Source organism: Eucalyptus grandis, chromosome 3 (genome assembly GCF_016545825.1).
Source record: "Eucalyptus grandis isolate ANBG69807.140 chromosome 3, ASM1654582v1, whole genome shotgun sequence".
Taxonomy (NCBI): Eukaryota; Viridiplantae; Streptophyta; class Magnoliopsida; order Myrtales; family Myrtaceae; genus Eucalyptus; species Eucalyptus grandis.
Window position 1 is genome coordinate 59,496,335 of NC_052614.1, and position 70,844 is coordinate 59,567,178.

Sequence of the window (70,844 nt, forward strand, 5' to 3'; positions counted from 1 at the left end):
GGTTAAAGGACGTGATTTATTGGGGGAAGGAGGAGTGTTGTTGGTTGAGTAGTAAGAAGCACGAGGAATATGTGGGAGGCCTCTTTTTTTCTTTTTATTTTTTTATTTTTTTTATTGAATATATTTATTATTATTTATTTTTTTGGGGTTGGGTGTGGGAGGGAAGGAAGGAGGTTCCTCGTAGCTTCGTAGGTCTTCTTCAATGCCTTTTTTATTATTATCTTTCGGGTCGGTTTTTAATTTTTAATTTTTAATTTGGGTTTTTTGGATTTTTTTTTTTGATATTTTAAAAATATGTCTGGTCTTTGTTGGGGGGTGCGCGTTCGTGCTTTTTTTGTGGAGAACTGCAAAAACACGTGGTCCTTTTGTCCCGAGTTGACGCCGTCGACGGTTGGACTCCTTCCGTTGAATTTACGGAACTGCCCTTTTGAGTTTGCCGAGGCAACAGCACGGGAGGCCCCCTTTGAATTTTCTTTTAAATGAATATAGTTTGTTACGTTATGGTAGTAGGATCCAAAATAAAATAAAAAGTAATACGATTTTTTAATAAATGAAAACGAAATGGCCATTATGAATTATTTTTGGGTTTGACGATTGAATCTCCATATTTTTGTACATTCAATTATTTCGTTTTAAAAGGGAAAAAGCCACAAAAAAAATATTAAACTTTGCCTAGAGACACATTTACATTAAATTATTTTTTGTAACACTAAAAACCAAAAGCTTTGCTCATTGTGACATATGTACACCGAACTTTTTTCTATTTTTTTCTATAACATCAAAAACCCTAAAATTTTATACATTTACACATTTAAAAAACTTATATCCTAAACATTTTTTTGTATTACAATTTTTTTGGGTTTTGTGTTAGAAAATTTTTTTGGGATTTTTTGTGTCACTAAAAAAAATTTGAGATTTTTGATATCATAAAAAATAAGTTTGGAGTAAATATGTCATACTCTATAAGTTTTTGGTAAATGTGTCATTGATATAAATTTTGGGTCTTTTGCATCACAAAAAAAATTTGTGGTAAAAATGTCACAGTGAACAAAGTTTATGAATTTTTTGTGACTTTTACCCTTTTAAAAATCATTTTCCAACTACTCTTTCATCTTCCTTAGTAAATGACTTGTAAAATTTGACACTTTAAAATTAAAGTCAATAGATGAAATTATCCTACTTCAAAATTATAGGGATGGAAGTAAGTCAAATTATTTGCCAGTAGCTTGAATATGGTTTGATGATTGTTTAAGATCGCTTGCCTGATTTAGAGTTGAGTTTCGAGTTGGAGGTACTCGAATTTCTTATTAAGCTTGCGTTCAAGTTGATCAATATACAACCTAATGAGATTAACTCGGGAGGCTTCCCAATCTCATGGAGTTTCTATTAATTTTTTCACTGGAACTTATTAGTTTAAAATAGATAAAGTAAATCTTTAGATTCACCTAGTTCAATAATATACGTATGACTATATACATGTTTATAGATGTAAAGAAAAATCACTCAACTTGATTAAGATTGAGTTGTAATTCACCCGTATCTTAATTAAATTCTAGTCAAATTCAATCGAGCTAAGATTTCGACGGTATATCGGCTCGACTCGATTGCATCAAACACTATCCAAGCCGAGGAGGGAGCATGGGGGTGGTAATGTAATTTCACGTCTGGCCTGCGACTATCGACGTCCGAATCCGAATGGCCGTTAACTGCCGTTAGTGGGCGTCTGGGGGGTGGGGTGCCGTGTTGCGGGTGGAGGTTGAGGCGGACGTGATGCGGGGTCGGTCGGGTGTGCCCCACGCGCTTCTCCTTTCTCCTTTTCTTTATATTCCATTTTTCTATTTTTTTCCCACGCCTTGGAAAAATCAGAGCGGCACGGCAAAGCGCACGTTACTCTTTTTGCCCCAACCGCAACCTGGCGCGCGTGCGGAAAATGCCGGTGACAGCGACGGCCGTCGCTCGGGGGAAAGATCGTCTGCAGCTCGGGAGCACGCTGGCCCGAGATGCACTCGCCTCGCGTCCAATCGCATTCGGCCGACGCATGAAGGGCGAGGATGCGGACGACTTTCTAAATATTGAGTCGGTCATTTTTATTTATTTTTGGCAATTTACCATATGAAATTATGAATGATGTTAAGAAGCATGGCGAACATAAAGTGTACACCCGAAAGAGAACAAAATGGACTTGGATGATCATGGTCGGTCTGTGTCAACTGAAAATCAGGACGTGTCAGAATCTGATTCTCTAATCATGATGTCGTGCAATTAGGAAGCACTATAATTTAATTATTTATTCTATAAATTTCATTTGTTACTACGTCCCTTTCAGGTTCGCATCATAATCGTGTATGAAGGTTTTGATTCATGTGAAAAGTTGTCCCGATTAATAATAATGTCAGTTGATAACGTGGAAATCAAATTATTCAAGAACCCCAATGTCAATGGTGTAAACATGCATCTCCACTATCCATAGAGTCAAGCAAGGGAGTGTGAAAAGCGAGCCACTCCCTATCAACTATTAACATCACTATGCATCATTGATTGAATCAATTTACCCAGGGTAGTATTACTTTCAACATTGCTCATCGGACGGTAGCGTACTGCTCGAGAGCAATTTTCTAACAGAAGCTTGTCCGGACTCCATGTACGACACGAAAGGCATATGCCATTATTTTCTTCCTAGATGTTAGAGCTTTCCGATACGATGGTATGGCCCAGGCTTCTAAACATACCCAATCTCGTGTCACGAGAATTTATTGCGAAAACAGCCTGTCAAATTTTTATTTATTTATTAATTTCAAATGAAGGCAATGTACCGAATTGGGGAATTAAATATGGGGGTACGAGCCTTGCTAGGGAAGCAAAATCGTTCCTTCGCATTTACATGGTCGCGACTGATAATAACCGCCACCATTCTCTTCCCTCGGGATGATGGAACTTCCTGATACGGTCGTATGGCCTGGGCTTTTGTACGTACCCAAGTTCGCGTCACGAGACTTTATTGCTAAAACAGCCGGCCCGACAAAAAAAAAAAAAAAAATTGGAACGAAGGCGACGTACTGAAATGGGGAAATTAAAAATGTGGGGGTAGGAGCCTTGGTGGGGAAGCAAAATTGTTCCTTCACTTTCACACGGTCCATGTACCCAATGGTTAATACTATCCTGTCCCTCCCTCCCTAGACTTTTGGCAAAGCGGAGGACACGCGAACTTTGACTTCGTGTGGAAAACGCGGAGGGGAAAAAGAGGGGGAGAAGGAACGGCCCGCGTGCCGACACGTGGCGAGATCACGAGGGCGAGCCGGGTGGTTTGTTGGGGGGCGAGGGTGACGTGGCGGCGAGGGATTCCCTCCTCGAAATCACCGGAAATGTGGGGGCCTGGGGGGTGGTGGGTGTTGTTGTTCACGGGCGAATCGTGACTTTTTTTATGTTACGGTTTTTTATTTGATTGGATTTCGTGATTTTTTTGGGGGGTGCACGCCGCACGTGATCTTCGTGTCTCCTCCGCGTTTTCTTTTTCGTTGGGAAGAGTCGTCCCAGGAAGCAGCCCCGATGTTCCCACCATATTGCGAAATCGCCACCTGCTCCGGAATTTTTTCATTTTTTTTTTCTATTGAATAAGAGAGGACTTTATTAGTGTAATAATTTTTTCATAAATTCTTAAAGAAGTGAACTCTATAATAATTTATAATTATTTTTTTATTTAGTTTTTTGCGGTTAAATTAAATTGTTATTCTAACGGTAGATTAAAGATTGTCGCGTAATCAAAATTATATCATCTTCTTTATAGTTTAGGTTATGGCATTTTGTGATATTAATTTAATTTAATAGAAGACATATTTATCACCAACGTATCAATTTAGGGTTTTTGGCTATCAAAAGATTAGTTTGAAGTAAATTTGTTACATGTGTCATAATTTGAGATTTTTTTATGGTAAAAAAATTAGTTTGAGAGTAAATTTGTCACGTGTGTACTAATGTGAGATCATTCATTGTATTAACCCTTACAATTTTAATCATTCTCGCCAACTGATCCATTATCTTTCGAAAAACAAACAATTTAGCAACCTAAAGGTTTATTGCGTATGGCTTCAATTCGGCAATCGGTCCTCCTTAAACTTGGTTCATAAACCCATTTTTAACCCATATTTAATAAATCAAGTTGTTAAATGATTTAATAAATTTCATAAATGAATTTAGAATAGTAAAGCTTAAAATAATACCAATATAACTTATTTACACTTAACTCACTTTTACAACTCTCTCTTGCCCTTACTCGATCTCGCATTAGTCACTCTATGCTTTCATTTAAAATGTTTTGGTAATATGAGTCGGGTATAAGTCACTAAATTTTTATTGCATAGAAATTGGTCAAAATGAGTTAATAAGTAAATTTGGACTAAACCATCTTTGACCGACTTGATTCACCTGTTTGACATGCCTAGTTCTCCTTTGCGATGAGTTCATAGCTTTTATGAGGTTGAATTGCGTCACGACATCTCACTCGATGCGACAAATAACTAGAAGCCGACCAATGATCGATCCTTGAGCTCGTTTGGTATAACTATGGCTATGCTGCACTGTAAGCAGCGTGATATGTGATACATTCTACGAAGTTTTAAAACCTCAAGGATGGGTGGAGCAGATTTCTAAACTTAGTTGTAAAGTAAGCTGCTAAAACTGTCAACGTTGTGTAGTTGCACTTTCTAAAACCGCAGCACCCCTTTTCCCTGACTATTACTTCTCCATGGGAAACCGTACCGAAAAGGCTCGCCGGTCCGTGTCGAGCATGGAAACACTCACGACATGCTCGAGACCCCTTACCACATGCAAGACAGCCGTAAGCGGAGCCGTCGTGGTCGATGGGCTCGACCCGCCCTGTCGGCAAAACGGGAAAAGCATTCGCCCCGTGCATCTCCAATTTTTCACGAGGCATCATTCGAACTCGAGCGGGTCCGAGCATGTCTGTTTTTTTCTATATTCACACGTAAGGTAGTCAGCAGCGTTTTCAACATTGGGGGAAAGGAACTCTCGAATTTGCTCCGAAATGTCCTCGTTCCCATGGCGCACATCTCGAACGTCTTGAAGCGTCGCTTCTTCTCTGACTCCTCCTGGTACTCTCGAATCCGAAGCCGAACGATTTGAATCCGAAACGAGACCCGTCCGCGAAAGTCCAGACTGAAGTGACTCGGACCCTGACCAATTCGGCTGTCAGTACCAGCTCGATCGATCACGTTCTTGGTAGGTTTGAAGGGAAGGAGGGGGGACCAATCACGTGTACTCTCGCATGATATATTATTGCGGGTTGCGTGCATAAATAGGTTTCGACGTTCACATGTGATTTGCTTTAAGTTGCCGGATCTCTTAATGATCTTCGTGATCCGTCAGTTTGACATCGGGCTCTAACGTTTGCTTGGTCTCTTTTGCAAGCTGTCTTAGAAAGGAATATTCATGATGAATACAAATGTCTATGGGGGTAGGTAGCACGTTCCCAAAATCTTCACCCACATAGACATCTGGTTGCCTATATGGAGGCACTGAAGATGATATTTGCGCTGATGGAACGCTCTTGACGAGATTACGAAAGACGAGCGATCATTTCCAATGAGTTAAAACATCGACTGTTGATCTCTTGTCGCGGTATGGGTGTCAAAAAGTTGGTCTGAAACCCATTTTTGATGTTAAAAGTATGTTCTGGACCTTGTTTCTTGTGGATCAACCTTTGGCAACTCTTGGTCAACCCCCAATTAAACTTGATGATTTTATGAAAATAATTGATATCACCTACTGTTGCGGAAAATCTGACTTCCTTCTACAACAAACCTGTCATAGACTGAGTAACTATTAGCTCCCAATAGTCGTTTGGACACCGCGTACACATAGGACAGTAGATCCTCTTCCTAGACTATAAACCACACTTCTAAATATATGTACCGAGTCTTTCATGCACTTTATCTTTCGCCTAGATAAATGCATTTACTCTAAGTACAATCATTCCTCTTATGTGTTTAGAAATGCATCTGCCACTGTTGCTAACTCTTGGGAACAACATTCAAATGGGTAATACAACCTCAAAATAGACAAGACAAAATGCTCAATTTCTTTTGTTTTTACCCTCTCTGGCTTTTTAACTAATGGCCGAGTTGTCTCCAGTTTATAGAGATCCAAATTCAAACGTCAGGCACTGGTATCATGTAGCTGTAATATTAATTTAATTCTCTATAAAAGGTCATGGCAAAATTCCTTGAAAGACACGTGAAGAACCTTACCTCGATCTGCATTATCAATACGATTTTCTGTTGATGGCAAGTTTTATTTTATTGATGACCTATTTTGGTCATGCCATCTCCCCAGTCTATCGGTCCGCTTCTAAGACATTAAGGAGCAAATAACCTCCTCCAAGGTCATAGTAGTGAGACCATGTCCTTCTCGTATTGAACCCTTTTGCACATTCCAATCATTTGTCAAAGATCTCAACATTTTTGTTATAAGTTAATCATTAGGATAGTCTAATCAAGAGCGGCTAGGCCGTTGATAATGTCCATAAAGCGAGTGAGCATATCCTTGATGCTTTCATCATCTCCATCTTGAACAATTCATAATTGTGGTAGCATGCTAATCTTTTCACACAACTAGTTCCAACAAAGATTGCCATCGATCTTTCTCAAAAGTACAGCACTTTTAAAACAAGGAGATCGTGCTTTTAACACTGATTGTCAGGTTTAAATAAGCAACCAAGAAGGGTGTGAATTGGTTTTTAAAGAAGACACCAACTAATTATGGAGAACCATTCCCAATAAAATTATTACTTCTATGCACCAAGGGAGCTAGCAATATATGCTGGCAGAATTTAACGAGTTTAGGAAAAAAAATGGGATACAAGATTTTTAGAGGTTTGACTTGGGTGTACCTACTCTTTTCTACCAGTTCAAGCATTCAAAATAGGCTGAATTGTATTAGTTACACCAAGAGTACAAATATTGCGTTGCTACAAGTATAGAACTTGTTATTGTGTAGAACCTGGCTTCCTTCTACAATAAATCGCTATAGACCAAGGGTGTGAATTAGTTTTTCAAGAAAACACGAACTGATTTTGGAGAACCATTCCCGATAAAATTATTACTTCTATGTACCAAGGGAGCTAGCAATATATGCTGGTAGAAATTAACGAGTTTAGGAAAAAAAATTGGATACAAGACTTTTAGAAATTATAATGACATGCTTGCGGGACAAAGGAAACCATCAATGCTCTAAAATCAAACAAGAATCGACGATTTGCCTGTTGAAATGCTCCAAGCATTAGTAGCACCATCACTTATTGGCTTCATTATGATGCAAAAATCTTGGTCGAAGTTTTGAAAAAATATTACTTACACCAAGAAAAAGATTGGCTCCTTCGAAATGGAATGTCATCGTGGGAAATGTATAATTGCCGCCAGGCACATTATAGCACAAGTCAAATCCGCTTGGTCCAAAAGACTTAGGAAGCCGACAATAATTCCTTTGGAAATATCGCATCATCTCCCTTTTGACGGCATTATAAGCAGTTCGGACAAGCACACCGTGAGATCTGGTTTCAACCGAAAAATATCTGGCTTTAGTCATAGCCGCGTTCCCGCCATAGTGATGTCTATGACATTAATTGCATACTTTTTTATATTACGAAGTAGACGCGTCGTCCAAATTCTTCCACTAATTTAAGCTTCGTCCCCAAAATGTAAGACCGCATAGGTGCCGGTTGGTGAATCATGTGAAGGCAGGCAGTAGGATATATGGATTTTAGTCTCATTTCTATGTTGCCAAAAGATAGACCGTGACCAAGTGCTTAAGCCTAGAATTCCAGCTATGATGTTACTTTCTCAGATCTTTTCCCAGCCAAATTTGTGGTTTTCAAAGCCACAACTGAATGTGGTATTTGGGAACATTTTGACTCCCCTTCTGTGTTGGAAGCCAAAGGTTTCCAACCCAACTGCCCCTTTGCTATATCAATCAAAGCATCTAGATCCATAATAATGTCTTTTGTACATGCATCTACTATCTATACATACTTTAGGATAACATCGAGTATCATTGCAAGGTAAGGGCCGGTACGATCGTGATTCACTTCTCTTGAAGTTACCTTGGCTGATCTGGTAGCAGTCGATGCACCCTTCACATTGCATCTATGTATCGTCACTACCTATATCCACTACCAAGTAGGGTGTATAAGAACGCGAGCCAATCGTTAAAGATGTTAGGAAATAATCAAGGTTATGCATAATAAGTCAAGGTTGTAAGGTATTTGGCTCGTGTTTAGCTATCCTTTTCCACTCTACCAAACTCAAAGAAGTGGCGGATTCAAGTTGTTGGATGCGAGCTTCAGATATCTCAGTGATTCTTTGGAATTTGTCCTTGAGGGTAAGGTTTTCGGGAAATAGAGCTTTATCAAATTGGTCTACTGGGATTAAGTTGATGGTGAAGCCATGGGTCTGGGATGGGGTGTGGGCAAAGAAAACACAAAAAAACTAGGAACGTCACGAGAGTCACATATGATGAAGTCATTTTTTTCCATTGATTTTGTTATCATTGTGCGATTGCACCTACTCTCGAACGGATTCTATAGGAGTTAGGTACCGCATGAATTTTGCCGTGGCAGTCCTCAAGTAATGATGATACCTAAAAGAAATAAATGAACAACTCATGACCAACTAGCCTAATAGGATATCTTTTGATTCCTTTGTTTCCTTCTTATTAACTATCTTCTGTCTGCTGCTAACGTTTAATGTCTTGCATTTATTGTATGATTTCCTTCCTTAATGTAAGATTTTTTTGGGGATTTTGTTGACAAACACCCCAAGGACACTTGATAGGAGCACTAGTTATTCTTTAAACTTTTTGTTTTCCATTATTTTCAAAATTGATTTTTTTAACATGTACAAGAAACTGTTTTTTTTTTTTTTTTTTTACCTCTACTTTCTCATCAAATGTCCGCTTGTTAATAAGACCTCTTTTAACAGAATGAACGAGCATGCTGAGTACTAAGGTTGGTTCTCTTTTCCTTCCATAATGACAGAAATCTCACCTAAGTCCTAACTTTAATGATATTTTTGAAAGGGCGGAAGTGGAGAGAATAAAAGTTGGGTTGGAGAATGTTGAAATTTTTTAAAGTTTTCACAAAGTACACAACTTTTGTGCTCTTTTTTTTTTTTTTTATGGTACTACCAATATCTATCACCATTTGATCGAGAAGTTTTAGTTTTGAAGAATGACCAACTGTCCGTGTCCATGATGATGGATCGGGGTTGTGCACAAAAAAGAACATGTAGGCTGTGTATTTAAAATATTTTTAAACATAAAATGCTCGGGAAAAGGGAATGGAGGAAAAATTTAAATAAGAGGCGTTTCATTTCATTTTCAATCCCTCTAGGTCTCACAAACATGGCCTCCGGGCGACTCTACGCTAAATAAAGGACTGATTTTCCCGTGTTCGTATATTTTTTTCCAAATGTTAATAAGTTTTAAAAAACTGTTGGTAAAATATTTACCCATCACTCAATTTTCCAATAACTTGTTAGTAAGTTATCAATAATTATAATAAATTACCAACTTTTTTGACAGTTTACCAATTAACAACTTTTTTCTTTTATCATTTACCAACTTAATTTACATTTTTACTAAGATCTTAAATTAACTAATGTTTTCTTATATACTAGCTTTTATTTGAGTGATTCACCAACCTTTTTTCCAATTAAATTACCAACTAATTTGATTATCTACTCTCGTTTGTGTTACTTACCAAGTTAATTTCTTTGTTTCTAATTAGTTTTTTCATTTAGCAACTTCTCTGTGGAGTTACGAACTCTTTTTGTCTTGATTACCAGCCCTTGACTTTACCAATAGTTTTTATAAAAGAAAAATAAAATTTGGTAAATGCTATAGAAATTTGAAAAATAGAAAAAAAAATGACATTGGTAAGTATCTTGAATGAGAGTTGATAACCCAAAACTAGTTAATATCTTCACTAGAGTTGGTAAATTGAAAAGTCAATTTTGTCCTAAACCTAGTATTTGAATATTTGGCCAGGACTACATCGAGAAATTGTTAAAAAGCTTTAGGAATAAATTGGCAAAGCATTAAAAGGTTTGGGACTAAACTTTAGTCGCAATGTGTTGGGAAAATTATCCAAATTTTTTTAAACTTATTACATTTTTACTCATTTAGCTCTAAACCTTTTAATTTTCTTAGTTGAATTTTAAACATTTTCACATTTTATTAATTGACTCTATTCGATCAATTTTGGCTAAAAATTACTGATGTGAACATCGGCAGTTCTACATGACACAATTGACGTTTATGTGAACAATTTTTAATAATATTTTAATATTTTTAATATTTTTCATTTTTATTTCCTTTTTCTACTCTTTTCTTTCTTTTTTCTTTTTCCTTCTTTACATTTTTTTTTTTAATTGTTAAGGGTGACAAGGGACAGCTAGCCATTGGCCAAGGCTTGACGACCCCTGCCGACCATTGGGCGAGAGCTTGCGAGCCCTCGTTAGCCATAGAGGAGGGCTTGTAGCCAAGCCTCGGCTAATCGGTGGTGGCCCATGTGGCCTTAATAATTAAAAAAAAAAAAAGAAGAAAAAAAAGTAAAGAAGGAAATTCAAAAAATATTAAAATATTATGAAAAAAATGTCTATATTAGCACTAAATTATCACGTACGACTGTCAATGTCCATGTCATTGATGTCCGGCCAAAATTGGTTGGATGGACTCAATTAGCAAAACGTGAAAAAGTTTAGGATTCAATTTACAAAATTAAAATGCTTAAAACTGAATTGACAAAAATGCAATAATTTTATAACTTTTTGGACAATGATCCCCAATATTTTAGTAGAGTGAAAGTTCATGGAACAATGAGATGAGAACGACAATAGTGTGTATACCGGGATATACTTATTTCAATTATCAAATCTGGTAAATCTTGCACCCAATTTAATGGTAGCTAATCTATTTACCCTTGGCTCAAACTACAAGTATATAATCATTACGTTCCTTGACATATGACCATATAAGTTGTCAAACTACAAGTATATAATCATATACGTTCCTTTACCATCTGAGTAGTCATCAGCATATGACCATATAAGCAGTCTTCTATACAAGCGATCAAAGCGAACACAGCCATTCCAAAGATAATCTTCCTTTGCGGGGTAAAGATATTATATATTCAAATACGATTGCGTGTGATCTATAGAAGCCTCGTATGGAGCAAAAGCTCACTCAATACCATCTTTTGTTTCAACGAGATTTAGTCATCATGGTCGGCCGAATGGGGAGCTTGTTTCAATGCTTCGGGGCAAGAGACCGGTCCAAAGTCGTGTCACTTGCATTGACGGGATGGTTTTGAGTGCTTTGAATGGACTCAGAGCAATGTTCTTTCCTTCGAGTAGCAACCTAGGATCAGCGTGAGTCGTGGGAGATGAATAAGCACGAAAGCTGTGTTTATATTAGAGTATTTGAACTGATTCGAAGCCTAAACTATACTCATGCTGTTCCTAGAGCACGTTCGTGTCCTCCTTTGACTAAATTAAATTCGTAATACCGTATGCCGATGGGTAAGGCATCTACACGTTTTATATACAATTAACATCGTATGACGACGAGTAGAGAAATATCATAGTTTCTCCGGACCTCTATTTTGCCCATTCATATATTTCCATCGTAAAACCCATTGCATGAAGCCAACCCATAGATTGAAATACCGAGGGAATCAATTCGACGGTGAAGCCTAGAGAACTGAGGCCCCTGGAATCGTGAATCGAGGTCCCACGCATTGTGATGACTTTTCAAAATACTTTCACGAAGATTATAGTTATTTTCCCTAAAAATGTCGCCAGCTTTCAAAAATCCTTCTTGAAGATTGGTGGGACGGACGACGTAACCTGTCGGCGTAGGCCAAATGGTGACATGACCTCGTCAACTCCAAAACCAAGCATGCAGCGTCTAATTACGTGGCCAGTCAATGCACACATGCCGCAAATTATGGCACGAACATATTTTTGCACGTCATTGTATGTTTCCACAAACGCGAACATTCCCAACATACACGGCACATGGAGTCACTTCAAAGCATTAAACGAGGAAGGAATATTCCTGATTACATATTTTGAAAACGTCAAAATCCCATCAACAATTTTGGCATTATTGGGTAATTGTAGTCAAGGGACTTAAAATGGAAAATGTGGTGCTGAAAAGACAATGCGGGGACGCTAACTCATCCCCCACGTAACCAAAACCCTCCAATTGCAAGTTTTTCCGGTTTTTGAAAACGATGGATTCTTTGTGATAAAAAGAAAAAAGAAAAAGAAAACGATGGATTCTTTCACATGCACTTAGGTTTCCTATTGGCCTACTTTTTTTAATTGATTGATGGCGACTTCAATTTATAATTTTCAAGAAAGGGTTAATATAACAAACAACTTTAAACTGATACACCTGTAATAAATATACTTAAAAATAAATTTTGATCACAAAAAACCAAAAATTAGTATATCTGTGATAAATTTTTCTATAAAGGTATATCTATGACAAATTTACTTTTTGTTAGTTTTACTACGAAGAACTACAAAATTGATATATTTATGATAAATTGAGAGTAAAATCTCAAACTGATATACTTATCAACTGTCACGTATCATCCAATTCAGTAATTTGATGGTGAAATTTAATAAAGCTAATACATGGTAAATTTGCTATAAGTATACAAGTTTGGAGTTTTTTTTTCTAGTATTAACTTAAAAAAAAAAAAAACCCTGAGCTGTCGCAAAACTCTTTTTAAATCTTTTCTCTTTTTAAACTTGTTCTCTCCCGCCGAACGAGATACCCCCTATCGCTGAAGGGGACGGCGAGGTGCTACGGATGTCGATGATGAGCGACGACCATGATGTGGTCGAGCGGGTGACTGAATGTCGTTCCAGATCCGACTCGCCATTTGTTCCCTTTACTTTCGTTTTCCTTCGGTTGATGTAGGACGGCATATGTGCAGACTTATAAAACTCGGGTATCCCTGATTCGATCTATGTATCTGACGCCCATGTCTAGAAAAATTGTTAATCTAAACCAGGGGCGGAGCCCGGACTGAGTCAAATAAACTACAGCAAAAGTATCTCAATAATTTGTTGTCGATCTGATCTGGTTCTAGTTAATTTGTTGTATTTTCAGTCTCTGTGTTCTCGATCTGATTTGGTTTTTTCCACCGTTTTTGCATTCTATACACATTATAACATTGCCCTTAATAAAATCGACAAGTGATACTTATCGTAACTGATTTTTTTTTTTTTTTGAGATAAGTATTACCGAATAACTTCTCACCGATAAATATTGTATGAAGTAACATCTTGTAACCATCATAGGATTAGGAAGCTATTTATGTATTTGGATTTAAAAACTGTTATTTGTAACCGTCGTAGTGGACTATAAATACTATTTTGTGCTCTTTATAAGTATCCCTCAATCAATCAAAAGAACTCAATAATTTTATGCAAATTTGCATTTATTTTACTCAAATTACACCGCTGGAATGATTGTTTCCGGTATTTGTACTTTTAAATGTCTTATCATTTATTTTTCTTTCCAATATTAACAAATGATCATTTGCAAACTTTGTCAATTCATATCCATCTATTCATATTTTAAATGGTATTTTTGTAGCCTCATTTTGGTGAAACAGTACTCGATTTATGTTAGAGACTCTCTAAGAAAGAACTTGAGGCCACATGAAAAGTTGCGCCGATTATAATTTTGATGGTCTTCTTCTAATAAAAAAATTGATATTATAATCTCAAACTTAAGTCTTTGTCTATTACAATTTAAAGTTTACAGTTACATTGAGCTCAAGTTTGTAGTCAAGGATTTTTCAGTGGGGTCATCGTCCATGAAATACTGACATCAAGCATACACTTGACAAAAGTAGGTCCGTTGAATAGGTGGGTCGTGTTGGATCGAAAATTGTTTGATCCAAATTGGCCTATTTTATGCAGTATTAACTTAATAAATTCATATTACTAAAATATTTTCACATTTAATTTAATCCACAAAAATTTGTATCCATCTTACTAACTTACTTCAAGCTTTTCATGTTTATATGTTATTTGGATAAAGCTGCTATTTCGACTATAAAATACTAAAAAATTGGCTTTCAACGTTGCTTAACATTTCCAATTTTTACATTGTTCACAATGAATGATAAGAAAAAAATTAGTACTTGGTAGTGAATCTATAAAATCACAACAACAAATAACATGGAGGAATTGAAATTTTAATTGAATGGAAGTAAGATATTAAATAAGATAGAGTTATGCTAACCATGGATTGTAATCACAATAATTAAGGTTACAATATTACGTAAAAATAACAATGCCAAACGCAACCCAGGAAGGATATACTCCTATTACTAATACACGAAACTTACAAGATAAATAAAAAATAAAAAAATAATGGGGAAAAATGTATCCATCTTGATCTTTTTAATAAGGGTGAAGTCGGCCTATTTTGCGGGCTCACCGAGACTACTCTGAACTCGGTACACTTTATAGAGTGCATTATTTTCTTATAGAAGGAGAATAGAAAGTAAAAAATGAGTTGGGTTTAGGTAAATGTGAATTTATTTAGCACCTATTTTTTTTTTGGGTTTTGCCATTTTAAACTCATTTACTAAGTATAATTAATGCATATAATGACTTAGCCCATCATATGTGGGTTAAAAAGTTGGTTTATGATCTATTTTGACATGTTGTTGAACTACAAACATAGTGTATATGATCATATACAGTCCTATACTCCATGGGTATGGATTATATGTGCTTATACACAGTCCTCCACACAAACAATCAAAGCGTAAACAACCATTTCAAAATTAATAATCCTTTGCCGGGTAAGTAGTTGACTAGTAATGGCACCGACGGTCAGTGACATGATATATGAGGTTGCGAGTACCTTAACTACGTGTTGGAATGACATTAGCATTCAACATGGAGTTAACTTGTTATCGGCCCAGAGACCGACCAAATATGTTATATTTTCAAGTCCGACGGCGCATGCTTTAGAAAAGTTTCGTTCGGCACGAAATCTCTCTCATTTCGTCTTTTGACTGATCATGTGGAAGCCAAGCTATCAACTACTTCCTGGTTAGGACAAAAAGTCCCTGTCGAAGAATAAAAGTGAAATAAACGTGAGATGCAGGTAGTGCGTGCTTGCGTGGACGAATTCAACAAGATTGGTGATTTCGGCCCGCCTAGTTTCTAATGTTCGTGGCTAGAGACAAAGCACGAGGCAGATCTCACTTAGGGGGGAAGACTTGATCAACATTGATGGCATGGTTTTACGTGCTTTGAATGAACTCTGCACTATTCTTTTCTTCGAGTACCAACTGGGGACCAGCGTGAGTTGTGGGAGATGAATAAGCATGAAAGATATGTTTACATTATAGTGTTCAAACCGATTCGAAGTCCAAATTATACTCATGTAGTTTCTAGAGCTCGTTTGCGTCCTCCTTAGACTAATTAAATTAGTAATGATGAAAAGATGCAGCCTAGAGGAAGTTCATTGCTTGACCCCAAGATAAAAAAAGAAGAGAAGAAAAAGATCCACGACCTATTTACGTCCGTGAACTAAAATGGTAGACATGGAGGATGCCTTTGCCTTGGGAAAACTGGAATTGCATATTAGACCATATCGTAGGCTTGGGAGTCCGTCGGGCCCACTCAGGCTTGCCAATGCCCACCCGATCGAAACAAGTGTCGACCGAACCTAGGGAAGAATATTCCTATTTGGACTTGGGTCCATATACTTAGGCTCGATTAGGCCCGATCATTTCATGGAGAAAGTGCGATATCTTTTGTAGTATGGTAGGCTTCATCTTGAATTCTTAGGATTGGTACTGAGTCCGGCCCGTCCACTGATCAATTATAATGCAAACACCGCTCTAATTTTTTCTTTAATTTTGACATTTTCTTTTGGTTTCCAAGTAAAAAGGTAGTTATTGACTTTTTTGTCACAACTTAAAATATTATTCACTGATCAATATATACTCAAAATTTCGATGGAAATTTACAAATGGAACCGGCATCTGTTAGAAGAATTCTTTTGCCATCTAAAGGGATTTGTATTTCGATTATCTGTTCATCCATCCGTTGTCTTTTTTCCTAAATGACAAATTTTTGGATTTGGATTGCTGGAGGTTTCAAGGTTTTCAATTGGTTGGTCCGTGGGCTCTAGAGGGAATTCCGTACTGAGAAAGTATAGGCTATTAGTGTTATTAGATGTTTCATCCTCGCTGTCAAAAGTTCTTGTCTCCTTTAATATGCTTGCATTGAAAGGAATATATCGAGAACCATTTAGCCCATCTAAGTAGCTATGGATGGGGTATGTACTTTTGTTTGAACTTTATCATCTGGTTGAAGGATGACATGTCTATTTCAACAATAAAATGATAACCAATAAGATGGAATTCAAATTTCTTAATCCTATGCTTAATGGCTCAATTTTTTTTTTTTTTTTAAAGTGGAGTGATAATACATTTCGGCATTTGTGAATCTTCTACTTTTGAATCACATGTCGTCTTCAATTTCTTCTAAGAGAATGGCTGCCCAATATTTGCCACTGCATTTATTTGAAGAATTCTTTGGCCATCTAAAGGGAGCTATGGTCAGAAGGGAGCTATGGTTAGAATAGATCTTAGTAAATGCAAGTATTTAGTCTCTGGTGGTGCCCCTCGGGAGACTCTAGAACTTAGTAAATGCAAGTATTTAGTCCCCTTGCGGTGTCTTTTATAGGTCTTACCTTATTGGGAACGACTTTTAGGATCCAACTAATTCTTTCCTATCGGGATTGACTTTTAGTAGTAAGATGAATTGTATTCTAAACATTAGACCTTATGGCCTCACTATTGGGACAAGGTGCTATTTTACCTTTTTGTGAGATTGCTTTTATTTGTAATATGTGATAGGAGAAGTATACAAGTGTAAAAACAATGTTTGTGTATTGACAATGGCATCTATTAGCTTCGGGGTGAAATGACACTTGCTACTTTGTAACTTTTCTGGAAATTACTAATGGATCCTAGATTTGTTGGTGGCTGTTAGTGTGGGAGTGAATGTAGGTTAGATATAAGCTGAATCACTCTATACACAATATATTCTCTTTATTCATTCTTAGCATTACTTGTTTGATAGAAGCAATTATGTCTGATTATATCAAATTCTTTCTGCATCTGTTAAAGTTTAACTTGAAATATATTGTGAAGTTTTTTCAAAGTTTTTAACCAATCTAGTCACTCCCTTAGGTTGTATTATAAGTCTCAACAAAGATCACTATAAATCCCTCGAAATCATGACATATGCTCCGAGACATTTTATCCTTTTGGTAGCAAAATATTTAATTTTTGCAACCCCCTCTATTATATCGATGTTGTAAAGGGAAACTGAAGTGAAGCATTTATCAAACCCAGCAGTATGAAGAAAGTGACATAGAAGACAATGACTTATTGGGTTTCTTTTTTCATTATTCTAAAAACTCAATTCTTAATCATAACGACACACTTAATGGACAAAGGAAACGGTCAATACTCTAACATCAAACAGGAATCGAAAATTTTCCTGTTGAAATGTTCCAAGTATGCTAGTTGCGTCATCATTTATTGGCATCATTATCAGGCAAAAACCCCGTCTAAAAATTGAAAAACATTACTTACATCAAGAAAAAGTCTGGTTCCTTCAAAATGGAATGTCATTCTTGGATAAGTATAATTTCCACTAGGCACGTTATAGCACAAACCGAATTCCCTTGGTTGGGGAGGGCTAGAACGAATTATCTCCTCTCTCACGGCATTATAGGCGGTTCGGACAAGCATAGTTTGCAAGCATCCGAGTCCAATAGTAACCCCCTTGTATGGTCCTGTTTCATATGAAAAATCTCGGGGTCTAATCTTAGCCGTGTTCCCGCCACACTAATGCCCATGAGATTAATTACATACTTGTTCATGTTTGGAAGCAGACGTCTTGTCCATACTCTTCCTCTAATTTGAGCTTCGTCCCCAGAACTTAAGATTACGTAGGTACCGACTGGTGAACCTTGTGGAGGCAGGTAGTACTTAGTAGGACATACGCATTTTAGTCTCGCTCCTATACTGTAAAAGGATAGACCACGGTCCAATTCCCAAGCCTAGAATTCTGGCTATGATGTTTCTTTCTCCGATATGTTCCCACCCAATTTTGTGATTTTCTAGGCCACAACCGAATGCAGTTACCCATCCATGGGTAGCGCAGTTGATTGAGAGTCCCTCTCTCATTGCTGAGGTCTAGAGTTTGAAATCTGCGTTGCTAGCGATTTAAGTAGGGGGCCATGACGGTGGGTTGCTGTGCTAGTCTTCCCGAGGTATAGGGGCCCGGTCCTCAGGAGCCGTTCGGGCACGGGAACACGTGGCGGAGTTTTCGGTCACCCAAAAAAAAAAAAAAACCGAATGCAGTTTTGGGGAAACTTTTGACAGCTCCCCTGCTGTCTCGAAAGCCAAAGATATCTAACCCTTTATCATTTTTTTTTCTTTCTTATTAATTATCTTTCTGTCTGTCGCTAGCATTGAATGTTTTGCATTGGTTGTGTGATTTCCTTCCTTGAAGTCAGATTATGTTAAAGGATTTTTGTTAAAATGCTCCCTTAGGACTCTTGGTAAGAAGCCCTTATTGTTGCTTTGGCATTTGTGTTTTCATTTAATTTCAAAATCCATTTTTTTTAACATGCATTGAAAAGTTCTAATCAAGTGTCCACCTATTAATAAGGATTTTAAACAGAATGAAAGAGCAAGACTTGAGTACTCGGGTTTTTATCTTTTCCTTCTACAATGACATACATCTCAGTTTACTCAATGTTCAATAAGTTCATACTTATGTAGACTTATTATAACATAGATTATATGCATTCAAATCAATGAAAGGTCTAATGCAGAGTTCCACAAAACACGCGATTGATACCTGAGCTTCAATTTCTCTAGAATTTCTATAAACTCTTCAAGGATATTCACAGCTTGGCACAGTATAAAAAAGGAAAAAATTGGTCCTCAAATAGAGTAAATACTCCTAAAGAGCATAGCTCGCTTTGGAACTATACTTGAATCTGGATGGGAGGGATCGAAATCAGACACGGAGACGATCGACAATGACACAACCAAGAGCAGCACCACGGCTAGCAATTGCGGATGCACGATGGTGATCAACTAACCACAACAGTGTAACAAACGATACGAATGGTGCGACTGGACTGGCGACGGACCGATGCAAAAGGGCTGGTGAAAGTGAGAGCCAATATTGAACAACAAGTGGTGCTCTTGTCGGTGGCCAGGGTGCATTTGGAATAGGCTGTTTTGATTGGCACTCCCACAGCCATTGATAGAGCAAATCTCCCATGATACAACAATCTTCTATAATTTATGCCAATCCCATTGATTGAGCTGATCTTCCATGATTTGTGTCAATTCCGTTGATAGAGCAAATATTTCACAATTTGTACTAATATTGTAGATTGTTATCTTTGTAAAATCTTTTTAATTGTGTCTTTATGCTCATGTACATATTATTAATATAATACAAATCTCCACACTGATGGTGTGCGATCAAACTCAAATTCATACTCTTTCAACCATAATCTCGAATCTCAGGCTTTGACGATACGACAACACTAGCGATAAAGGCGATAAGCACTGGTTATGATTCGGGTTTGCCACTGCGATTTAGACCATAATTACCCAGATCGAAAGTACTATTTCACTAAAAATTTAAATAAAGAGAACAATTGGGCCATATTCATGAAGAGCTTTCCAATGATACCTAGAGTTTGTTAGAAGCAGACAATCAAGATGTGGCATTTGTTAATCACGGTTGTCTCAATGTAAGGTGCAGGAAATTTTATTGCTGTTGTCCTAGCAATGAATATGAAGGTCGATAACTTGTCAAACTTAATGCTTGTTTGATTTATTCATTTTTTTGATAGAGTCGAGAAAGTGAGGCATAGGTTTTGTATGAAAGTTCCAAAAGCAGCTGCTGATTAGTGATTTGCATCATAAGCATTTCAGAATGCCCAAGTGATACTGCGATGACTTCAAGTTGTCCCAGGGAGTATTTAGACTACTGCGAGTTCACCTTAAAGAAGTCTTGCAATGTGCCTGTTCATTTTTCCATTTTGACTTTCATGATGTCTGAGAGGTAGTTGTTTGAAGCGACACGTGTGATTCATTCAGAACTTAAAGATGCGATGCATGTGTTGAGATTTCTACTTCTAGCTTGCTTGCTCAGACATGCCATATGTCGTGTACTTTTTGTGAAGCATAGAAGTTCGAGGGTTCACTGAAAAGGAATTTGTAGATATGACATCGGATGTTGGAGATTTATTTCTTCTGCTGTACTGACTAGTTGTACTGTACATCATGTACTATTCTAATACCATATGTATTGTTTGCCCCTGATCTCATGCACTTGCTAGTATACAGTGGCTTTTTGTAGGATCTTATGATCCTCAATTTGATCCTTGAAGATCACCAAACTGTTCATAGAATTAGATCCACATAACTTGCTTGAGTGGGTGGGTGTGGGTTTTTGGAAAGTCAGGTGCAAAGCAATTAGCCCCTATTTGTAAAGTACCCTCTTCATATTTAGGGGGTTGAGGCGAGAAATGGCTTGATGAACCCTTTTCTTTGCAACGCACCGGCCCTATTCACTTGCTTATCATGGGGGCTGTAAGTATACAGTCCCCCATGGATCATTGATGGTATATATATATATTCTTTTTTAAGTTTTATTTTCGCTCAACTCTTTGATTACACACCTAAAAAGAAAAGATTTACCTATACAAAATTGGGCTCATTAAATCTGAATTTCAAAATGGATTTGCCAGCTCTAAGTTCTTTATAAGTATTTCAATTTATAGGTTTTTTTTTTTACATTTTTAATTTTATTTGCTAATTTTTAATTGTTTAATTTGCTTTTTTTTTTTATTTAAAATTTGATTCGAAGTTTTTATCCAAGTAGTATATACATGTGAAGAGCTTAAAATGGTGCGGGTTTTACTACAACATTAATGTGTTTTAGTAATACGGATCGGGTCGATTATGGGTTAAGTATGGGTCACTATATCTATACTACATAAAAATGGATTAAATGGGTTGACCTAAACTTGACCTGACCCACTAATTTGCATGATAAAATCATAAGTAATCTTGTGGAATACTCTAGGAAAAATGTCATTGTTGTGGAATTTGATTGAAATAAACGCAAAATACATTTACTAGCGAGTGCATGCAAGACTTGGGCAAGGTACGAGTCAAATAATCAACAACACGTGCTTTGGATGAACTATGCAATATTCTTTCCTTTGAATAATAGCAACTAAAGGGTAAGCGTGAATTGTGGGAGATGAATAAGCATGAAAGCTATGTTTACTAGATTATGGTATTTGAACTACTTTGAAGTCTTAAACTGCACTCATCCAGCTTCTAGAGCACGTTCCTGTCTTCCTTAAACCAATTAAATTAAGAAATGTCAAAAGTTGATCGATTCCTTTCTTCTTTGGCTCGAAGATGGATGAGAGATGCAACCTTCGAAGAAATCCATTGCCTGACCTAAAAATCAATACGAAGAGACGAAAAGATGCACGACCCGATTCAGTCGTGACCCGATAACTAAATTGGGCCTCGAATCAGGTGGTCCTTGAAATGAATTGGCTTCCTTTTTCCTTTGTTTTTGGGGGTTATTAAAGTCCAATTTGAAGGCCTTACCTAAAATTTTGTACGTAAAGGAAGCCTTTGCTTCGACAAACTTGCAAATGCATATTAGACAAGATCATGGGCTTGGGAATCCGTTGGGCCCGCTCAATCTTGCCCAGGCCCACCTGGCGGAAACTGCAAGTGCACGTTAAAGTCAACCTGTGCCATTTGGAAAAAAGTCAAAAATAAAAGTCAGTCAACTTCCGACAATGACATTTTTTTTTTGTCTGTGTAATCAACTCTTCTATTTCGCATTTTTGCAATAAAATCCTTTCATAGTCTGTCATTACTTTATCCATCAAATTGGCTTGTTTTTTTTTTTTTTATTTTTTTTGTACTTGAAGACTAATCGATTATTTGACTTGATAAATTTTACATGAAATGTTAATCAGATACAAAAAGAGCAAAGAAGGAGTTCGGCCAGGGGTAATCATGACTGCCATGAGGTCACTAACCTCACTTAAGTAGTTGGGTGTGTCAATGGTGGTGCGACGCATCAAGATCACATCACAATAAATGTGGGTATAAAAAGATCACAAGAAATGTCAAAAGAGCTTCCCTATGTGCTTTGGAGTTATGATGAGAAATTTTTAGGTGCACTCGGTCTATATTAGTCCATGTCATATAGGAGATTTTGTGAAGAAATCAAGGGCAATAAACACAATTACGGTTTAAGAAATGTTGACAAGCTTTCCTATAAGCTCTCAGGTTGCGAGCCATATGTGAAGAATGAAACATGGAGGACTTGGCTCTGGACCCTTCACACGTGTGCCACATCAGCATCATCATCCTGAAGTCGTCCACCTTCTTTAGCGACATTAACGATCGAGGAGAAGGTGAAGTCGCGAGGGAGTGAAGAAAGGGACCGAGAAGAAGATTAGGCTTGTGAATGAAAGAAAGATTTCGGAAGAGAGCAGGACGGGCCAAATGAAATGAGTTGTGTGAATGGGTCAATATGAGAAAGGGTGGTCATCGATGAAGGCCGAGTATTATTGTTGGAAAATAGGGCTTTGAATTGAGTAAAACAATCAAGTTGGATTTTGAAACGTAATATTACTTTCTTTAAGAATTTATTTCTCCTACAATGTTGCTAATGGTTATCGGCAAATTTCTTCTACGATACAATAAAATCTCAAATAAGAATACTAAATAAAATTCTAATATTTTTTCAGAGTTTCTTTAAGAAACAATTGAAAATAATTGCTATATTTTCTTCAAAAGAAAACGAAAATGGAAGAAGAAGACTATTAAAAGACTTGAAAGTTCTGTAAAGAATTGAACACAAATGTTGAATATATATATTTGAATAGATATAACCTTTCAAAGATGAAGTTATTTTCAAACAATCACAACCTTCCAAAGGTTGTAAAAGTACCTGATAACTGTTAAGCAAAAAATAATATATTCGAAATTAAATAATTAAAATATAACCGTCACTCTATTATGAACAGTCACATCGTTTCAATAGGACACAATATTTATTTTATAATTATCAATTCAAATTTTAATTAATAAAAAACAATAATAGTTGATTAGTGCCAAATTTTGTCCATGTGCACACTCATATCCTTTCGATGTGGGATGAGGTACCTCTTGATTTGTTTTACAAACAAATTACCAACAATTACCTTAACTACTCAGTTGATTACAGAATTGGTTGGGCATTGTGGATCTTGAAGAGGCCCTCGCCGTGTTAGGCGATGCTGCCCACGCTCTTTGTGCCCCCCTCATTGTCATTAGTTGGGTTCATGCTCGTGATGCCCAAAATTGGCGGCATCGCCTAAGGTTATGCAAGTTACCTGGGGGTTTGTGATCTCAATTGTCGTGAGGTTACGATTCCGTAGCTCATGCTTGTCCTTGAGGAAGATAGAGACAAAAGCCGAGGGGCCTTAGCTGCATCGCCAGCCCCGAGCAACGCCGCATCGCCGGCGTCACCCGAGGCTGCGTGGAGACGCCGGGCGGTCTTGACCACCGAGTTAGAATAGTAGTCAAGAGAGAAAGAACATGGGGGCGCACGTTCTCGAGCACAGCGACGGCTATGGAAGACTCAAGCGGCGATAGGACGAGGTCGACCATCACACGCGAGGGGTGGCTGGCGGGTTTTTAAAAGTTACTGTAATTTTGTGCAAATGTAAACGTATTGTAGTTATGGAGAGATTGCTACTATGTGGATTGCAGCGCCCCTTTTTCACAATTGTTACTGCTCCGAAAACTATACTGAACATGCTCTTCAGTTATCTTTGATCTTTATATGGTGTTATTTGAACTTGAGCATGCATATAGATAGGGCTTTGTTAGCATAATAGTTTTTGGGTTATTATTAGAATAATAGTTTGTTGTGACCCATAAATTCTTAAAGGAGTGGGCCTTACAACGATTTATAATTATTTTTTATTTAATTTTTTTTGATTTAAAATAGATCATTATTTTCACAGTAGATTAAAGATTATCATTCAATTATTTTTCATGTACATATTATTGTGTCATACTTTCAAAGTGGTGTATAGAAAGTCGCTGGATGAATTGGGGAAGAATCAGAGGTTGCACAATTTGGACACGAGAAATGCTTATATGACCATCTTTAATTTATTGTAAGAATAATGACTTGTATTGGGCCACAAAAAAAGAAATAAAAATAATTAGAAATCATTGTATGGTCAACTCTTTCAAAAATTTATGACTCACAATATGTTATTTTTTATATGGTATCCAAAAAACTGTTATGCTAGCAAAGCTCTTTGAACACGATAAGAAAATTGCTATGAGTAAGAAAATTCTAGAACAAAAGGTCTTTTATGCTTGGACTCTTAGGCTACGTTTGATAATACAAAAAGTCGGATATAAATGGGATATAGGTAAAATAAAATTATCCCATGGAAGAGATGAGATAAATGTGGATATGATTTTTAATGTCCTTAATAGGAAAATTATTTTTTCTCGAATAACAAACTTGTTAAATTAACAAAATTAAAATTATATTTGAATTCTAATTTAAGAAATTAAAAATTAAAAATTAAAAACTAAAAAATATTTTTAAATTTAATCTTATTTTAATTTATATATTCAACTTTAATTGTATCTTATAATAAACATTAAATCTATAAATTATATATTTATATTTACTATATATTTTAGGTATTTTTATATTTTAGGTATGTTAGTACAATTTACTATTTGATAAAATTTTATAAAGAATGATGAAAGGGTTAAAATATAAAGAAAATAATTTAAAAAAGAGGAAAACTAAAATAAAAAGAAAATAAAAATAAATTAAGGACATTCACAGTCAAACTTTTAGGAAAATGGTCTAGAGCAAAAGGTCTTTTATGTTTGGACTCTTAGTGTTAATACCAAGTCTAACCTTCTCGAAGGAATTCCTAGGATCTTCAAGGACCTTCGGAATTCCATAAAATGTATGACATGCATGCATGCATGAATAGAAACAGTTTTTTCTTCTTCAAGAGTCTCATTCTCTTCCGACGAATTCTTATTAGCTTTATTCAACTTTGAGTTTACATCTCTTTAAAAGTCTTGCGAAGCTCCTCATTACCAAGTGTGGAGTCGTCATATGCAGAATCAATCAATACATACCTCAGCTCCTGCAAGGTCTGCCACCAAACATAGATTTGCAGCTTCGGATTTGTTCTCACTTGATTCACTCTCAATGCGACTTCGTGCTGAATTTCATCTTGCGTAATGAGCATTTGGGACTCCAAGCAGCCAGGTTGAAGACACTCAAAGCATGTGAGGTAGTTGCGAATAAGCGTGGCTACATCTTCTTTGTCCTCTTCGTATGTGCTTAAAATTTTTTGGTAAGGAATTTTTTTTTTTTTTTTTTGGTAAGGATATGTGCTTTCCGGGTACTGCTTAAAAATTCTGCTTTCTCCTGCTGGCCTTGGTTTCTTTCTCCACTTCATAGGACATTAAAGGGCTAATAACCTCTTCTGAGGTCATAATAATGAGATTGTTGCCATCACGTATTAAACTCTTTCGCATGTTCATATACAATTTCACTATAAATTCATCATTAAGGATAGTCTTTCCAAGAGCGGCAAACGAGTGAACGTATCCTCGATGCCTTCATGCAGTTCCATCTAGAACAATTCATAAAATGTGTTGGAGCTTGCTAATCTTGGCCCCTCATACATGACTAGTTTCTTAATAAGTGATCTCCAATCAATCCCATACTTCTTTAGTTATTGCACATGAGGAAATCTTGGCCCCTCATACATGACTAGTTTCTTAATAAGTGATCTCCAATCAATCCCATACTTCTTTAGTTATTGCACATGAGGAAATCCTGTTGAATTCGGCCAGAGAAAGTGCACATACAAAACATGCTTTGCTTTTGCAATTTTGGATGTACTGGAGGAGTCACCTCTCTTCATGGGCCGAAAGGGTCCATCTTGCACAATCAACCAAAAATTCGTAGTCCATTGATTGAATGAACATGGTCCTCCTACATTTCCGATATTATAGTTAGCGCTGTCAAACAACGGAGGGTGAGTAATCAAGTTGCCTCACTCAAGATGGTTCCAATAACGGTTGCCATTGATTTTTACCTCAAAAGCACAACACCTTTAGGACAAGGAGAACGTGCTCTCGTGCCAACTATTAGGTATAAAGAAGCAATCAAGAGGGGAGTGAATTGGTTTTTGGAATTTTTTTTTAAATTAGTTTTATAAAACCAACCCTAGTAAAAGTATTGCTTCTACATGCAAAGGGAACTAGAAATAAAAGCCACAAAAAATAACTGAGTTTTGAAAAAAAAAAAAATTGCGAATAAGATTTATAGAGATTCGGCTTGAGTATGCTCTACTCATCTCTTCTAGCTATAGGAGCTTAAATATGCCTGAATACCATTAGTTGTGCTAAGAGTTCCAACACTGCTTTGCAAGTATAAAACCTTTTGTAGTGCAGAACCTAGCTTCCTTCTATACCAACTCGCGGTAGACTAAGTAACTATTGGCCCCCTAATAGTAAGTCCCACACCCTGCACACACATCATAGGAGAAACTTTCCCCGAACTGTAAACCATACCTCTAAGTATTGCCAAATAGTCCATTGTACACTTTGTCTTCACCTAGACAAATGTAATAAGTTTATGTATGGCCAGTTCTCTAAAGGGTTTTCAAATGGGTTAATCACTCTTGTTAGCTCTTAGTAACAATACTCAAATAGGTATTACAAGGGGATTTCCATTCATCATGTCATACTCTTTGTCAAATTCCAAGTTTGATTATGCAAACTTGAAAGGGAAATAACACATAATAATGGTATGAAAGTGATAATAAAGTTCAAGTTCATGCTGACTTGAGATGAGCAACATCGACTCATCTATGGTAATTCAATCCTCATCGTTGTGACTGCTAATGACGTTGTAAATTGTAGAAATTAGTTTCAACCCAAATCTGATTGATCTTGTTTGATATTGCTTTGCTAAGTTGGTTTAGTTGGAACTCTTGAATTTTATAAAACTTCACGTTTATTTGGTTTGCAATATAGGAATTCCTCAAATGATTACACCAAGCATTAGTGAAGGCTACTGTAAATACTTCAAAATCTTGACATATGCTCCAGGTGGAAAATTATTAAATTTTTGAGATTTCGTTTCATGAAATTGAAGTCGTAAAGTAAAACGAAACTAAACTGAGGCATTTGCCAAACTCACCAATAAGAAGAAAGCAACATAGAAGACAATAAATAACTTATTGGATCTCCTATTTCATTATTTTGAATGCTCACTTCTTAATGTTAATGACACACTTCCTAGACAAAGGAAACTTTCAAAGCACTAAAATCAAATAGGAATCGATAATTTGCTTGTTGAAATGATTCAAGTAAGCTAGTTCCACCATCTTTTGTTGGCATCATCATCAGGCAAAAACCCTGGTCAAAGGTTTGAAAAATATTACTTCCATCAAGAAAAAGATTGGCTCCACCAAAATGAAATGTCATCGTTGGAAATGTATAATTCCCGCCGGGTGCGCCATAACACAAGTCGAATTCCTGTAGAGGAGGCTGAGAAAGCAATCGATAGACCTCTCGGAAAAATCGATATATCTCATTCCTCACTGCAGTATAGGCGGTTTGGACAAGCACAGTTAGAAAGCTTCCTGAATCCACAATAAACCCACCTGTGCGATCCGATTTCATCTGAAAAATCTTTAGGTTTATTGTTAGGCGTTTTCCTGCCACACTGATGCCCGTGACATTAATTGCATACCGGTTTACTGGAAGGAGAGGTGTTGTCCAAACGCTTCCTCTAATTTGAGCTTCATCCCCAAAAAGTAAGACCACGGTGCTGGTTGGTGAACCTTTTGGAGGTAGGCAGTAAAATATACGTATTTTAGTCTCATTTCTATATTGCCAAAGGATAGACCGTTGCCCAATGCCCAAGCCTAGAATTCTGGCTATGATATTACTTTCTCCATCCTTTTCCCAGTGAAATCTGTGATTTTTGAGGCCACAACTAAATACGGTGCCTGAGAATCTTTTGACAGCTCTGCTGCTGTTCGGGAAGCCAAAGGTATCCAAACCAATTGTCCTTTTGCTATAGCAATCAAAGCATCCATTTCCAACATAATTTGTCTTATACATGCAAAAATTGCGTATTTTAGGAAAACAACGGAGATCATCGCAAGGTAAAGCTCGGTATGATTCCGATTCAAGTCTATTGAAGTTACCTTGCCTAATGGGAAAGCATTCAGTACATCCTTCTTACTGCATCCATGTATCGTCACTTCCTGTATCCACCAAAAAGTAAGGAGCGTAAGAATGCGAGTCAATAGTCAAAAATGTTATAAGGTAACCAAGGTTTTCTTTAGTAACTCTTGGTTGTAAGGTAAAAGACTCATATTCAGCTGTTTGCTTCGATTCTCCCAAACTCAAAGAAGTGGTAGATTCAAGCCGATGAGCATGAGCTCTAGATATTTCCACAATTCTTTGGTATCGTTCCTTGAGGTTAAGGTGTTCAGGAAATAGAGATTTGTCAACTTTGTCTATTGGGATTAAGTTGATGCTGAAGCCACTGGTTCGGGAAGGGATATTGGCAATGAAAAAGCAAAATACTGCAAATGCTATAAGAGTCACTTGTGATGAATTCTTCTTCTTCTTTTTTTTTTTTTGCTTCTTTTGCTTTTGTTATCACTATGTGACTTCTACTTTAGAATGGATTATATACGAAATAGGTGCTACCTGAACCTTGTCGTTTAGCTCTCAATTAATGATAATGCCAAAGGGAAGTAAATGAAACAACTCACGCAAAGCTACTAGACTATTAGGGCCTGTTTGTTAAAAAATGTTTCTATTCCCTATTCCCTGAAAAAAAAGAACAGAAATTTTGTTCTTTTATTCCTTCCTAGGAACAGATTTAGAATAAAAAAGAAGTAAAAATGTGTTTTTCCGGTAAAAAACAATGTTTCCTTTCTTCTTTTTTTCTTCTCTTTTTTTCTTCTTCTCTTTTCTTTCCGTTTTCCTTTTGGCCGGCGATTTACCAAATGTATTTCTATTTCCTTGAGATAAATTTGTTTTTGCAGCTTACCAAGCGCATTTTATACTTATAAATTGTTTTTCTTATACTTAGAAATATATAAAAAAAAAATATTTATGTTCAAAAATTGTTCCCTAAAACAGAAACGTCACCAAATGGCTCTTAAGATATCTTTTGATTCTTTTGTTTGCTCCTCATCAACTCTCTTTTCTCTGTTGCTCGCATTAAATGTTTTGCATTTATCGCATGATTTCCTTTTTAAAAGTCAACGTTAAGTATTTTGTTGAAAAGCGCAATAAGAAGCAGTAATTATGCTGTAAAATTTATGTTTCCATTTATTTTCAAAATTCAATTTTCTAATATGCATTTACAATTATTCTTTCTATGTGTAGGTTCTTAATAGATGTGCCCTTGTTGACAAGACTCATTAAATATTTTACACAGAATGGCATATCTCAGGATTGTTCTGTTTTCCTTCTACTATGACATAAATCTTCACGATATGTTTGAAAAAGGGGGAAAGTTGAGAGATTGAAAAATGGGATGGAAATTGTCAAAAAATTGAAAAGATTTTTATTAAGTTCACGACATTTTTGCTCGTTTTGTATACAACCTATATCTGTCACCATTGATTGGGTACTTATTGAATGAAAATGATTAACTAAATATGTCAATAATAACTGATATGGGTTGTGTGCAAAAATGAACACGCAGGCTGTGTATTTAAATTTTTTCCCAACTTAAAAGGCTGGCGAGAGGGGATTGGAGGGAAAATTTAAAATTAGAGGTGATTCCACTTCATTTGCCGTTCCTTTGGGTCTCCCAAACATAGCCTAGGGACAATTTTGTTGTTTAAAAAGAAAAACAAACTTTTCTTTGGTAATCACTGTTGGAAAAAAAAAAATTACCCATTTTTTTCAATAATTTTTTGGCAAACTAATCAAATATTTTATGAAATCACCTCTTTTTTTTAATTTTTATTTAATAGTTTGTATATTATCTACTTTTTCATTATCATTTACCAACTTTTCTTTGCCTTTGCCTTAGATCTACAACTCTAATATGCAATACCAGCCCCTGTTTGAATGACTTACCAACATTTTTCCCATTAGTTACCAATCAATTTTGATTGTCTACTCACAATTAAGTTACTTATCAAGTTTATTTTTTCTTTCTTATTTACCTATTTATTATTTAGCAAATTTTTATTGGGTTTTCATTTTTTTTTTTGCTTCATTACCAAACTTGAATTTATCAATAGTTTTAAAAAAGAAAATTAAAAAGTTTTTTTTTATGTGTTCATGACTAGCTGACCGAAGAATACATGTACCCATGTAAACATAGATTGGTCTTATTTTCCTACTCGAATCTCTCCATCTCAACCTAACTGCTTTCCTCACTTGTCCCAAGGACCGGATCATTCTTGACCGAAGGAAATATGCTAAACCAGCGGTCACCGATAGAAAAATTTCGAAGCGCAATTGAAAGTCTGAAGTGTACTCTGGGTGGCTTTTACAACCTCTAGGAGCCCGCACAGTGGAGTGTAGGGATTTATTTATCTAATTATAGTATTCGCTCCCACTAACCCTTTGGTCAATATTTAGGGCACATAGCATGAATCAGGTGCTACGGTTTTTCATTCTCAGTTGGGAGCATACGTCAGTATTACTTGTAACGAATCTATAAACATTTTACAGACCTCACCCAGTCATCCTCATTTGACTAACCTGAAATCTTAGAGGGAGACACTCAACTTTTCATTGCTTAATAGTTAATATAAGGTGGATATGAGATTTCGTGTCTGGACCACAACTGGCTGCATCAATTTCATTCATCATGTCGTTTTCGTTGTCAGAGACCAAGTTTGATTATGTAAAACTAAAAAGGAAATAGTATTAAATGATGGCGTGAACGTGATGATAAGGCTCAAGTTCGCACTGAGTCAAAATGACCAACGACTCTCCTATGGTAACTCATTCCCCATAGGACTTTTTTTTTTGGGACCAACCCCATAGGACTGTTAAATATGGTGTAATTGTGTATATTGGTTGCAAACCTTACTCTGGTCAATCAAGCTTGGTAATTTAGTAGACAAAACAATAGCGAAGGCCACTGGAATCCCCTAAAAAATCATGACATGTTCTTCCGGTTTCGTGATCCCTCTTTATGAAACCGACGTTCTAAGGTAAATTGGAACTAAAGCAAACCATTCGTCAAACCCAACAACAGGAAGAAAGCTTTAGAAGACAATGACCTAATGGGTTTCTATTCCATTATTTTTTATGATAACTTCTTAATTGGAACCACACACTTCTGGGACAAACGAGTCAATGCCCTAAAATCAAACAAAAATTGATTACCTGCCAATTGATATGATCCAAGTACGCTAGTTGCGCCATCACTTATTGACATCATTATCAGGCAAAACCCTCTATTGAAGGTTTGAAACACATTACTTGCATGAAGAAAAAGCTCTGCTCCTTCAAAATGGAATGTCATCATTGGAAATGTATGGTTCCCTGTAAGCATGTCATAGCACAAATCGAACTTCCCCGGTTGAGGAGGCCTAGGATGCCACTGATAATTGCTCAAGAAAAATGGAATTATCTCCTTTCTCACGGCATTCTAAGCAGTTTGGACAAGTATAGACTAAAAGCTTCCTGAGTCCAATATAAGCCCACCCGTATGGTTTGGTTTCATTTGTAAAAACGCAGGGTCTATTCCTAGGCGTGTTCCTGCCACGGTAATATCCATGACATTAATTGCTTACTTGTTTATGTTTGGAAGCAGACGTGTTGTCCTAGCTCTTCCAAATTTTTTAACTTCATCCCCAAAACTTAAGTCTGCATGGGTGCCAGTTGGCAAACCGCGTGGGGGTAGGCAATAGGACATACGCATTTTAGTCTCATTTCTATATTGCGAAAAGATAGATCTTGCCCTGGTGCCTAAGCTTAGAACTCCGGCTGTGGTGTTACTTTCTCCAATATTTTCCCATTCTAACTCATAGTTTTGGAGGCCACAAGGCCACAACCAAATACAGCGTCTGGGAATCTTTTGACAACTCCCTTGCCATCCTCGAAGCCAAAAGTTTCCAATCCTACCACCCCTTTGTTATAGCAATCCAAGCATCTAGATCCCAGATAATCTATTTTATACGTGCACCAACCATCTATACATACTCTAGGAATACAATGGGTATCATTGCAAGGTAAGGGCCTATATGATTGTGACTCATTTCTCTTGAAGTTACCTTGCCTAATGTGGAAGCATTTAGTGCATCCTTCACATTGCATCCATGTATCATCGCTACCTGTATCCACCATCAAGTGGAAAGCATAAGAATGCGAGCCAATAGTTAAAGATGTTACAAAGAAACCGAGGTTATGAATAGTAATTCGAAGTAGTAAGGTATAAGGCTCATATTTGGGTATTTGCTTCCAGTCTGCTGAATTGGAAGAAGTGACGTATTTAAGTTGGTGGACACAAGCAGCAGATATCTCAGCAAATCTTTGATATCTTTCCTCGAGGGTAAGGTTTTCGGGAAACAGAGACTTGTCAACTTGGTCCGCCGAGATTAAGCTGATGCTGAAGCCATGGACTCGAGATGAGTTTTTTTTTTTTTTTGGGTAAGTAAAAGGGTAAAAGGTGAGAAGAACGTCGCCTGAGAGATTCGAACTCTCGCGGGGAAACCCCATGTACTTAGCAGGCACACGCCTTAACCACTCGGCCAAAGCGACGCTTACTTAGAACTCGAGATGAGTTGTTGGCCAAGAAAACGCAAAAAACTAGGAATGCCACAGGCGTCGCATGTGATGAAGTCATTTTTTTCCCTTGTCTTTTGCTTTGTTGTCAGTGTGTGACTGCATCTATTTTAGAAGGGATTTTATACAAATTAGATTCTACGTAAATTTTATTATCTCAATTAATGATGATGCCATAATGAATTAAATCGAACAACTCGAGCAAAGAAAGAAACAACTTATGCAGACCTACTAGATTAGTAAGATATCTTTAATTCTTTTGTTTCCTTCAAATTAATTCTCTCTTGTCTATTGCTGGCATTAAAGGTTTTGCATTTATTGTGTGATTACCTTCTTTAAAGTCAGATTATGTTATGGATTTTATTGAAAAGCGATCCAAAGACACTTGATAAGAAGCGCTGATTATGCTTTTAAATTATTGTATTCATTTATTTTCATAATTCAATGTTTTTCAATATGCATTGAAAGTTGTTCTTACCAACTCTAGGTTCTTCTCAAAAGAACTCTAGTTCTTCTCAAGTCTCTATGTTAACAAGACCTGTTAAGGACTTTAAACAATATGAAAGAGCAGACTAGGTACTCAGGTTTGTTCTATTTTCCTTCCACAATTACATGAATCTCTGTAAAAGATCTTACCTCAATGATATATATATGAAAAGGGGCATAACGTCGAATAATGAAATTAGGGTGGAGAATTTGAAAATTTTAAAACATATTTATATAGTACATAGCTTCCGTGCTCTTTTTTTTATATACCAATCCATATTTATTACCATTAATTGGGTAGTTCTAGTTTGGAAAAATGACTAACTACTTATGTCAGTGATGATAGATAGGGTTGTGTACAAAAAACACGCAGGTTGTATATTTAGAGTATTTTTCCAAATTTAAATTTCTTTTGTGTTAAGAATGAAGGAAATTTTAAAATTAGAGGTGTTTTCACTTCCTTTTCCTTTCCATTAGGTCTCCAAACATAGCCAAGGGGACGATTCTATTGTTTCATTCCTGCTGTTTTTTTTTTTGGTTCCCGGGTCACCCGTTTTCTGGATAAGTTGTGGGTAATTTATCAACAATTTTATTACCAACTTTTTCGACAATTTGCAAAATATCACTTTTTTTATTTTTTATTTTATCGTTTACTAACTTGTATTCTCTTTTTTATTAAAGCCTTATATTTACAAGCTCTTATATGGACCTTTATTTGAATGACTTACAAACTTTTATTCCGATTAAATTTTCCGTCTAATTTTGGTTATCTATTCTCATTTGAGTTACTTACCAAATTTATTTATTTTTCCAAAATTTTTAGTTTCGCAAAATTTCTACTGGGTTGCAAACTTATTTTGCCTTTATTACCAACACTTGAATTTACTAATAGTTTTAGAATAGAGAAACGAAATTTGGTAAATTTTATAAAAAAAGTTGGAAAATTGCAATAATTTGAATGAGAGTTGGTTACTCAAAAGTAGTTGATAACACGAGTGTACCAATTTGAGAATTTTTGTGACAAAGTCTAGGGTAAATATGGTACCGCTATACCCGTTCAAATTTTTTGTGATACTAAAATTAGTTTGAGGTAAATATAGCTAGGGGTAAGCATAGTTGTAGGGCAAGTTCCATGTTCAAAAAATTGGGGAATCGATTCCAACGGGTAGATTCCTAATTCTTGCGTTCACTTGTTCAATATGTTTGCTTGTTCCTTCAATATTTCATGACGCCCAATGATGAGTTTGTAATGTGGAACCATTAGTCTAAGCTTCCATTTTTTACAATATATCTCATATTTTGTGTGTGTCTAAATATAAATTGTGATTAGTATTTTATAGAGGTGATAATTTACTTCAACCGTTCAATTAAGAACATAAGCGAAATCTAGATAGATCCTCTAACTTGTGTGATAGGGTAGGTTTTAGGTTTCTGATTTTTGGGTATGCAGAGTAGATTTTAAGCTTCAAAAATTATGAAATCTATTTTGACGGTGATATATCAGTTTGGGTTTTTATGTGATATTAACCTAAACATTTTAATCTATCCAATCCACTCACATGCATCTCACACGTAGCTGAAACACTTAAAGTAAATAAGCAACAACGATGCGACTTTAAATTTCAATTGTCGGATGAAATCAGAAAATTCAGAATAATATTCGATAGTGTTTAGGGAGGTCTATTTATAAACTATGAAGTTTTCTTTCCCCGGATTAAACAGCAAAATTTATTTCCATGGCCCTTTTTTTTGTGCTTTAGTGAAACGTCACGCATGTGACTAGGCGGTGCGTGGGGTTGATTGAATCAGGATCATTTTAGGTAAGTCCCATGGGAGTCTTACGTATGGATCCCTCCAAATCATACTGTCCAGATTCAATCTAGTAGATATACAAGGTTCATGCAATAGTTGCTCGATGTTGTGGAGGTTTCAGAAGTAGGTCATGTCGATCAAATTTCACGTTTTTTTAGTTTTTTTTAAATGACTCAACGATACTGTGAGCATCAAGCTAAATCCATATAATCTGTCTGGTCAAATGCAGGCCATCTACACTTGGATGAGGAAGTCACGATGAGTTACTTCTGTGCGACTTGATCCAATGTGTTCTAGTACGAATTGAACTTGAAAACTCACGCTTCCTGAAGGGCAAATATTATCGTCGTTTTACCACTTGACCAACTCTTCACTTAGAAACAAGTGCCGACGAGGGCAAAGTACATGGTGAGAGAAAATTGCAACTGATCAAGGTACCGTGAAACATAGGCTCCGTTTGATATGAGATTAGTTCTCTTTCCCATATTTCGCATGGGTTTTTATTGATGATCTATGGGGCAACAGCATTAGATGTTTGGCCAAACGTAGGAAAACTTTACAAAGAAAAAGTGATTATCCAATTCATCGAAAATTCATTCGCTATTTGGCTATTGCCGATGCTGCGTATGAAGAGCGGAAATGAACCCGATAAAAATATTAGAATAGTTATATCAAATAAACGTCTTTTTCTGATTGCAAAAGTCATAAAAACATAGAGTTTATCTAAAGGATGTAATGAATGGTTAAACGTTTGGTCTAGCTCAAACATTTACGAGAATGCTAATAAGACATTTTTTTCATCTCCCACAAGTTTGACATTTGTTACATTTGGTTTCCTGGATGGTCAAACATAGAATTTTAATACAGAATCAAATTATTATAAAATTCATAAACCTTCTTATAAGAGTTAAAATCCATTATCAGAGCTAATGATTCCTTCTTTGCTAGCATATTATTCATCTCGTTTTCGCAATAGGTAATATTTTCATTAATTATAAATACTTCATCTATCTGAAATGGATTTGGAAAAATGAAAATAGTTTAAGCACAGTATTTCTAAAAATAATATTTTGATATTTAACAAACATAAAGAGAATTATCGTCGAATGAATCTTTCTTGTTTAAAAATAAAGACCGACTCGCATATTAATTTTTAAATCGAAAAACCTTTCACCTTTGAATATTCGAATGGATTTCAAACTCTCAAAATAATCGAAAGTCATATAGCATACTAGCTATTGTTATTATTTGTTGAGCAACATCTATCATTTATGTTCTCGAGTCTGCACATTGACCGCATTGAGTTAAAAACACTTTACAAAAATATACATCTCTCGCCCTACCCCCAATTTTGGAAATTTCTTCGATTCCTGAGATTTGAGGACATATTCTTGGGAGCTTCCATGTCATGAAAATACTTCCAAATCAAGATCTGTACCTTAAATGATAATTTGATTATGAAATCTGGAATAAATTCAGTATTTATTTCCTAATTCGCATACTTTTATATGGAAAGATGATATCCAAACATTGGATATATTACTTTCGCGATCTACTTTTGGTAATATTAGTTGTCTATAAAAGCTTGCTCCCTGTTGAACCTTAAGGAAGCATTTAAGAAAGTCATGTTGTTTTGATTATAGGCTTAAAATGTCAAAGAGCTATTGTCGTCATTTTATTGATTACGACCATCAAGCGAAAAAGATAATCTAAGTGTTAATTCTAGTATGAATAAAATATGTTTGAAATATATATCAGTAAAGTTTTTATTTAACAAAAATTATATAAAGTATGGTATTATCCAAGTGTTAATTCTAGTATGAACAAAACATGTTTGTAATATATTTTAGTAAAGTTTTTATTTAACAAAAATTATATAAAGTATGGTATTTTCCAAGTGTTAATTCTAGTATGAACAAAACATGTTTGTAATATATTTTAGTAAAGTTTTTTTTTTAAAACATTATATATAGTTGAAAAGATTAATTATTTTCGTGATAGAATTCTTTGTAATATATTGACTAAGATAAAGAAAATTTTAAACAAATGCGTCCTGGTTGGCCTGCTTATACTTATTCTAGACCTGTCCCCGCTTATGAATTTTTTATTATTGAATCACTACCACTTTGGATTTATTTCGTTAGATAGGTTTATGTTGCCCATGTCTTACAAACTCAACTTTGTGGTCACGGCAGCACATTTGAAAATAATAGATAATGGTGTCGTTATGCTAGTGCTATCCTTAGAAAAATGACAGGATAACCACTAAAAAATTGAGACAATGTAAAGTTCACAAAATAATAGACAAATGACAACTAGTTTGCACAATCATTTGAATAATTCATTCAAATTCATACGTGATAAGTTCAACTTTTCACCAACTTTTGCTTTGTGGCGATCCAATATTTATTATGTTGCATTCTATCTCATCGTCCTTACTATATATATCCGAAGTACAACTTCGGGTTTTGCATGACAAGTGCATTGATTGTTTTTCGGAAAATTACATTGATTTTGTCTTTTAGATGCTGTCTTCTCTTGCGTTGATCTAAGAGCATAAGATACGGAATCGTAGCCCAATACTTCAACACTCAAAAAATGAATGCACAATAGTCATCTTAATTGATTGTACTAAGTAGTTCCTGTACTATTAAATGAAGGAAACTGAGATTCCTAATTTCAAGAAACTACTTTATTTCTCTGTTCCAGAAAGATTCCTTAGCTGCCCATTAGCAAATATCACATGCATTCATGGACAAAATGTCAAATTGAAAGTGAAAAAATTAATTAACCACCATCAAATTAATCCACAAATTTATCATCCTTTTTTGTTTGAGATACCATCATTTTAGAGCTTACTGATCGGTAATTACCAATCAAGACGATTATAGAAATTTATTAAAATCAATCAAGCTTTAAGAAATTCGGACAATTGACATTATATAAAAATTAAGTACGTGGGAGCATGTTCCACAAATTTTAAATCTTGAGCGATTTGCACGTTGACTGACCATGTCCTTTCAAGTGCCATACACCATATTTTAGGAGAAGCAGATTCTCATAGATTTACAAGGAAAGTGCTACATATACCATATATGCAGAGGAAAATAAATCCTCATAAATCGACAAAAAGAGCCAAGCTACATATGTGTAGGTGGGTTAGGATTCAATACAGGCAGATGACGAAAAAAATTGAAGGATTCAACGCTTATATTGAATCGTGATTAGCTTTCTTCTTGGATCCTATTATGAGCTAATCAACTCTAAAAAAATAACAACAAAAATAAGGAAAGAACAACACAATCATTGACATGCATGATTTGACTTTTGATGAGTTTGCCAATAGAAGATGATCGATTCCCGATTCGATCCAATCAACCCTACGTCACATATAATAAAAAAAAAAAACTGGCCATTTTTTTTTTTTTAAGGAAATTAAAAAATATATGTGTAATTGATTTGGTCAGATTCCAAATCCGATTTCCCCATAGAATTGAAAAAAAAAATATTTGTTAGGATGCCGGTTTTACTTTTAGAAATTATTAATTGGAACTGGACGGACACTCTTGAAAATTAGACTAAATTGACCGATTTGATCAAATCTAGATAACTCCCGATTCGACCGGCCCGTTTTATGCGGTTCTAATCCCCTTCACCAAACCTTGGTGGATGGCGAAAAAATGGCCGTCGGCCGACGCACCTCCGGTGCTTTATTTTTAATCCTTTGCAATATTCGATAGTCGCATCATCAACGCGGAAAGCATTCCCTCGGTATCCGCTGACGTTCCTTCATCCGTACGTGTCGCGCTACAAATATCCCCGTTCCTAGATCTCGTAAAATATTGAAGGCAGATGCGTTCACGGGACGTGGGTTCTCCCTAATTTCTTTATTCCGACCACCACGCCGGTTCTCCTCTCTCCTCTTCTCCAATCGCTCCGTCCCCGAATCACCCTCTTCACCTCCCACCAAAAAAAAGGGACTTCTTTGGTACCTCCTGGGCTTGTTTCCGTTTGTCCCAGGTACGTATGCGTCACGACCCAGATACGGTTACGGCCTTGTTTAGCTTGTCCTGAATCTGCAGGGTTAGTGGTGCTTTTTTTGGGTAGCTGGGGTGTTGTTTTCGAGTTGTGGGTATCTTGTGCTTTTCCCTCCGGGCCGTGGGGCTTGTTGTTGCTGGTATCTGATTTGGAATGTGAGGATTTGATGCTTTGTTTTGGAATCCTATCTTTGCTTCTGGGTTCAATCTAAGATTGTCTGTAGAGTGATACCTGCACATGCCCACTTGTATGTTGAAACCCCACGGCGACTCCTGATATTAAGATTTGCTTTTGGAGCTGGAGGTGGTGCTCATTTGGTGTTTCAGATTCAGTGGACGTATGTTGCCCTTGATTTATTTTATTTTATATGTGGGTGGTTCATTTAAATTTTAGAATACTTGTGAAGATGGGGTAGAATGTTTAAAACCGGATTATCATCGTGTGACCTGAACATTCTTTGACTTGGTTTCTCTGGCCAGTTCTCTGTCTATGCCTGAGCAATAATAACAATAGTCCATGCTTAATGCAGATTTTCTCAGATTTATGTAGTAGTTTTCTGAATTACCGGCTTTTGCAAAAGAAGGTCTTCATGCCGCATTTTGCAGAGGAGGGCCAGAAGGAGCTGAATTACTGGCTTTTACAAAAGAAGGTCTTCATGTTACATTTTGCAGAGGAGGGCCAGAAGGACATATAGTGCTCTGTTGACAGAAGAAGTGGAGCGCTTTTGCGTCTGCTTGCATAAAGGATGAAGGGAAGCTTTCATGGTTTGAGAGGCAAACAACTCTCTGTTTTGCTCATTACTATTGTCTTCATGAGCATTCTCGTGTGGTCATGGGAGAAAAATCCGTTCCGTACCACCTTTCTTCATCCTCAGAACATATGGTTACCCCTATCTTCAGGTTTTGCCTCTGAAGACTTCCTATATATTGGTTCTGTTCCAGCTTTTATGTTTTTAGGTTTATATAATTATGAGATGCATATCATACTCCTTTGAGAGAACTGCACAAAGAGAGTAAATCTGATCTGCCACTTGTGTTGCATCTTGTTCAAGGAGTTCTATCAGATGTGCAGTAATTTAACTTTGGAGTCTCACATATACTGAATGAAACTGGAGAAGTACAAAGCTTAGGCTTGTGACTTGCAAGAGTGATGCTGTGTTTCTCTAGACATCAACTAGAAAATTAAGCATTTCAACAAAAACAGCATAGCCAATAAAGAATTTAATGTACAGTGGTTAGTTCCTGATTCACATTGTCCTAATGTGTAATGTTTGGTACAGATATACAAACGAAAGCCCATTTAGAGACAACAGTCACGTCTCAACCACCTGAATCTAGTGGCATTGATAAATCCTCTATTGCAGAGGAAGTGACAATAAAGGATTTAGATAAGAGACAATTTCAGGTAGCCCCTTCAAAGGGCTCACCTTGGATGGCTGATGTTGGTGGAAATTTGACGAGCCATGTGGAGGAAAAAGGTAAGGTATTGCTTCCACTTGATATTGCTGAAACATACATGTCATTTCCAGATATACTTATTGTAAATTTAAACACGTCTCCTTTACGAAATATATGCTGTACAGTAGATTGTTTCTTTCAGTTGTTCTGCTTTTGTTTACCAAGTGTGGTCAAAGTATAAAATTGTCATGAGCATAAAGGCATGACCAAGTTTACACTCAAGGCCTTCTTGCTTGAGGTAATGCAGAAACTGCTACCATTTTTGCAGAAGAACCCAAGAAAGTGATAAAAGGCGTGGAACCTGAAGAGAATGACACTGCTGAAAGCATCACTGAATCCGGGGGAAAGCAGGAACATGATTCAGGAGTAGACAATTCAAAACAAGAAGAAAGAATAAATTTTCAAGTGCCTCCTGGTTCTGAACATATTAATGCTACATTGCCAGGCGAAAACTATGAGAAAGCACCCAATCTAGAGGAGAATCAAGGTAAGAACTCTATTCTTTCTGATTTTATTCTGTTATGCTTTGTGGAATCTCTTGTTTGTCATTTGCCAATTGGATGAATCATTTACTATGTGGTAATGATCTAGTGTCTGCAGAAATTTACTTGTGAATTGATGTTAGTTTCAATGTGCTAAGGAAGAATCTTTGCCAGTTATATACATAAATCATAATTATTGGTTCTGGGGAAGTTCCATTGATGCAATCCTCATCTGTGGTCAACTTGTTGACATCCTCTCAAGTCCTCTGTTGATTTTATCTCTCACTTAATGCATGTTATGGAGGTAGCTATTGCTAACTATATGACCTCTGACTTTCAGCAGCCTGTAACTTTGCCAAAGGAAAATGGGTTGTGGATGATGAAAGGCCCTTATACTCTGGCTTTAGTTGTAAGCGATGGCTTTCAGGAATGTGGGCCTGCCGGATGACCCAGCGCATGAATTTTGACTACGAGACACTTAAATGGCAACCTAAAAATTGCCAGATGGAAGAGTTTGAAGGTTCTAAGTTCCTAAAAAGGTACTCTCGTTCAGACCATAAATCTGTAACTGAACTTTGTCAGTTGCGTTTCTCAAAGTGAGGTTGTTGCATGATCAAGAATTGCAGTCAGCTTTTGTGATAAGGGTCATAGCTATTCTTGACCTCTGTGGTGATTGTGCTCGTCTTTCCCTCTTTGAACAATGTTGTCACTTCTCATCTTGGGGTTGAGCTGCAGCAGTTTATTGATCACGGTATGAAGAAAAGGAATTCAGGCTCTATTCTGGCCATCTTTTGTCGGATTTGTGTTTTCCTGATCACCATTCAATGCACCAAAAAGTTATTTGTTTTTTCCTTTCACCAAGAATAGGAGAAAGAAATACTCTCAGCACAGTAGAATTTCATGCATGTTTGTAGTATGGAGCAAGAGTCACACCTTGTGACTCTCCTGTTGTGTCATATATCATTGACTTCGCTGGACTTCATCCATGGTTTTCAATTTATGTTCCTGTTAGGATGCAAGACAAGACCTTGGCCTTTGTTGGAGATTCCCTGGGTCGGCAGCAATTTCAGTCGCTAATGTGCATGATTACTGGTGGTAAGGATAGGCCTGATGTCTTAGATGTTGGAAGAGAGTATGGGCTGGTGAAAGCAAAACATGCAGTCCGCCCTGATGGTTGGGCATACCGATTCCCAAGCACCAACACCACTGTCCTCTACTATTGGTCCGCAAGCTTGTGTGGTCTAGAACCGCTGAATAAAACAAATCCAGCAACTGAATATGCCATGCACCTAGATCGGCCACCAGCATTTTTGCAAAGGTTTATCCACAGATTTGATGTTCTAGTTCTTAACACTGGCCATCACTGGAACCGTGGTAAGCTCAATGCTAATCGATGGGTAATGTATGTGGGCGGTGCACGCAACACCAACAAGAAGATTGCGGAAATTGGCCGTGCGAAGAACTTGACCATCCACAGCATTGTGAGTTGGGTGAACTCACAACTCCCGAAATACCCTCGTCTTAAGGCGTTCTACAGGAGCATCTCTCCTAGGCATTTCGTGAACGGGGATTGGAACACGGGAGGGAGTTGCAATAACGAAATGCCCATGTCTATAGGCAAGGAAGTGTTACAGGATAAATCCAGCGATGTTGCTGCGGAGAGTGCAGTAAGGGGGACAAAAGTTAGGCTTTTGGACATAACGGCGTTGTCGCAGGTTAGAGATGAAGGTCACATCTCCCGATTCAGCATTAAGGGCACAACAGGAATGCAAGATTGCTTGCACTGGTGTCTGCCCGGCGTTCCCGACACATGGAATGAACTTCTTTTTGCTCAAATTTAGACAGGAAAATTTACACTTTATAATACACCGTTCTGGAGAAGCAACTGCGATGCCTTCATTCTTGTGCTGATGCATCACTCTTTGAACGGCCACAGCCGGTAGCACAACTTCTCTCATTAGGATTGACATTACAGGGACCTGTTTTTCAATATCAAATGGTTCCTGTATTGCATCACAATGAAGACAAATGACAGTGGAGCAGCGGCCAGGGGCTGGAAGATCGAAAGTCAGTTTTGTACCTTAAGATCCTCCAGTTTTATATAGGCGTCTGTTCATTTGTTGAAATTATGTTGTAAGATTAAGTTGTTTGAGAATATGCATTTTTTAGGGGGATCAAGGGAGAATCAGAGATGGCATGTAGTGGCTATATTCTTTTTTCATTTGTTCTGTATTGAATATATTCAAGCATCTGTGATTTGCCTCCTCTGTGCTTCAGGCTCAAAGTAGCAACTAATACCATCTACATCCTGGGGCACTTCTACACATTCCCGACGACCAATTCCTTAGTGATTGACCATCGTTGGATCACAAAAGAACAAATCTCGGTCAATCATTTAAAACTTTTGAACAATCAATGGAAGGTTTTGAAGTATTTATGAGGTACCACATCTTTGAAGGATCCAAAAGAATGCATTAGGATCTGAGGTTCTTATGATCCCTCGTGGGACCATAATAACTCCCCTACACTTTGAAGCATGGCTGTCTGGTCAATTCGCTCTCCCTTTCTGGCAGATCATAGTGACTGGACATGGACAAGGAAAGGATTGTTTATGTTGCTCGCGATCCACATGGTCGAATTCATATAAATCGGCATTAGCGTCCTGGAATTCAGACATGTTCACTAGCTCAAAAACCGAGCAGCAGCTTGTCGTACCCTCTCAGAGGAAATCGGAAAGACCTATCATACCAACAGCACAAAACAGAAAAGAACAGCATCCAAGTAGGGTTTACTTGCTCGATCCAAAATCAAGACTACGCATTTCAAGAATTAATAAGTCCAAAACTACTCTCTGGCACGTCCTTCTCTAGCTTACAACCAATCCTTTCATTTGACTACTCTGTCTTCTATGCTGACGACAGTTTCCCTCTCCCCGCCTTCGCCCTCAAGCTCAACACGTTCCTTGGCCTCTACCTCTTCCACTTGTTCATCCTTTTCATCGGACTCCTCTGATCTTTGGTGGATCGTCTCGTGGATCTTTGCCACCCCCTTTTCGACTGGCTCTATTGCTTGATTTATTGTCAGCACAACATCCTTCACCACCTGTTTTTAAAGACAGAGAAAAGATTTCACACAAATGGATGAAGCAAGACGCACGGCATTGATCAAGTGAAACCGAGCTAATTTCTTGAGACAATGATTGCATAAAAGCAAGATTTCACACAAATGGTGGTATTCAAGCTTACGCGATGACCGCCCTCGACAATAATGTCCTGGACACTCTCGGTGATGCTAGTACCAGCAACCTCCACCTTCGTGTCAGTCTTCTCAACCACGGCTGGTTTCTCTTTATCACCCTCTTCCAACTTTACTTCAGCGACTGTCTTTTCCGTGGTGACTTTTGGGCTTTCTGCGATTGGGACATAACGGTATGGCTCCACCGGAAAGACAAAAACATGAGCAACAGCTGCCATGGACATCTGTCAACAGTTTAACATCAATTCACATCCTTGTAAGCTCAAAGCAACCAAAAATATACGGCATGCCGGTCTACCCGATCAAGTAAAATGATATACATGACCTCTGGTTGTCTTTGTAGCAAGCTTGGGTATGTACAAAGACAAACACCCGCGGAGACCATATGGAATCAATGGTAAAAAAGCAAACAAAATTCAAGAGTGCAGGTGGCTAGTGCTTTTGGCTGTCGGATACTACTTTTCTTTGGCTGAAAGAAGCTCACACTTACTTCTATGCAGATAAGAAAATCCTGCACTCCAGTTTGCAGCTTTTCTTCTTTTGGCAGAACATGAAAGGCACATAGAAGTGCAATCCCCACGCCTTGCCACCAAGTGGCGAATACGATAGCCTTGAAGCTGATGAACTTAGCCAACGGCTTTATGGATTTAAGTCTCTCATGAGTCGCATTATAGAACTGAACAAGGCAAAACAATGCCCACATCTGGCTGAAGTTCAGTACCACCGCAATGTACGGATACCTACAAGAGAGGACAAGGATGACAGGGATGTGGGGGCAATGGAATATTCTATAAAGTGGAAAAACCTTATTAGTACCCATAATTCCATTTGAATTCACCGTCACCGTAGACACCAAGGAGCTCCAAAATAAGTGCTAAAAATGCACATACTGTCTTCAGAATCATCTGGACAACATCAAACATGTTAGGAACCATCATAATAAGTCTAACTGTGATGGTTCAAATGAGGTACTCACATACTGCACAAGACCGAATTTCTCAATGGTGAGCAGATCTTCTCCGAGAACACATGGTTGAAAGATGAAGTCCCAAACTCTGCTACCTTTTTTCTTTGGACTTGTGTTCGTGTGGTCCAGGAGTGGCTTTTGGAGCAATTTCCTCGATTCATCTTCAAGTAGTTTGATAACTTCTCTCTCGCCACCTAGCATGAAAAATTAATGCATGAGCTTATGCAGTAAAACTTGTCTTCATTGGCATATATTCAGACTGCTGAACAAAAACTCCAGCTAGAAAATGATTAGACTGCTCTAGCGGGTCTAGATGATACAAGAAAACTTTTTCAAGTTTGAGTTCATCTACAGTAGCCTACCCAGACAGGCAATCAAGTATCTTCCAAAAGAATACAAAGCAAATGCTTCATAGCAGTTTCTCAGTAGGTCACACGCAAGAGACAACTTTGGGTTCCACAACGATATTATCTGCCAAAGAAAATCAAACCAGTCAGACTGGATCAACGTCATTGATTCATAAATCAAGCCATAAACACATGGCTGAAGCCATGGATCGCGGCATCTCTCTTCCTTTTTCCTTTAAATTAAAGGAACCGTGTGACTCAAGATACAATCTTTCGTAAACACATGGCTGAAAAATATTTTTTGGTTGATGCAAAGAACCTGGAAACTGTTAAGGAGAAGGACCCCTGTTCAGATAAATATCACTTGATCAACTCAAGGGGAAAAAGACATAAATAGGACTTCAAAGACAGAACTTACTGATTCAATTGCATAGACTGGAACCATGGAAAGGACCACAACTACCCACTTTTGTTCCTAAAATTGGATCAAAGCAAGATAATTTAGTAAATATTAATCGTGTCACTAAAGCAAGGAAAGTCTTTCTATCATACTAGAGGACCAGTTGGCCCCAGTGATTAAGCTAACCATCAGGATATTTAGTAGGAAGTCTGGCTACATGTTTCCAATATCATTTGGACAATGTATCAAGGTATGCTTAGATGATTCTCGACTAGTTCCATCCATCCATAACACTGAGTTCGACCGATCAATCATATTATATACAGGAGAAGAGAGCTTACAGCGGGATTTGTGTAGTACTGGAGATGCTGAAATATGAGAAAAAGGGACAGGGGCGATGCTACAAGTACGAAGCATGCAGCGATGATAACTGCTGGTTTATGGAGGTCGCCGTAAATGGCACCCGAGGACGAGGAATATTTTGATTCCATCTTTTGGACATCTTCCGACTTCCCACTTCAAAGAGAAATCAATAAGTGCACTCTCAACCTATTTCACGACAAGATTATACATGAAAGTTTCATTTTGAAAAAGGAAAAGCATTTTCGCAGATGACTGTTAAATCACGACATGCTTGCTCGAGAGTTACTAGTACATAAACCGAATTCTCACATCTACGCATCTATCTATCTACAATATTCTTTGAAGGAGCGATTCCTCTATCGTCTCTCAACTCAAATATACTAGACATGTGCCTTGCTTCGTTTGCTCATTATTTGAAACTTTAACTGGCCTCTCTGACCCAGTCCGGCATAAATGGCACGTGAAGCTTGCATTCGGTATAGTCTTATTCATCTAACGAAGAATGTGATGAATTCCTTCCACGATCGCCGGACCATATAAAACTCAAGTAATCCACTCGGAGTTGTCTATTTTCCCTCGGTAAAACTCATTAAAATTGCCGTCGAATCAACAGCGAGAAGATTGCTTTAATTATGCCACTGCGAATACCAAAAAAATGAGCAAAACTACACCTCGTAGCGGCGTAAGCTTGCTTCGTGTAACTCAGAATCACTTTTTTGGACGTGGGGATTGCGCTAACTTGGTGCACTTGTGATTTTCGAAACGATAAGAACCGTAAAGAGACTAGAAAACCATGGGAACACAGACGTGTCTGCACTTCATTTAAGGAAAGAGAAACAAGAAAGAACCTTCAAAGCATGATGACGCTAGTGAAGAAGCAGCGTCCAAAGGAGGGTCGGACTCCTGAAGAGAATGCGCCATTGATGACCGTGAACGAGAGAGGGTTTTGAAGCGGGCAGAAGAGGACGAAGGCGGAAGAAAGAGGCCAAAGTGGCAAAAGGGCGTGCTGCGGTGGCTTCTGGCGAATTGGACATATGGCTTTGACACGTTCTCCAAGTTCGGTTTTCGTTGCGTTCGTGGGCTCGACACGTTGGTTTTCTAAGGGACGGAAGGTGACCTTGCCGTTCTGCTGTGCCTATCTTACATGAACAAGGATATATATATATATATATATATATATACACACACACACACACAAAAATAATTACTTAAATTAGTCCCAAAAAGCTAGGATTTTTGTTTTATTTAATTAGAAGGTAAGATTCCAATTATGATATTAATATTGACGGATATGAATATGACTTCCATTTGCACTCAAAAGGCTATATATTCAATGTGAATATGTGAATTTTGATTAATCGTGAGCTTTCGTGAACGAATGTGTTTGATTTGATTTCAAAGGAGATCTAAATGTTGTATTTGAATTTCCCACCCTTAACAATGGTGCTATTTTAGTTTTTCCAAAATTAATGAAGAAAATTTATGAGAATTATGTTATTGTTGGTATAATTTTACTGATTTAAAAGTGCTCGATATATAATTCAATAAAATAAAAGTACGTGGAAGAGAAGCATATAATTTCTGTATATTCCCTAGCGAAGATTAGCAAGACGATTATCTTAGATAACAAGATAATATAATATCGATTATACTCAATCAATGATAAGTATGGAGAAAATAAGACCAAAAACAGACTGTCGAAATACTTAAGAAACCAGTTCAAAATATTTAAGAATCGATTTAAAGGTCATAAAACTGGTCCATCAAAATGGTTTGGATCTGAAGATTTCCGTGAGGCGAAGAGAATGGAGTTTCTCGATTCGATTCATATATAAAAAATGGCTCTTGCACCTCAGATGCAAACCATATTTGGAGCGATGACCGCAAATGGGATGGCATGGCATACAGTACTAAACCAGATTTTCTTTCATTTCTGCTCTTTCTTTGTCTCCTAAAGAGCACCGAGTGAACTATCAAGGCTTCTCTTTCACTGCATATTCGATGACTCCGAATGGCAAAAACATGGGATTACTCCTGCTCAGCGTGCTTGTCAAGTGGATAGCCTTATTGAGTTGAAGATACAGTACTTGTTCTTGACAGACTCTGATTATTGTCGTTGTCAGCAAGTGAAATTCTGTGCGGAAGTTTCACATCTGGTCTTGGTGAGGCACGCTTCACTGTTGTGCACTTTCTTTCTTAAGTGACCAGCAAATGCTATGGTAAAGAGCCCAGGATGTATGTTCCGATCTTTAATGTTATACCATCCGCGATGAAAAGGACTGCGATAAAGATGAATGGCCTCAAGACCATATAGCCGTGATATATGAGTCATAGCTGATGACTTTACAAACCAATATATGGATATACAGCTGAACAGAGCCATGCAATTCATTCAGCATAGCGCAAGATGAATGTAATCATGCATCGAAATTAAGTCATGCTGTCTGAAATGCAAGATTCATATATTATCTCAAGTATCAAATATAAGAACACACATCATCTCCTCATTTTGTAACATAAGTATTGCAAGTTGCCATTTATTTTATGCTTGATTAGGGATTCAACAGCTCAAAGCATCAGAGATGTACCCAGCCGCTAAACAAGCTACAGAATGGGAAGTGAATCCTCAATCAGGCAGGGTGAGAATAGAGAGGACAGGCTCCAGATTGGGAAACCGAGAAAGAAAGTCAGAGCGCTTAGCTAACTCGAAGTCCTGGAACTGAAAGGCCGGTGCACAAGTACAACCCACCAGAGAGTAGTGTTTCTCCGCATCCCTTGGGGCAGCTTTGAGCACGGAGCCATCCGGAGAGATGGTATAGTCCTTCGTCGGAAACGAACCGAACCATACATTTGGAGGCACTGTGTACTGTGGTTGCTGATTGTCTACAGTAAGGTCAGATCCAATGCAGGTTAATTTGAAACTTCCATCTTTGTCATTCAACTTCCAATACCTGCAAAAAGAATTTTGCGTGGAATCTTTGTCTTTTCTTTCAGCACATAGCCAAGTGCCAATATCTTAAGGAAGTGAAGTAATATTTCGTGAATGAAAAAATTCTCAATTGAGATTAGGGGCAAGCTGAAGCAAATCATTCCCATCAAAGATATGACGGACTGGAATTTAGCCGTACCGTGAGAGGTTCTCCCAAATAAAAATGCCAGGTCTCAGCACAAGGTATACGGTGGAGGTGTGACACACTTCCCGCCGGCAGCATAAAGTAGATGGATGTGCTCACGGGTCGATCAACCTTGTCTGGAATTTAGGTGATTCAAAGAAATTCAATAAATTTGTGATTAGGAAAAGAGGGAAGTAACCAAAAGCAACCGCATTTCATGATTCCCTGGCATTGACGTGGTCTGTCACTAGCAAACAATTGGCAAAAACAATGGAGCCTAGACACAGGAAAGATCAGTAATTTAGACCATTGGTTTGACTGCAGCCTTCATCAGATATTGAATCTAAATTGGGCATTACAAATTTGTACTTTTCCCTTCCTTTTTCCCGGATATGACAAACCCATCCAATACCCAGATGGATGAATCAATAGTAGCAACATTCATATCGCCAGAAATTCAATCACAAAATATAAAAATCACAACTTTAGCACAATAAATCCCACATCAGCAATCAGCACCTGCAGCAGCTCATCACCCACCATCCAAACAAATACAATGATCCACAACAGACTAAAATGACTATTTAGCTGGAAAGAAAAAGAAGAAAGATTGAAATAAATCTGCAGAACTCAAGCGCGCGATCAAGAACTTACAGTGAGGCGGAAGCTGAGATCTGGAGAGATGAATAGAGGTGTCCCTGAAGGTCTCGGAGAAAAACCCACCTTCCGGATGGGGCGTGAGCTTCAGTTTCTCCACGATACGCGACGTTGTTGCTGCAGAATCCATCTCTGGGCTTCCTTTTCTCTCTCTGTTTTTCTCCTCTTCGTTTCACGAGCTTTTGTACCAAAACCGAGAAGAAACGAAGGAGAGATATGCAATGGCAATGTTTCTAGGCGTTGACCCTGGTGGGTAAGTATTGAATTGAGCGGAACGTTGCAACAGATCCAGGATGCAGCAATTTGTCAAAAGGACTACGGTGCGGCCGCCAATGGCATGCCGGTTCTGGAAGGGCGGCTCAGGCTTTTGAACGGGCTTGTTGGGCTTCTTTTTTGAATGGTCCAGGCCAGCCCAGTTACAAGTTCTCCAGGCTGTCCAGGTCTAATGTTGTCATGGATCTTTCTATTCTCGGATAAATATTTGCAAGCCGAACAGTGATGAGATGAGTTGCGAGTTTGATTATTGATAAAAGGAAGGTGCAACGCCATTCCTTTTTGTTTGAGATCACTGTAAAAAATTATGTTGCAATTACTAAATCCAGCTCTTGTTCCGTGTAATCGTCTGACATTTTGGATGTTAAAACTGTTGTGACAGCAACCCATTTTTGATGGTAGTGGTTCTCTTTTTCTTTTTCCTTTTTTTTTTCTTTTTTTTTTTTTATAGGAAACATTATAAGTGTGAGCAGAACTGTGAAAGAGGATTTTGAAGTACAAATCATAGGGCAATGTAGCCAGAGGTCTCATGGAAAACCAATGCACTTCTCAGGTGAAAAGACAAATGATTCATTATACACTGTACAAACAAGAGTGAAGAGCTGTCCATTGCAGAACCTACGTTTGAAGGCAGTCCGGTCATTTCTCATCGAAATTCAGTTCAGAGACTCAATCCTCAGTGACAATCTCTTTGTAGCACAGGCTTGACAAAGAAATCCTTCCCCTGGAAGTGAAATGGTGATGCTTTTGACACTGAGCTTCCCTAATTTGGAAGGGTAATGACAAAGCAAAAATAAGTTTGAATCAAAGATGGATGTTCTATAAGCTCTATTCTATTTGTGAAAAAGTAAGCCAAAAGCCTCGCCTTTGAGGCCACTCTTTATGTTCGCTCTTCCTCAGGAAAGGATGATACGACCAATGAATCCTGGCCTAAGCATTGAGTGGTTGATTCCAAGCGTTGATGAATCTGTTATGGCACTCGATCAGGGAATGAGCAGAACTCGGGGTTCAAGACGTTCTATCCTGTCAACTAAAATTGTCAATAGGAGTCTAGAAACAAAATTGCCTCACTCTTCCAGTTTTCTAATTGCTTCTCTCAGGTCAAGCCGATGATCAGGGTTCTTCTCTGTGCAGGCAGCTCCTATATGAAGGAGTTGCAGCATCTCGCTTTTTGATTCTGTTGAACCCGCCATCTCTGGATCAATGACTTCGGCCTCTCTTTCCTCTGAGATCGCTGAGTGAACCAACATCACCACATCAGTTCCGCTCTTCCCGCTGCTAATATACTGAGAAGGGAGCTTCCCCATGAGGACTTCAAGGATGATTAATCCGAGACAATAAACATCGCACTTCGGTGAGATGCTCCCTTGCTGTGAAATCTCAGGCGCCTTATATGCAAACAAGGTTTGCGCAGCTTGAGAGGGGTTGATCAGATGATGGAAGCCGTAGTCGTTGAGCAATGGCTCATAATCTGAGCTCAGAAGAATGTTGCTCGACTTGAGGTTTCCATGAGGCAGGTCATAGGATGCAAGCTCTGAATGGAGAAAAGCTAGTCCACTTGCGACTCCCTTGACGATCTTCAATCGGGTTGGCCAATTCAGCTCTCTATGACTAATTCCACGATCACCTGAAGAATCAAAGTATGTGAAATCAGAAATCAACAAAACGTAAGATTTCATCACTGGTTTGAGGAGATCGTATAAGATAAGTTGAATCTTCCAGGAAATCTTTCATCTCCTCAATATTAACATGTTATGATAACAAATGTGCTAGTGGAAAAATCATTTCCAAAGCAAGCAGAAGAAAATATGTTTCTATTAGTGTACCATGTAATATGTATAACAAGCTCCCCATAGGAATGTATTCCGAAACCAAGAGCTTCTCGTCCCTCCTATAATGGTAGGCCAGTGGGGTCAGTATATTTGGGTGCCGTAGTCCAGCAAAACGTCTAATCTCAGCGTCGAACTCATCTTTATCTAAAGCATTCATTTCCCTCATCCTCTTCACCACCACGGACTGGCCGTTCGACATCACAGCCTTGTATGCACAACCCAACCCACCATTTCCGAGCACCTCCGCAGAGGCCCTCATTAGATCAGCCAATCCGAATTCACCCTTCTCGTCGCTCAGCATCATGAGATTGCCCAAACCGTGCTTGCTGCTCTGAGCCTTTCTTTTTGAACTGCCTTTCCTGCTAGACCCTGTTCGCACGGGCTTCACCCCGGAAATTGGGACTTGGACAGCCTCACGGACATTATCTCTCCCTAAAATGCTGAAATCATCATCCCTTCTCCGCCTGGAAGAAACTATCGCAGTCAGAAGAACCCCCGCAGCTACCAATCCCGCCACTGTCCAAAGAATTATGCTGAGCCTTTCACTGCTCTTCTGTTCATTGACCGGTGGAGGTGGCTGAGGCGGTTTCACGGTTGTCGTGTCTGTCAAAGGCGTTTCTTTGCCAGGGCAGACTTTATCGAGTGGCTTCCCACAAAGTCCAGGATTCCCTTCGAAAGACTTGGAATTGAATTTAGACAAACTTTCCGGGATTTCACCCTCCAACTTGTTGTCTGACAGGTCCAGGGAAGTGAGCTTCTCGTGCTTAATCACAGGAATGCGCCCTGAGAATTCGTTCCCTTCAAGGTGAAGCTCCATAAGGTTGGCAGTTGCATCAGGGACTCTGGTATGTTCCCTGAGAAGTTGTTATCAGCGAGCCAGATCTTCTTGAGAGACGCCATGTGCTGAAAAAAGTTGCTCGAGATTTCCCCAGAGAATTTGTTCCTGGATAACAGCAGGGACTTTATCGCACCCAGTCGATTGAATTCTGGCATTGGACCTGCAAAGACATTGTTCACGAAGCTGAGAGTCCTCAGGCCGCGTAAGCTCTGCAGTGCATCGATGTCAATCTTTCCGGACAAGCCCATGTCAGAAAGATGGAGCCCTGTGATGATTCCATCAAAGCAAATGATGCCGATCCAACCATTGCACGGATGCGATCCAGGAGCCCAGGAATCCAAAGCATCGGCGTTCCCTAAAGACCTCTTGAATTGGAGAAGAGCATCTTCAGGTGCGGACAAAGACAATTTTGTGAAGGAGATGATAAGGAGGGAGAGGAGGACGGAGCCAACAGCAGCGAAAGCCATTTCCGGTTGAACCTTATCACCGCCGCGCAAAAATGCACGTTATACAGGATTAAACTATTTTTACATTAAACATTTCACAATGAAGAAAATTTGGAATCATAATTCTTCCTCCAGGTCATGGAGTTTCTCCGGGTGGTTGCTTTGACAGATTATTTTGATTGATTCCGTTTTGCAGAAACATGTCAATCTTGGTGGATGGAATTGGCAAATCCCCACAGAATTCTAAAAATAGGATTGGAAGGAGAAAATAGAAGAGGGATCTATATAGAGAGGTAAATCATCACCGTCTCTTGACCAGGTCAGCTTTGAGGGAAAGCATATATTAGTAGGAACGTGGCAAACAACACAAGCTTTTAGCATTCATGCTTCCATTATTTGTCTGCACGTTCTAATCCCTCGAATTTAAAAGCGCCCCAGTAACAAGATTTTGCAAGTACCACCTCAACAAGATTCAGTGTCCTAGACTCGTATTCTCAAGGACTTCAAAATGGATCTTTGGCCTCATATTTACATTGAGAATTACCATCACTCAATAGCTTTAGATTTATGGAACTAAAGCTTGCAAACAGGCCAAAGGACGCATCAACATGAGCAGGATTAGCCACTTATACAAAGAAGTGTGTAACAAAAAGATGAATGGAATTATATTGATTGAGAAAAGAAAACCAAGTTGGGGTTCCTTGTATGTACATAGATTCTGCTCAGTCCATTGAAACAACTGAAACAATGCCATGGAGGCCTGGACATTTCGGCCGTGACTTCTCACCAGTATCTCCCTTTATCCCAAAGTCAATCCTTCATTTCGCAACATCAACTAGACGTGAAAGCCTGCAGTGAAACATCATTTCTTGAGGCTCATAATGAGTGAAACTGTTATGCATTCTATAAATGCAGTCTAACCAGCGTCATCCATGGAAAATTTAAGTAGATGAGATGAGACAATACCGAAAAAATGTTGCAGTGACCAGGATCTGCAATGTGATTCAATAAGTTCTCAATGGGGCCGTCGCCTGTGTAAATGGCTTGGAACCAGAACCCCACGAATGCTAGCATCGCTAGGCGTCCGTTTTTTATTTCCTTTGTCCTCAATACCATGACGGGCTCTGGAGAACCCATCCCCCACATCATTGGATCAAACCAAAATCCACCAGGATAACCAACGTCAGGCTTTGGTTTCTTTTTGTTTGGGAGCTTGAAATCGATGTCGACACTACCCGGCTTGATCATATCAGCCCATCTTCTTCCCTCTACCCAACCCATCAAGGCTAACTGCACCACAAATAAGGTCGTGGTATCAGCAAAGTATTCTTGAGTGCCAGCATTGTACCATGAGTAGTTCTCTATGAAGCCTAATCTTCCGAGCATTTCGGGAATCAGAATTCCAGCCACCCCAAGCATCGCCCATCTGCTATGCATCAGTTCGGCTTGTGCAAACCACTTAAGCAACTCTGGATCAGACCCTGCACCAGTTGATGCATTAATAAGAATAATACAGACAGAAATTAGCTAGATTTATGGTGCCACATTATGACACCCCCACATCAGCGTACATTTCAGCTAAAAGCTACTTTGTTGAACACTTTGAAGCCTGTCACAAGCCTGTACTAAATACAGTCCCCAAGCAGGAACCATCTCCAAAGAGATTTACATGACTTGATCATTTGGTTCTCCACTTCAGACAGTTCATAAACATCAGTGTATGTTTTATTCGAGAATCTAATGCTAATACGAATTCATACCTAGGCCAAGCGGGTCGAAGCCGAAATCTCCTGGAAGGCTGCAATGAAATCACCACTAACCGGGTCATGTCTCCATTGTGCAATAGTAATCATAGGCAAGCTTATTCATATGTCAAACGACAAAGCAAACACAAACAATAGTGAAAAAACTAGGCGATAAAAAATATGCAAATTCCTGAACTTGAGTCGCTTATAGCCAGTGTCACAAAATGTATGTACAGAAGAATAAAAGATAAGCAAATCGCAGTCCAAAACGGTCATGAAGCCGTGTAAAGCAAGCTCGTTTCTTGGACTCTTAACATGAATGTTTCCGAACTATCTCTACTTGATGTCCCAAAAAGAGTGAAAATTACCTGCCATCGAGCCACTCAGGGGGCGAGCTACCCGGAAACCAGAGAGGTCGATCGGGAGGAAGCGGCTCGCAAACGCTGGAGACCCCTTTCGTCGCCTTCACGCGAGTCCTCGCCGGCGAGCTCGCACTGACCGCAACCTTCCCGGGGAGCCATTTCCTCGGGCTTTCCCTGTCACCAAAACACAAGGCGTCGCTTGAAAATGACACGACACTAAACTCAACTCGTATTCACCTCGCGCAACGCACGGTTAGAAAAACGAAGAACTCGGAAGGGCCAAGCACTGAGCGGTGGATGAAAGGAGCAGCGAGTCGGACCTGGTCGGGACGGTCGACAGCGAGGAAGAAACAATGGCTAAGGCCATGGATGACGAGTGGAGCTGAAGCAGAGCCTGGGACTGTTTACTGACTCCGCCAAAGCGCAAAGTGGATGAAGGTGGATGGCTCGGGTCGGTCGGGATGATGATGATGCTTACGTGGCGGGCCTGGAGGGTCAGGGGCCACTGATGTCCCTCCACGTGTCGGCGGTGCGCGTACCCGGGAACTGTAGACCTTACATGAGATTTCTTTACATAAAAATTAGGGCAATAGAGGTACGTTTGCCTCCAAAATTCTAAATAGGCACGAAACGACATAATATAACGCAACATATTAAAACGTCATTTCTAGAAAAAAAAATGATTTGATAGGTGGAGACAAAATGTATGTTAAATGTATATTTTATATATACAATTATAAATATTTTAATCAAATTAATTTGATTCAAATTCATAAATAAATAAATAATAAAAAGCTTAGAATGAATTTATACAAAAATATTAATTCAGTATTTTTAATTTCATTCATTCTTTCAATTTGATAAATTTAACTCCATTTTAATAATTCATAATATTTAGAGATAAAAAAAAAGCAATTCACATTATGAACTCATGTGTTAAAAGAGAAGAAAAAAAAAAACAAACTTAGAAAGTGAATTGCGTGTCATAGGAAGTGAGAGTCAAAAGAGACGAGAAGATTTAGTTTTTGTTCTTTCTCTTTAATATTTTATTTTTATTTATTTTATATATTTACATTTTGACATATCATTTATAGAAAATTTTTAAGTTGATCCCGTGTTGTAGGAATCATGTGTTGAATTCTGAACTCACATGTTGAAATTTTGGACTAATGTTTGGAGAGTGTTGGAAGACTTAACAGGGTATCGGATTTTCCAACACTTATTGATCGAGTGTCGAAAAGTGTCATGCATTGTCAAAGTGTTTGACACAACATGAAAACTCTCGGAGAATGTCGGTGTTTCATAACTAAGATTTTTGTTACATCACTTTTGTGTGTACATTGCTACTCTAGCACATGCAAAGGACCTAGAATTTCATTCATTTCTTGTCAAGATTTTGGTAATGACACAATATCAAAAAATTAAACATCTTCCTCTATTATTGGGGTAACCAACATCGATTGTGGAAGATATATATAGTTAAGTTTATAAGTATGAAAGAGAGCCTTACTCTTTAAATTAGCTTTTAGGATGAAAGAAATTCAATATCACCTAATATTGGTTTTGGAACCAATAAATTTGGACCCAAGTCACACTTTAAAAGAATTATTGCATCTCCGACCTAAGTTTTTTTTTTTTTTTGGTCTGAAAGATAATATCATTCATAAGAGTTAAGAGTACATCCAGCTGCCAAAGTGTTCGAATACAATATATCTAATAAAGCAGAAGGAGGTGAAGTGGGCCAACCAAGGGAAAGAGTGCCATTTTTGTGGGCCTTTGCAGCCCAATCAGCCACAAAATTAGCACGTTTGTGACAAAACCTAAAGCGTAGCTTGGAGAAGTCGCGTAAGAGAGCCGCCACTTCAGCAAAGATGGATCTGACCTCCCATGGCAAAGAACGTAAACCTTGGACTGTTTCTATCAGAATTTTTGAGTTAGATTCGAGCACAATTAGATCATTCGCCTTGTGCTGCTCCAACAAGTAGTGCAAAGTGATGGTTAATGCTTGGAACTCCGCTTGCAAAGCTGATGATGCGATGAAGCTTCTAGTGAGTCCATCTTTCAATTTCCCATTGTGATCACGACATATGCACGCCATAGTCCCTTCATTACCCCCTGGTTGAAAAGCTCCATTGATATTCACCTTCAGGAATCCGGGATCTAGAGGTCTCCATAGCTCATCGGGCTTGAGTCGATTACGACTCATGCCGCATCCATCATAGTTGGAAAGCTGCGTTGTCCGAACAGAAGCGAAAGCCAAATCAACAATCCGAAGTGGATTCGGATGCTGTTGCTGAAACACAAAATTGTTTCTAGATTTCCAAATATGCCACAAGACTGCAACTACAGCGTCAAATGCAGGTGAGTCATGATGTTGTGTAATTCTGTGTGCCAGGCAATCTCCGATATGATGTATATCTGGTATGGGAGTATAAATATTAAGCATTGGATGTAACCAAATAGATGCCGTCCATGGGCAAAGTAGAAATGTATGTATTGTAGTCTCTGGTGTGTTTGTGGAATATAGTGGGCATATAGGGTCTAAGGTTATATGGCGATGAAAAAGGTTAGCTTTGGTCGGTAGAGCATCATGGCTAAGGGACCACAAAAATATTCGTATTTTTGGGGAAAGTTTTAGCTTCCATATTGTCTTCCACAGGACATCATGTGCTTGAACCGAATTAGGTGCTCTGTTTGGAGTACCATAGAGGGCTGCTGTTCTGACTGATTGGTATTCGCTTTTAACAGTGTAGTTGCCATCAATAGAATCGGTCCAGATAAGTTGATCTGAAATGTAATGAGGTCTTACCTGAATGGTAAGAATTTCATCCACAGTGGAATCATCATAAAACCTTTTTAAGAGAGAAACGTTCCATGTGTCATTACTGGAATCTATATAATCAACAACCAGCAGGGGTTCATCTTGCTAAGCTGGACCACCCAAAATTCCTTTCGGTAACCAACGATTTGTCCTAGTTTTGATTGTTCGCCCATCACCCACCGCCCATTGTAGTTTCGGTAAATGAAATCTCTTCCTACTAATAGACTTTGCCAACCCCACGATGGTTTATTTCCTTTCTCAGCTTGTGTAAATTCACATGAATGAAAATAAAGACCTTTAAACAGCATGCTCCAAAGGGAGGAAGGCCCTTGGATTAAACGCCAGGCTTGCTTTCCGAGCATGGCTCTATTAAAGTCCATAAGGTTTCGAAAACCAAGTCCGCCTTTACTCTTTCTATTTTTGAGCTCCTCCCAATTATTCCAGTGAATACCTGGTTTTTTACTATTATTCTGCCATTGGAAATGAGCAATCTTCTTAACAGATTTACAAATAGATGCAAGAATTTTAAAGATAGCCATAGCATACCGAGGGATCGCTTGAACAACAGACTTAATCAGAATTTCATTTCCGCCCTTCGAAATTAACTTTTCTTTCCATCTATCTAACTTTGAATCAACTTTTGCCAATATCTAGGCAAACATTTCTCTTTTTGATCTACCCCAGTTTGTGGGAATTCCTAGATATTTGTCTGTTCTAACCATCAAAGGTACTCTGAATTCATTGGCCAAATTTTCTTGTAAGCCCATAGGACAATCTCTACTGACAAATATTCCAGATTTATTTCTGTTTACCTCTGTCTAGTTGCCCAACAATATTGGTTGATAATATTAGAAAGATTTTGACATTCCAGCAACTTGCCATCTAAGAAAAATATGGCATCATCTGCGAAAAATAAATGAGATAGGGTAGGGCGGGACTGTTGAGCTTGATGCCTTTAATATTACACATATCAATAGCCTGATGAATAAGATTGGACAGGACATTTGCCATCAAAATAAATAAATAAGGAGAAAGAGGGTCTCCCTATCTGAGGTCGCGTGTTGGATGTAAGTAGTTTAAAAGATCACCATTGAATCTGATACTAAATGAGATTGTTGTGACACATTGCATAACCCATCGACCCAAGTGGCATGAAATCCTATCTTTAGGAGATAATCTTCAAGAAAATCCCATTCCACTTGGTCGTATGCTTTCTTCATATCCATTTTCAGAACTGCCTTAAATTCCCTTCTTCGTTTCCGGGTTCGAAGCTGATGAAGCACCTCCTGGACTATGAGAATATTAGCCTGAATTTGACGACTACTCACAAAGGCACTTTGTTAAATGGAAATTAGATCCGTAAGCTAGGGTTTGAGCCTATTAGCAAGTACCTTGGAAATAATCTTATATGCATAATTACACAAGCTTATAGGGCAATAGTGATCTAATCGTTCTGGATGCGGTACCTTAGGAATTAGAGTGATGATTGTCTTATTAAGCTCCACTGGCATAACTCCCCTCTCAAAGAAATCCTAGACTGCCAGAAAAATCTCCTCCCTTAAAATATCCCAGTGCGTTTGATAAAAGAGGCCATTTAAACCATTTGGTCCGGGAGTTTTAGTAGATCCCAATTGAAAGACTGCTCGTTGAACTTCTTCTTGAGTTAGTTTTGCCCTTAGACCCTCATTCATCTCTGTTGTGACCACCCGCGAGCACTGGTTAAGGATAGATGCATAGTTTCGACTACTCGTTGATTGATAAAGAGTGGAATAAAAGTTGACCAGCATAGCCTTTAAATCATTTTCATCGCGAACCCAACTATTATCATCAGTTTGTAGCACACTAATTCTATTTCGTTGCCTTCGTTGTAGTGTAGTTGCATGGAAGAATTTGGTATTTTTGTCGCCCCACTTAAGCCAATTGATTCTAGATCTCATCGCCCAAAATCGTTCCTCTTGCTGCCATAATCTTTGAATCTCTGCCTTTAGGTATTGAATTTGTTGTTTAGCAGTGTTGCTTGTTGGTTGATTCACAACTGTTTGAAGCTGGTTATGCAAATAGGAGATTTGTTGTCTAGGTGCTGAAAATTTCGATTTACTCCACTTAGTAAGTGCTGCAGAAACTCTTGATAGTCTTTGAGGCAGATTGTTCCTAGATGATTGGGCTGAATTCCATGCATAAAAAATAATCTCACTGCATTCCTTATCCTGTAGCTAGAACACCTCGAAAGTAAAGAGCTTACGTCGATGCTTAGGAAGGGCTTCCGTAGAGAGAAATAACGGGCTGTGATATGAGCCCACTGCAGGTAAGGCTATCACCCCAGTTTCTAGATAAGGCTCCTGCCATTCCAAATGACAAAGAACCCGATCTAACCTTTTCTTCACCAATTCCTCTCCCTCCCGATTATTCATCCAAGTAAAGGTGCATCCCTTACTAGCTAAATCCACCAGCGAACAATCATATAAAACCTCTCTAAAAGCTTGCATTATGTTCGGCTCGGCAGGTCGTTTACCTTCCTTTTCCCAATGATAGAGAACCTCATTAAAATCCCCGACACAAATCCAAGGCATTGTGTTAGAAAGTGAAAGTTGTCTTAGTTCATTCCAAAAAGGTTGACGTGCTTGATAGACTGAAGGTGCGTGGAGACAGGTTAGATGCATAGATCTCCCAACTCTAGTATCAATACAAAGGAAATCCAACATATTCTGGTCTGAGCGAGTCATTGAAATACTAATATGAGCAAGCCAAAATAAAGCCATACCCCCTGCTAGGCCAAGAGGATTACGCACAAAAGAGTTCTAAAACTTAAGGCGATACTTCAACCTTTGTAAAACTGCCTCCTGATTTTTGGTCTCCATCAAAAAGATAAGATTAGGCTTTTCTTTGGCCACAAGGGCCTTTAGGGCTCAAACTGTCAGGGCCGAACCCAAACCTTAACAGTCCCAACTGATTAGTTTCATTTGTCAGTGGGTGGCTGTTGAGGGCCAGCCACCACAGCCCGCTGCCATATCTCTTCATCCAACATAACAAGTGTCTCCATTAGCTGCCGTTCATCTAGATTTTGGACTATAGTAGAAGGCATCTCATAAGAAGTATATCTTTTTTGTTTCTTCGAAGTGGTTGCCTTGGTCAATAATCTGTTATTCTTTTGCTTCTTGGGATTAATATCAGCTTCTGTCTTTTCTTGTAGTGGCATATATTGCTCGGAACTAGCACTAAAGTGTCCCTTCAGCAAAGGTAAAGGGAGAATACCTTCAGAGAGTTGAGGTTTGATGGGTTGAAGAATAGAGCAGGTTATGTGAGTTGCTGCATGTTGCTTAATTCCTCCATCCAAATTTCTCCTTTGTTAATGTCCGCATTATACTGAATGCCCTGCAATTTTAATGGTGACATAGTCTCTGCATTGACTGCAGTAACTGATGCAGCTACTCCTTGTGTATTTGCTGGAATGTGGTGTTGTTCTACTATATGTGTGTCCGTACAAGGGGGAAGAGTAGGGATCAAAGGAGCAGAAGGTGGTGTCTCGGGTACCACCTCGCCTTTCTGTTTACCCTGAGCCTCATAAAAGGTAATCCAATATGGACTATACTTTTTAACCTTTGCTCGCAACCACTGCCCATACACCATTTTCTCCTTGCCTTCCATCTTGGCTTCTGTAAATGGTATATCCTTGCAATACGATGCATAATGACCGATTTTGCCACATGAATAGCAAAAATGGGGCAGTCTTTCGTATCGAAAGTCCAGCCAGATAATTTTGCCTGCTATACGTATCAGTTGTCCCAATTTCAATGGCTCTTTTAAGTTGAATTCTACACGTACCCTACCTGCTTTAATTGTTGATCTATCTTTAAGATCGAGCTTTACTTCCATCACCTTTCCCACATTCTTAACAGCCTTACAAAGCATATCATCAGTACACCATTCCAGTGGTAGGCCATATACTTGCACCCACAAAGGGCAAGTGGTGAACTCATAACAATGCAGTGGTGTATTTGGTTTCCAGGGCTGAAATATGATTAAATGACTAGAAAACCACCAAGGTCCACCCTCTAAAATTCTATTCTTCTCGCTTTCCGATTGGAACTTTACGACATATGTACCCACTTCCCACTGACTAATTTCTACTTGCTTTGTTTGCCACACCAGCTTTAACATATTCTGAAGAGCTTGACAATTTATAGAGGGATTGGATAATATTTTACCTACTAACATGAGTTTACATTCTTCCACTTTTTCCAGGGGCAGTGTGTCTTGCCAATCTTCGATTTCCTGGTCCGTCCAAAGACGCCCCATCCTATGGCAGAGAGCAGCAAGTCGGGAAGTGTCGGCTTCTTCTTGGGTATCCATTAACAGCAAATCCAAAGGAACCGACGCAAGCGGTTTAGGTTGATCAAAGACTGTATGGCCATGCAAAATTTGAAAGGGATTGAAGCGTCATCATAGTCGGTTAAAAGGGGTTGGACATTTAGAGCCGGTGCATGTCGAAAGAAGGTTTGATAGGAGAAGATTAGGGTTTGATTTACTGGGTAATCGGTGAATACTAGTAGTGTGAGGGGTTAGACAGGGATGGAGAGTGGAGGTGGAAGAAGGTATGTCCGAGAAAACCGAAGATTGTTCGAAAAGAGGATACGGAAGAGGAGAAGGTGAAGAAAAGAGGAAAAGTCAAGAGAGGGTTGTGCGATTAGGGTTGACGAAGAAGAAAGTCGGCACAATTAGGGTTAACGATGAAGGAAATCTGCTCAATTAGGGTTGAAGACACGGACTACCATGGTGGTAGGAAGATAGCTCTGCATTTCGAGAGAAAGGGCTGGCTGACGGCAGAGAACTATCTCCGACCTAAGTTTGACTTTTGTTTTTTGGGCTGCTTTTAGCTACAAGATTTGTCTTAATAATTTGAAGTGCCTTAGCCATCGTATGACAATTTTTTTTTTTAGTTATTTAATAATTTTTGTTTGGCTTTTGCATAACTCAATCAAAGATTAATTTTGTCTAGGGGTTCTTTGTAGACTTAATTTCTCAATGAAGATTACGATTGATAGTCTTATGAGGTACAAACTGTGTAACTGTAAGCTAATATTTACTGGGTTCTATTTGGGTGATTTCTCTTTTTGACTTTTTGTAAAATTTTTACAACATTATCGCTTTGACTTGTATTTATCACAAAATACTTGAAAATTTATAAATTATTTAAATATCAAATACTTCAGTATAAAATGGTATGTGATTTTTCATAATTTCGAAACATAAATACTTCTTTTCGTTTTAAGAACATAGAGAAAAAGCCTTAAGTTTTAAGTAGAAACTATAAATAGAAAAGTTATATCCCCAACCCGTGTGTTATAATCATCATTATCACTGTTATTATTATTATCATTATAATTATTTCTCATTTTCTTAACCTTAGTCCTTAGTTTGCCTCTAAAACTCTCAGGTAATATTATAGGCACTGGTCAACTAAGTCATAACGTTCCAAGCGAAAATTTTGTGGTCAATAATTGTCCGTTAATCAAGTGAAGAGTAACGGACCGTTTTGTAGGCATTATCCCATAGGAAATCATCACAAAAGATTCGGTAACTATGCTAGGTCATTGGACAGCACAAGCCTACCCAAATGAAATGAATTATGCGGCCCACTAATGCTTAGACGCTTTAAAGTCCTATGGAGTTTTGTAAAAGTTTTTGGAAATGGGTTTTCTATTAAAGCATGAAGCCACTTGATGGACCTAAAACCTCACGAAATATACGAATGCTCTATGCAATTACAGAAACATGCTTTTCCCGTCTTGACCAATGCCCAGACGCAATCTCGAAATTTTGGTCGAAAATTGGATTCTCCTCCCAAACTCAATTCTACGTTGAAAATAGGGATGAGCATGATTCTAGAGTAGAACTTGAAATCGAAGAACCAGATTGATGGAAATCTATCTGGTTCTAAATTCCAAGGTATGCATGATATGTTAGGTTTCGAGTTCTAAGTAGATGGAACTTGGAACCTAGAACAAATTTTTGTTTTTTATTTGGTTTATCATTGTGCGAACCTGCAATATTTCATGACGTCTGATGATGGGTCTGTAGTTTAGAACCATTAGTCTAAGTTTTTATTTTATGATCGAGATATTTACTTGTTGACGTTTTATATTTTTCGTGTGTCTAAATATAAGTTTTGGTATTGTAGTAGCAAATGGTGATTATTAATAGTGATAATTTATTGCAATCATTCAATTAATGATATGAGTGAAACCTAGAACTGACCCTAGATTCCAAGTTTTAAGATATATAAGATAGGTTTCAAGTTAAAAAAAAAAAATTGTTCCAATAGGTAGGTTGTATATCTCATATGTAATCTGTACGGAATCTAAAACCGCTTACTCCTAGTTAAAAGGAATGCACAGGTGCAATGCAATTTTAGAGGGTTTTCACGAGAAATGCTTGATGAACTTTTAAAAGGAAATAGTGAAATCAAATATTCTACTAAAAGCACATGAAATAGAACACATGATATATTTCTAGTGTAGCATCATTTGCATGTTTTATGTTATCATCTATGGATGCTACACTGAACGAAAGTTTTGATACTTTTGGTGTACATCACTCCACCGATTAATTATACCAGTGATGTATAATTAGCTTGAATTTTGAGCGGATTCAATTATCAGCAATTCCGTTGAGCCTATATATGAGGAGATCGATTTGTGGCGGGGTCGGCTCAGTAGGAGGTCGACTGCGGTTTTGTAAGGCTAAATTACCGAGGGCAGATTACAGCACAACTGTTTTTGGCTTGCACTTTTTCACGCGACCGTGCTGTCCTCTGTTCTTGCTCGAGACCACTTTGATCCGCAATCCTTAGGAAAAAAGGGAGATGATTACATCGTAGCCAGAGAGGGAAACAGGTATTGCCATTTCTTGAGGAGGGAGGCTAGTAAATCAGTTCTCCTCCCGGCAGCGAAGTTATGCAAATATCAATATATTTTCCAAGTAATGGGGTCAGAGAGAGAGAGAGGGGGCCGCAAAAGTACTTGAATGTCTAATCAATTATAAGTCCAAGTAGGAGTTCATTAGACAATCGTGTAGCTTGGTGCCTTTCTTCAGGTACCATGGTATCTTCTCTTGTCCACTCCTTTTTATGAGTATTGAAATATAGTCCTTAACTGCTTAACAGTGGGTCTAATATTTTATATATATATATGTGTGTCTGATCTTTCACTGATCAGTTTAAACTTTTGGATTTGACTTTCTGACATAATATCACGCTCTTAATTTGATTTGCATATGAGAGGCAATGGTTCAATATACTCTTTATATTTATATAGTCTCCCTTCATCTATTGACACACCCTTTTGGATTTGACTTTCTATTGTGCGGAACGGATGGTGAATAATCTCGGAACCAAAATCAATAAAAGAACAATTATTATTATGACTTGAAACGTTTGTGTTGTCGTCTAGACGCTAGCCAACAAAGACCCACCATCCGTCGTTGTCAATCACAAGAGAGGAAGGACAAAGAAAACAAGAAAAAGATTCCATAAAGCATTAGCCACGCATTGCTTATTATAGCACTGAAAGGCTGCCATTCTTGTAAGTTAGGGCGCGTTTGGTTGTGTTTCTGTTTAAAAATTGTTAGGAATGCAAATGAAATAGAAAAAGTGTTTTCGTTCTTTAACAATTTTGAACAAAAATACGCGTTTGGTAAACTTGTTCTTTAATAAAAATAAACAGAAACATGTTTGGTAAATTTGGATAATTTTTTTATTTCTTTTATTTTTTCTATTTTTTTCTTATTTTTCCTTTTTTTCTTTTTTTCTTTTTCATTTTTTTCTTCTTTTGGCCGGTCGCCCAAGGCCTTGGCCGGGCGACCGGCCGGCGAGGGCCGAGCTCGCCAGGCGGCGGGCAGGCGCGGCCTCGCCGGGGCCACCGCTGTGCGAGGCCGAGGCTCGCCGGCCGTTAGGGCGAGCTCGGCCTCGCCGGCCCGGCGAGCTCGAGGCCGGATGCCGGCGAGATCGAGCTCGCCTGTGCCGGCGCGAGGTCGGCCTCACCTTGATCCGGCGAGGCCGAGCTCGCCGGATCCGGCGAGATCGAGCTCGCCCGGGCCGGCGCGAGGTCGGCCTCGCCATGGCTGGGCGAGCTCGAGCTCGCCTAGCCATGGCGAGGCCGACCCTTGCCCAGCTACGGCGAGCCTCGGCCTCGCCGGGGGACGGCAAGCGTCGGCCTCGCCGGGGCGGCGAGCCTCGCCGTGGCCGGGCGAGGCCGCCGGCCCTCGTCGAGGCCGCCGGCCATGGCCGAGGCCTAGCGATCGGCCAAAAGAAAGAAGAACAAGAAAATAAGAGAAAAAAAAAAAAAAAAAAAGTGTTTCTCATTTGTTTTAAACGAGAAACACAAAATTGGTGTTTCGTTTCTCGTTTCTTTTTGTTCCTGAAACAAAAGAACAAAAAGGAACAGAAACGCACACAAACGCTGTTTCTGTTCCTTTTTGTTCCAGGAACAAAAAAAACGAAATTTCGTTCTGGGAACAGAAATAGGAATGCAACCATGCAGGCCCTTAGATTCTTTTTTGCATTCAGTCGCATAATGCTTCCACATTTGTTATTTCTAAGTGTCAAGTTTTTCGTCATTAACTGTCTTTAACACGGAGCTTAATTGATGTATTGACAAGTGATCTTTTATGGTGTTATTTATTACATATTTCTTAAGAGGACTGTCGTCTTTAGGTTTTAAGAAGCTAGGACACAATGAATTAGATGGAACATAGACAAACTTGCCACAAAGCACTGACGTGATATGTAAAATCGTGACATGCATTCAATGTTCATAAGGCAGTTCTATGGTGGGAATTTACTAAAAGATGAATAGTTTAATTAGTCTCCCTTTTCTTTTCCGTGGGTTGTCATAAAAATGTATTTTGAACTAATTTGTACGCATGAAATTGAGTCTAATTCTTGAGCGTATTATTCTAAGGAGATCTAGAGATTCTTTGACATGTCAAGTATGAAAGCATAGACTACTTTTTACAACTGCAAACTGTGGTTGGAAGTTCCTCAAGATTTATAAGCTTGTGATTCCAGCTTTCCCCGTTTAAAGTCGGAAATTGCAGGATATCAATGCAATGGTTTGTTAATCTATGCCCGTGAAATTGTAAATGACCTAAGCCTATGGTCCCTTAGAGTACTTAACTCCTATACGTGCATTTTTACAAATTACTTAGGGTCTATAGATTACGTGGATCAAAATCATCTCAACTGTCAATCATATAATTCAACTATAAGATCCACATGATCATTAATCAGGATGAACTCAATGAACAATATGGTCTAAAGATCATTTAAAGAAATTCAATGGACCTAGAGTCTATCATGTAATCCATGACCAGTTTCAAATCATATCTATGCTTGTGGGTTCTTTAGATTTCGTGGATCATCCAACTCCTGTTCAAGACACTGTTCCAACAAGATAAGGATGCCTTTTCCTTCTCAGCAATATTTCAAAGTTCAGAGTTGTCAAAATCGCAGTTTCTTGTCCCTTCAAGTGAGCAGGGGTCAGCTGCTCTCCAACTTTCTGTCGAATTTTCCAGCCCACCATCTTACTAAATTTTTATTAATTTCATCAATGATTGACACCCCTGTAGATCGGTTACCAAATAGGAAACCCCACACGCAGTCTCCTCTACGAACCCTACACGCAAGTGTCTCCACACGTTTATGGTTAGAATCTATTTGGTGATCACTTATTCCTGAAAACAATTTTTACTTAGAAATATATATATATATATATATATTTATTATATTTCTTAAACGAGTTTTTGAGCATTCAAACATATTTGATAACGGCATAAAATTTATATTCCCAAAATAGAAAAAGAATAAGAATACGTTTAGTACGACCTTCAATAATTTTCTTTTTTGTGACTAAGAATTTCTTTTAATTTTTTGAATAATTTTATGAGACTTTTTTTCTTTTCTTCTTTTATTTTCTTCTTCTTTCTCCTCTACCTAGTTGTTGGCCTCAAGGGAGCCTTGCCGGACCTCGGTTTTGGCCGGTCGTTAGCCATTGCGGAGCCTAGCGACCGACTAGAAGAGGAAGAAGAAGAGTAGAAAAACAAGAAAAAAAGAGAGAAAAAATAATGTTTTTTTGCTTTTTGATTCTGTTCTAAATCTATTTTCAAAAACAAATCTATTCTCAGGAGTAGAATAATTAGCTGATATTACCAAATTGACTTCATTTTTTTTAGAACTAAAGAACAGATATAGCCAAGAATTGACCAATTACCAAATAGGCTCTTAGCAAACTTTTTTTTTTTGGTTCTTTATGTAGTCACGTCTTTTGTCAACCTTGCAAATAGAACCATCAACAAGTAAAATAATATAATTTTTTCTTCTTCGGTTATTCACATGTGATGCGAGACCCATCGCAATTTCTTGAAATGTGACTGAACTTGGATTTAGTCGGGTAATATCTTTATTGGGGAATGCCGTGTCCCTTGCTTCACATGGAAACAAATCTCGTGATTACGAAAGGATGCATCTTGCCCGCATAACCCCACACAAATCTTCCTCTGTTCTTTTCTCCTCCTCCTCCTCCTTCCCCACATGTTATATTAGAGAACGACAATTTCAATTCAATGTTATCTCACCAGCTATGGGCATCTCAGGCTCAGAGACCCCATCACAAGCCTCACCACCAACACCGAAGCCAACAGCACCACCACCGCCAACAACGACAAATTCGCCTCCTTCGATTGAAGTGGAGACTGCAAACTGTGCTTCCTGTGGGTTCACAGAGGAATGCACCCCTGCATATATCCTCCGGATTCGACAACGGTACCAAGGAAGATGGCTCTGTGGGCTCTGCATTCAGGCGGTGAAGGACGAGCTCTTGCGATCGGACAGGCTCATATCCACCGAGGAGGCATTGAATAGGCACATCAGCTTTTGCAAGAAGTTCAAGTCATCCGATCCCTTGAAGGAGACAGAGAACCCCATCTCTGCCATGGGGAAACTGATCAGGCGCAGCTTGGATTCGCCGAAGGCTATCCGGACAAAATCGAGCAGCGCTTTGCCAGGGATCGATGCAGTAACGGGCATAACTACGCCGGTGCTTGCTCGGTCAGGGAGCTGCTTCTCTTCTATATCTAGTTGAATGAGGAATAAGTATATGTTCATGGAGCAGATGAACTAGGAGCAGATAAAATATGTTTCTGGCATGGGCATCTGGGTTTTCTATGCTTTTCCTTTTATTCAAATTACTGGATGATGAACTGGATTTGGCTATGCAGATGACAATTTTCTATGTACATATGATCCCGGATCTGATGTATTAGTTAGGTATGCTCATGAAGTCACGTCGATGATTTTATGTTGCTACATACTTCTTGCTTGGAGAATTCATAGTCTAAGTCGATAAAGAAATCTTCTGCAAAAGAGTGTTCATATCCATGTCCAAGGGTCCATGTCCATGTGCTTTCAGTTTCAATTGATGAAAATGTCGAGAAAACCCATTAGCAATCCACCAAGCAACGTCCGTATAGTTTCTCTCTGAAAAAATTCACTTCAGTTTCTGTTAGTTTGTCGTAGATTCTTTTTCTTTCCCATGTGACACAGACTAGTTAGATGAACAAATCAAATTATGGTTAGACCACCTTTTAGACGAGTTTTACCCATGAAAAAACAAAGGAGGGAAGATGTGGTCCCACATCTGTATCTGATGAAATTTTTGACCCGATTTGGCTGGTTTCTGGCAGTACTGGTACGACCATTTGTGTTAAATGGATCCATTTGGAAGGTAGTAAAAGTACGAGGAAAGAGAACGCATGAAATGCATGGTGACAATCTGAACCGCGATGAAATTTCACAGAAGATTCCTCTGGCGATGGCGATGAACGTTGGTGTCAAGGACACAGGACGTGCTTTTATTACTTTTGTTACTGGCGCATGGGGGGATTTGCGAGGATATTTTATGTGGGTATGGTGTCTCTCTCACCCTCCGTCTCCCTCCTCTTGGCCTGGTCTAATGTGAAAAAGAGTGGTCATACTCACTTGCACAGTGAGCTTGATCAGTTCCCCGTTAGTACAAGAGTCCATGACTTGTGTCTTTGTGTCGTATGTTGCTATATGGCATGAA

General features: G+C 38.3%; 7 protein-coding genes and 1 non-coding gene across 14 annotated transcripts in view; 2 read left to right on the forward strand and 6 right to left on the reverse strand.

Annotated features, from left to right (window-relative positions):
* LOC104438014 (protein TIFY 10a) overlaps positions 1 to 26 on the reverse strand; it is a 2,523-nt gene extending 2,497 nt beyond the window's left edge. The window contains exon 1 of the mRNA XM_010051080.3: positions 1 to 26. This exon is cut by the window's left edge and continues 354 nt beyond it. The gene's annotated coding sequence lies outside the window, so the exon portion shown is untranslated.
* A 32,902-nt stretch (positions 27 to 32,928) lies between these two features.
* On the reverse strand, positions 32,929 to 33,010 carry TRNAS-GCU. Its single transcript has one exon. It is a non-coding gene; the product is annotated as a tRNA-Ser (tRNA).
* Positions 33,011 to 39,081: 6,071 nt separating this feature from the next.
* On the forward strand, positions 39,082 to 43,593 carry LOC104438015 (protein trichome birefringence-like 14). 7 transcript variants are annotated; one of them, XM_018871376.2, is made up of 6 exons: positions 39,082 to 39,352; positions 39,900 to 40,269; positions 40,650 to 40,847; positions 41,075 to 41,314; positions 41,650 to 41,848; positions 42,322 to 43,593. In XM_018871376.2, the coding sequence occupies exons 2-6, from the start codon at positions 40,116 to 40,118 to the stop codon at positions 43,148 to 43,150; spliced, it is 1,620 nt and encodes a 539-aa protein (XP_018726921.2). In that variant the 5' UTR covers positions 39,082 to 39,352; positions 39,900 to 40,115; the 3' UTR covers positions 43,151 to 43,593. The 7 variants fall into 7 exon arrangements, with proteins under 7 accessions (XP_018726921.2, XP_039165116.1, XP_018726923.2 ...); XM_039309182.1 differs by having other exon boundaries at positions 39,976 to 40,269; XM_018871378.2 differs by lacking the exon at positions 39,082 to 39,352 and adding an exon at positions 39,366 to 39,707 and having other exon boundaries at positions 41,653 to 41,848.
* A 372-nt stretch (positions 43,594 to 43,965) lies between these two features.
* LOC104438016 (protein LAZ1 homolog 2) lies at positions 43,966 to 47,594 on the reverse strand. Its single transcript, XM_010051085.3, has 9 exons — positions 47,490 to 47,594; positions 46,620 to 46,827; positions 46,297 to 46,353; positions 45,894 to 46,002; positions 45,541 to 45,725; positions 45,381 to 45,469; positions 45,055 to 45,304; positions 44,555 to 44,788; positions 43,966 to 44,411 (listed from the first exon to the last, which is right to left on the reverse strand). The coding sequence occupies exons 2-9, from the start codon at positions 46,767 to 46,769 to the stop codon at positions 44,196 to 44,198; spliced, it is 1,290 nt and encodes a 429-aa protein (XP_010049387.2). The 5' UTR covers positions 46,770 to 46,827; positions 47,490 to 47,594; the 3' UTR covers positions 43,966 to 44,195.
* A 1,485-nt stretch (positions 47,595 to 49,079) lies between these two features.
* LOC104438017 (hypothetical protein) lies at positions 49,080 to 50,726 on the reverse strand. The gene is made up of 3 exons (XM_039308126.1): positions 50,409 to 50,726; positions 49,754 to 49,891; positions 49,080 to 49,569 (listed from the first exon to the last, which is right to left on the reverse strand). The coding sequence occupies exons 1-3, from the start codon at positions 50,539 to 50,541 to the stop codon at positions 49,268 to 49,270; spliced, it is 573 nt and encodes a 190-aa protein (XP_039164060.1). The 5' UTR covers positions 50,542 to 50,726; the 3' UTR covers positions 49,080 to 49,267.
* A 1,025-nt stretch (positions 50,727 to 51,751) lies between these two features.
* Positions 51,752 to 54,311, reverse strand: LOC104438019 (pollen receptor-like kinase 3). Its single transcript, XM_010051087.3, is given in 3 exon segments — positions 51,752 to 52,311; positions 52,511 to 53,338; positions 53,341 to 54,311. Coding segments are annotated over 3 exon segments (1,869 nt in total). The 5' UTR covers positions 53,822 to 54,311.
* Positions 54,312 to 54,443: 132 nt separating this feature from the next.
* Positions 54,444 to 56,340, reverse strand: LOC104438020 (photosystem I chlorophyll a/b-binding protein 6, chloroplastic). Its single transcript, XM_010051088.3, has 5 exons — positions 56,228 to 56,340; positions 55,914 to 56,081; positions 55,561 to 55,598; positions 54,767 to 55,281; positions 54,444 to 54,649 (listed from the first exon to the last, which is right to left on the reverse strand). Exons 1-5 carry the CDS (start codon positions 56,272 to 56,274, stop codon positions 54,632 to 54,634), a joined length of 786 nt encoding a protein of 261 aa, XP_010049390.2. The 5' UTR covers positions 56,275 to 56,340; the 3' UTR covers positions 54,444 to 54,631.
* Positions 56,341 to 69,203: 12,863 nt separating this feature from the next.
* LOC104438021 lies at positions 69,204 to 70,144 on the forward strand. The gene has a single exon (XM_010051089.3). It carries the CDS (start codon positions 69,243 to 69,245, stop codon positions 69,861 to 69,863), a length of 621 nt encoding a protein of 206 aa, XP_010049391.2. The 5' UTR covers positions 69,204 to 69,242; the 3' UTR covers positions 69,864 to 70,144.
* The last annotated feature ends 700 nt before the right edge of the window (positions 70,145 to 70,844 follow it).

Bases quoted from the DNA above. Each gene is read 5' to 3' on its own strand.
- LOC104438017 (XM_039308126.1), bottom strand. From the start codon at position 50,541: ATGGATTCTGCAGCAACAACGTCGCGTATCGTGGAGAAACTGAAGCTC. The intron at 49,892-50,408 runs GTAAGTTCTTGA...CCTAAATTCCAG, and splicing joins ATCTCAGCTTCCGCCTCACT to ACAAGGTTGATCGACCCGTG. The intron at 49,570-49,753 runs GTCCGTCATATC...TGAATGACAAAG, and splicing joins CACGGTACGGCTAAATTCCA to ATGGAAGTTTCAAATTAACC.
- LOC104438021 (XM_010051089.3), top strand. From the start codon at position 69,243: ATGCATCTTGCCCGCATAACCCCACACAAATCTTCCTCTGTTCTTTTC.
- LOC104438020 (XM_010051088.3), bottom strand. From the start codon at position 56,274: ATGGCCTTAGCCATTGTTTCTTCCTCGCTGTCGACCGTCCCGACCAG. The intron at 55,599-55,913 runs GTAATTTTCACT...ATTTCATTGCAG, and splicing joins CCTGAGTGGCTCGATGGCAG to CCTTCCAGGAGATTTCGGCT. The intron at 55,282-55,560 runs GTATGAATTCGT...CAACTGGTGCAG, and splicing joins CTTCGACCCGCTTGGCCTAG to GGTCTGATCCAGAGTTGCTT.
- LOC104438016 (XM_010051085.3), bottom strand. From the start codon at position 46,769: ATGGAATCAAAATATTCCTCGTCCTCGGGTGCCATTTACGGCGACCTC. The intron at 46,354-46,619 runs GTAAGCTCTCTT...ATCCAATTTTAG, and splicing joins AGTACTACACAAATCCCGCT to GAACAAAAGTGGGTAGTTGT. The intron at 44,789-45,054 runs GTAAGTGTGAGC...AACTGTTGACAG, and splicing joins ATTTTCTTATCTGCATAGAA to ATGTCCATGGCAGCTGTTGC.
- LOC104438015 (XM_018871376.2), top strand. From the start codon at position 40,116: ATGAAGGGAAGCTTTCATGGTTTGAGAGGCAAACAACTCTCTGTTTTG. The intron at 40,848-41,074 runs GTAAGGTATTGC...GAGGTAATGCAG, and splicing joins GAGCCATGTGGAGGAAAAAG to AAACTGCTACCATTTTTGCA. The intron at 41,315-41,649 runs GTAAGAACTCTA...TCTGACTTTCAG, and splicing joins CAATCTAGAGGAGAATCAAG to CAGCCTGTAACTTTGCCAAA.